General features: G+C 53.5%; 1 pseudogene; it reads left to right on the top strand.

Annotated features, from left to right (window-relative positions):
- Positions 1-33,381: 33,381 nt before the first annotated feature.
- On the top strand, positions 33,382-38,527 carry LOC125554687 (annotated as a pseudogene).
- Positions 38,528-71,765: the final 33,238 nt, after the last annotated feature.

Below are 71,765 nucleotides of genomic sequence, written 5' to 3'. Positions count from 1 at the left end.
CATCATATGAGCATTCAAACTGGATGGTCATTGCATTTAAATGGTTGAAAATATGAAGAAAAACATTTCAAAATATCTTATAGGACTCATATTGACATGGAGATTTGGCTAGTCTCACCTCGAGGTCGGGGGCGGGGGGGTCTCGGTGACGGAGACGGCGGCCGGGATGATGGAGGGGCTCCTAGATTTCTGCAAAATCAAAAACCCTATAAGCTATCAACTAATCAAATGCATACACCTTGCGTAGTGGGGTCCTATTTGAGCATTCAATAAGCAAAACCAAATTGTAAAATAAATAAGTATTCAAATTAGCATGCATTCAATAAGCAAAAGTAAATCATCTCTTGCGTCCGAACATCATCGAATATTATCACTAATACATCCCGAATAGTATCATACATATAATATCACTAATACAACTAAAACCCTAGCGCACGACGGCTATCGGCGCGGGCGGTGGACAACCAAAGAGAAGGAACCATCATAGGATCATAGCTCCAGTGAGATACCTGGAGAACCTGCCAGGTATTGGAGAACCTGCGCTCCAACGCAACCATGTAGCGACGAGCGAGCGCGTCCTCCTCGCTGACATGGTGACGTACCACCTCCGCGGGGTCCTCAAGCCTCTGCACCATCACTGGCCCACCCGACCGCCACCAAAAAAGGTCCGGGTCAATGATGGGCTGGCTCCTCACCAAGCTGCGCCCTCGGTAGGTAGCGCCTCCCAGTACCAGCCCGGCGGAGCCTAGTCCCGGACATGGCCCATTTGACGAAGCAGGTGTCCTCCGCCGAGTCGACGACGAGGATGTGGGATAGGCATCGTCGACGTCGATGCGGGAATAATTGCTTTAACTAAAAAATAACAACAAATGTGACAGGTTCAACTAGTTCTTACTAAAATTAAATCTACTATAAATAAAAATAAACTAGTTCTTATTCAAAAGAAACTAGTTCAACTAGTTAGATTAACTTTCTTACTAAAAATACACTAGTTCTATTAATTCAACTAGTTCTTATTAAAAATAAACAAGTTCAACTAGTTCTATTAATTTCTTACTAATTCTATTAAACACTACTGCCCTAGTTCTTAGTATCTAATTAGATGAACCTACCTAGGAACTAATGCCCTAATTAGCATCTAATTTGATGAACCCTAACTAATTTGATGCAATCTAAAATTTGATGAACTCTAGGAACTTTAGCTAGGCAGAGGTAGGGGAGGGGAAGGAGGAGGTGTGCTCACCTTGGGTGCCGGCGGCATGGGAGGGGCAGGCAGTGTCGAATTCGGGGTCAAGGCTCGGGCGCACGGCAGAGGGCGGCGTCGAGGTCAGGTTCGGGGGCGGCGTCAAGGTCGGGGCGGCATCGAGGGCATGCGGAGGGCGACGGGAGAGCTCGCGGCGGCTGATGGCGACGTAGGGCGATGACAGAGGCGTGAGCGGATGGATGAGTTCGATTTGGGGGAAGTGACCGTGGGGAAGAAGGAGCGCACGGTTAAGTCAAACGTAGCATGCTATAGCTATAGCGCTGGCTCACACAACACGCTACTGCTAAGTTAGCTATAGCGCGTTTCCGGAAAGCACACTGCTGCAACAACATTTTTATTTGTTTTCCTTTTTCATTTGTTTTCCTTCACATTTTCTTTTTTTCCTTCCCCTTTTTATATTTCTTCCATTTTCATTTAATTTTCTATATTTTTTACATTTTATTTTCCTTTAATTAGAAGTAGCACCCTCTGAGTGAAACACACTACTACAACAAGCTTAGCAGCAGCGTTGTTTCTAAAAGACCGCTACTAGTATATGTAGCCTATCGGCTTAGTAGTGAGAGTTTTAGTAGTAGTGCGTTTAAACGAGGACACGCTACTGCTACATGCGTATCTGTAGTGCGTTTAACCTGCACGCGCTACTACTTTTTAACACAAATGCCCTTTTTTACCAAGCGCGACTGCTAATATTCTGTGTATAAGGTTTTCCCTACTAGTGATGCATTGTACTGAATGACTAAATATGCAATCCCGAGCTACATAGCAACAAGGAAGACTGTTACCTTAATGTTCTGATGATGTCTAGATATACATGTTATAAAATCTTATATAATGGGATGGAGGGAGTGTTGTACTACATCATTTTTCAATTGTTGTTTAGCTTCTAATATTAACTTGCTGCTTTTAGGTACATATATCATTGCCAAAGACCCATACTTTGACCCTTTCTGCGTATGGGGCAATGAGGTTGTGACGCCCCAAGACCGACGCTCCAGACGCCTTCCATGTTTTTCGCTGTCACCATGTGATTTATTTGTTTGTTGCAGTCATCATCGCATCATGAGGTTTACATATGCATGTTTTCATAATGCTTGCATATGTTCGTAGTTGCCGCATTCCCCCTTGTCTCCGTTGAATTTTCTCAGACCAACCGGGTTCTCGTTTCCCTCTTGTTTGATCCCCTTACCTATCTGCACAGCCAAGGACACCCCCCCTTCGCAACCTCGCGTGTGCGTCCGAAACTACCCCGGACCCGAACCAATCAGTCATCACCGTTGGATTCGGATCATCCCCAAGCATCTACTCCCTCCGTTCCTAAATATTTGTCTTTCTAGACATTTCAAATGACTACTACATACGGATGTATATAGACATATTTTAGAGTGTAGATTCACTCATTTTACTCCGTATGTAGTCACTTGTTGAAATGCCTAGAAAGACAAGTATTTAGGAACGGAGGGGGTATAAAACATCTCCGTTTTCTTATTTGGACTCCCTACCTATTTATTTCTCGATTGTTCAATTTCGATCGGAGAGACCTAAATAGCCCCTACCCTATTTCCACCGATATATAAGCAGATCAACCCTAGCCTAGTCTCTAATCCCATCCATCCTTTCCCATCGCGCCGCCAGTAGCTCCACCTGGTCTGCTCCTTTCTCAGGATCTTGCCCGATCCACCCAATCGATCCTTCCAACACCTCCTTGTTTTCCCCGGCCACGCAATCAGATCCACCTTATCCTTCACGATGCACTCCACCTCCCCTCGATCCCACCAAGCTGTTGACCAAGGCACCGAGCTGGAGCGCTCAGCCTCATCCGCCACGCCGGCGACCTTGCCCGGTGCTCATGCACCACCGCGCCGCCCCTTCCCTTCCTTCGGCTGCCTTCTTCTCGTTCCCCTCTGCTTCCCTCTCCTGCTCTCATCTCTCTCTCTCTCATGTTTATCAGGAAGATGACCATGGCACCCAAGCCCTGCCCTGTCCACATCGCCCTGCCGGATCCCGACCGGCCGGAACTCCCCTATGCCTCAAGACCGACCCCGCGTCGCCCCTGCACCAGCGTCATCTGCATCTCGCGACGTCGCGACTACCGTCTCCCTGGTGGCCGACCGCCTCAACCTCCTCTGCAAGGACAAGCCGGGCTCCTCCTCTGCTTCTTCCCTAAGGTGCTCGGACCAGCCCAGCCGCTCGTCATCGCGTGCTCGCATCGGAGCCAAGGGGGCCCCGACGCCCTCTAGATTTCCCGCAGCCCCGCCGTCGTCTTCCAATGCCAAGTCCCTTGAAGCTCCTGACGAATGCGGCGACCGGCGCCCTCCTTCACGCGTGGCACCGCGCTAGCCGCCGCTAGCTCAGCCGGCGCACCAAGATCCATCGCCACCCGTCCGTCGCGCCCGGCCTCCGTTCGCCTCCATGCCGTCCCCGTCGCCAAGTCCGGCCGCGGGCCGTCACGCCTGCATCCTCTGCTTCGAGAAGGAGGACGAGCGCTTCTCGCGTTGACATATTGCCGCTCCCCATGACAACCTCGCCCGCTCGTACACGCGTGTGTGCGTGGGCTGCTACTGCCGCCAAGGCCCAGCGGCGCCTCCCCTTCGCCAGATCCAGCCCTGCTGGCCTGCTGCTACCTCCCCACTAGCTGGGCTTGGCCCATGGTGAGGTCACCCCCAGTGCCTCCTATTTTTTCTACTGTTGGGCCTGCTCCAGTTTCAATTTTGGCCAGTCTAGGTTTTTTTTCAGTTCTACGAATTTCACACTATCCAGAGTATTACAGAATTGCAGAGAAACCCTCTAACTTCATGCATATAATTACTCATGAACCATGCATCATATGTAAAAACTTCATATATGTAAAATGCTCAGAATTTCATCTAGTTTCATAATATGCCACTTTCATCCATGGTTAAAATGTTTAAAATGTTGTTTGCTTTTATTCTGCATAAATGCCATGGTAAAGTGATTTTTTCATAACTAATTAACCGTAGCTCTAAATTAAATAATCCTTGTATGTAAATTATCTAGAAAAATGCATAGTTTAACATGGTGGCATTACTTTGCATGTTTGCCAACTCTAAAATTGGGTATAGGGCAGAACAGTATCAAATTTGAAATATGCACATGGGGTTTTTCTGGAATTGTTGCTTGTTGTTCGAGCCTCTTTAAACTTGTCTAGATAGGTAGTTTTATTATGCTTCACTCTCTTGTCATGTTTAACAACATTTAATATTGTTGGGTACATAAATGAGAGCGAACTAAATGATTGAATGTGGTGTTTCGTCAATATGCAACTTGTTGCATGTTGAGCTCAACTTAACTTGTAGTGTTGTTTGTTGCACTTTGCCATGCCATGCATCATTAAACCGGACATGCATCATACCTGATTGTGCATCATGCCATGATTACGCTTGGTTATTTACCATGTCGTTTGCTTCTTTCCGGTTGCGCTTCTCCTTGATAGTTCTGGTTACGTTGCGATTGTGAGGATCCGTTCGACTACGCCCGTTCGTCTTCTTCTTGGATTCGGTCTTCTTCCTAGCGGGATTTCAGGCAAGATGAATGTCACCTTGGATCTCACTACTATCTTTGCTATGCTAGTTGTGTCGATGCTATCGCTATGTCGCGCTACCTACCAATTGTTTATGAAGCCTCCCAAATTGCCATGATAGCCTCTAACCTTTTTCCACCATCCTAGCAAACCGTTGTTTGGCTATGTTATTGCTTTGCTCAGCTCCTCTTATGGCGTTGCTAGTTGTAGGTGCAGTTGAAGTTTGTTCCATGTTGGAAGATGGATGTCATGGATATCTTGGGATATCACAAGATCTCTTATTTAATTAATGCATCTATATACTTGGTAATAGGTGGAAGGCTCAGACTTTTTACTGGTGTTTTGTTCCACTCTTGCCGCCTTAGTTTCCGTCATACCGGTGTTATGTTCCTTGATTTTGCGTCCCTAACACGATGAGGGTTTATGGGCCCCTCTTGACAGTTCGCTTTGAATAAAACTCTTCCAACAAGGCCCAACATTGGTTTTACCTTTTGCTCAACATAATAACTTAACATGATAATAAACTTGACGCATAGGGAGTTAGCGCTACCCGAGGTTCGTTATCCAACCTAATACAGGGGGCCAGTGCTGATGGTCTTGGTGCCAAACTAGAGTATCGTACGGGATCACCTCATGGCAACTTGGGGTATCTGGTACCGGTATGCTTCGCTCATCTGTCATGGCCTGAGACGAGATACGCGCAGCTACTATCAGGGTGTCGGCACGCCGGGAGGTCTTGCTGGATTAGTTTTACCACTTTCGGAATGTCTTGTGCACCGGGATTCCGAGTCCGATCGGAGGGTCCTGCAATGTAGGATTGTCACCGCGGATCGTGAGCTTGTCATGGGCTAAGTTGGGACACGCCTGCAGGGTTTAAACTTTCAAGAGCCGTGCCCGCGGTTATGTGGCAGACGGGAATTTGTTAATATCCGGTTGTAGTAGACTGGAACTAAACTCAACTAAAATACACCAACCGCATGCGTAACCGTGACTGTCTCTATTCGGGGAAGTTCGAGAGGAGAACACGGTTGGGTTATGTTTGTACGTAAGTAGTTCAGGATCACTTCTTGATCATCACTAGTTTGCGACCGTTGCATAGTTTCTCATCTTACTCTTGTACTCGTAAGTTAGCCACCATATATTGCTTAGTCGTTTGCTGCAACCTCACCACTCATCCATTCCATACCCATTAAGCTTTGCTAGTCTTGATACCCATGATAATGGGATTGCTGAGTCCTCGTGGCTCACAGATTACTACAACAGTTGCAGGTACAGGTAACGCGATGATCTGATGTGATAGCGGTGCTTGATTGCTTTTGGATTTCTTCTTCTTCTTCTTCGATCAAGGGATATGTTCCGGGTCGGGGAGCCTGGGATTAGCAGGGTGGATGTCGTTCTTCTTTTTCGTTTGATTTCATCCGTAGTCGGATCCTGCTCTTCTGTATGATGACTGCTATGTATTGATGTATTCATGTTGTAGCTTGTGGCGAGTGTAAGCCTTTATCTTGTATTCCCATCTATTCAGTACATGGTATGTTGTAATGATATCCACCTTGCTATGCTCTTGAAATGCGATTGTGCCCCGATCATGAGTTCATCACGTGATTGGGATAGAATCGCATCTTGGGCGCTACAGAGATATTCATGAACCAGCATGAAGTGAGTGAACTGATAAAGATTGTCATTAAAATGGGTCAAAAGATGTCAATCGAACTATTTGTTTACACTTTATGCAAGACAACATTGAACTGCATGATGGTAAGTAAGAACCCTGTAGCCTTCTTTTTACTGCCCGTAATGAGTTGTGTTAGATGACAATATCTGAATATTTTTTCTTTTGCAGTGGATCCTAAAGCAGTTTACTCAAGATTACCTCTCAAACTACATTATTGGCAGCCGACCATCACAAGGGGTTGCACTAGAGTCCTGCATGCCTTATGCATCCAAGAGAGCACAATAGAGCCATTCAGCTTCACCTTATTCAGCAACCGAAATGTCTGTCGCCTCTTTCTTCACCATCTGTAATAGTACAAGTATAGAACCCTGGTTCATCATTCTTTATTTGGTGCTTATGTAATTCTTAAACATATGTACCTGTGAATTGAATAATGCATTGGTTTTTTGAACCTAATGGATATGAATGAAGCTATAGCCTACTTTCAAGTTTAAATTAGGTACAATTTTAAATACCAACAATTAAATTAGGGCAAAATTATGTTGTGCCGTTCATTACGGCACACACGGTTGGTAAAACACAAACATTTGCGATATACACCATAATATGAGACGGTTCACAGAGAGGAAATGTGTGCAAGCATGCACACCGTTGCCGTTTGCAAAGCATGTGTGATGTCAGACACTATCACATACGGTGAGGGAAAACTAAATTTGTGTGATTGTCTACCTATTGTACACGGTTTATAATCATGAACTGTTTGTGATGTGCCAGGCATCGTAAAACTCCCATGCCTGGAATCTGCCTGGAAAGCTCCCGTGCCTGGAATCTGCCTGGTTTTAGGTAAAACCACAAAACTCTGACTGTGATGGCAATGTGAGCACAAACGAGTAGCAAGGATGAAGCATTGGGATATTCAAGGTATCAGAAACAATTATATAGCGACAACTGTATGCATCAAGGCTCCCTATCCCCGACGGTTTCTGGGTCATGTGGGAAGGACCCCCCTATCGCCCACACTCACTTGGCGACGGTTCCAAATGACGTCGTGGAAAGGGGTTAAAAATCGTTTGTATAGCACCGACGCGTACCAGTGGATATCTCAAAGAAAGAAGCAACACAATGTTTCCTCAAAAACTGAAAGAATGGGATGAAAAGAACAAAGAATAACACAACATGTTCTACCTCAAATGAATTTGAGAGAGCATCCTTAAAAAGAAGGATTAAACGGAGTTGTTGAAAAAAAAAATCAACAACAAAAGAATAAGCTTGTTGTGCGCTTGTGGAAAACATCTCAAAATTATGAGGTGACAATTGGCCACTAAGGGAAATAGTTGATTGGATTGAGATCAACAAGGAGATGAAAACTCCTTTTGCCGAGAGAATAGGAGGAAACTTGGATTATCGATAGACACCACAATTAGCAACATTCCTTAGGGAAGGCTTTAAGTGAAATCTATATCAAGATAACACCAACGAAGAATTTGTTGGTTTGAGAAGATCTCGTGAACGAATTGAAAATCATGGGTTTAAAATATCTCATTCCTGACAAGTTGTGAGTCATGAAACACGAAGAGAAGTTGTCAGGAATGACATAACACCACCTCAAAAGATAAGGTAGAAAGAATTGCACTTAGGAATGCAAGACGAAGAATGCTTGAGCTCCTCCATCAAGAATCTTGACGGACACTTTGAGAATGAAAGAAATATTTGACGAACCACCATGAAGAGCCTCCATGAAGAGCTCTGGTAAAAAAGATGATAGAAAGAAAGAGAAGTTGAAAGAACAAGGTGAAGCCTTGCGATGATTTAGGTGGAGCTTCACGAAAAAATAACCGAGAGAACTTGGAACTCCAGAAAGAAAAGACGCACAACTTAGAACCGAGAAATTGATATCACGAACAAACCCCGGAAGAAGGAATTAATCCCTTGGATGAAATAAGAATAAGAATTACGTTATGCTTATCCTTCATCAACTTAAATTGATGACAAGCATTGGATTTGGCATACTACTTATTCTTGTTGAGACGGATTAAGGAGAGATATAGCGCAAACTTGTGAAGGTCTTCCATGAACCACTGGTAGGATTTGGGACGGACGAATGAATTGATACAATAAAAACGGAAGAGGAATGTGAGATGAACCACCGTAAGGATTAAAAAGAACGAACAAAAAAGGAATGCATCACTAGGAAGAATTGGAAAATGAACGAATATACTTGAGAGAATTTAGATACAAGAGAACGAAGAGACCATGAGCTTAGTAGGGAATACTTCAAAGATGCACCAGAGGCATTATAGAATGAATGAAGAGACATCAATTTAGAATCAAGAAATCTTCTGAAATAATGTCCTTTGGATGATCGAGAAAGGAAACCAACCCATGAAATGCGTCAGATGGGTGAAAAGAATTCTCCCGATCGAAAACAATTATGATAGGATGGCATCAAGCTAGAACTACACATATTTGGAACTCTTCTTCGGTCTGGATGAATGAAAAGATAAAAGGTTGAGCAAAAGTTGAAGATAATTTAAAAACGGTCTTAGAGAAGGCATAAGACTGATGGAGATCCATTGTTATGTTAAACTTTGAAAAGAATTTGAGAATAACTCCAAAAAAATTCAGAACAGTCAGGTAAGATCCTGGGAAAAGACTTGTGGGTTAGGGCCCACTCAAAGATACACCGTTGAAATGGTTGCTTGAAAGAGATATTGCACCACTTGAATTAAATGGCTTGAATGAGATAACAACCTCGAGATATCTTGAAAGGATCTACAATCACGAATCTTCCGAGATATCTTCAGCACTCCGAAACAAATGGAAAGCGAGAGGTGAATGATTAAGAGATGCACCGGTATGGGAAAGCATTTGAAACGAGGAAAGGGATATGATAAACAAGGCTTGAATTTAGTCCACCGAAGAAGAAACAAGAACGAAGAATGAAAACAAAACTTGCAGGTCCTGAGCATCTTCACGAGAAATCACCGATTAAGAATATTGAAGGAAAAGAATGTAGAGGCTTCACGTGAATTAATCGGATGCTTGATTGAGATGTCTAACTCTACAAGGAAAAAGGGTGGGAGGGTGGGAAAAACAAAGGCACTTCGGATGATGGAATGAAATCCGTTGATAAAGTTGAGAATTGATCTTGAACATGGTGAAGAAGATTGAATTAGCTTGAAGAGAAGCACGCCGGATGGAAAAGAATTGGCATGACCATTCCGCATGATCAAAAGGATTAGTACTCCCATATAAATATGAGAACACTTCTTAGCAAAAGGTATGGAATCAACACTTGACTTTGAAGCAACTCGAATACCACAACTCAAAACAAAACAAAGGATTTGGCTTGCAAAATAAGACGGAAACAAACATATGATAGATCCCATATCGTATCATGTTTCTGTTCGAAAGATATCCTTCTTGATACTTGAATTCCCACCTAAGAACTCCCAAAACTTTCTGGTTATGCAATCTGGTGTTGGGGATACATGGAGGCACAAATATCTCACACAACTAACAAATCCTACACTCCAACTATATCCATTCGTCAACTCATAACCAAGAAAACCTCGGAAATCGTGTACCTCAGACCTTCGAAAACATGCGATATACTAGATTTGACAATACATCTGATCGCTCTCCCAGTACTGGGTGTCGCCAAACTACTCTCACCACAAAGAGTATATAAGTGTTTTCGATGTTGGCGACCTCTTGTATTCTGGAACTGAAACAACAAACACTGTGATGAAAACACCTTGGAGCTCACCTCCCCGAGACACTGCCACAACCCCTAAATGTCAGGAGGCACCAAGACAGAATTCCTTTCACAATGATAATGGACAGGTTCCACAATACCCGCGAGATCCTAAAAAAATTTGAGTGAAAAAGAAGAGAGTGAAGTCAAAACACCTGCGTCAGGAGTCCTCACCAGAGCAACGAATGGGATAAGGAGTAAAAAGAGTTCCTACTCTCCGATATAACTAGACCCAAAATAGTTTTTTTCTAGACTCAACAACGGCAGCGGTTCGATCAATCAAGGGGGCTCCTAAGGTCGGTAAGGCTCTGATACCGACTTGTAGCGCCCAAGATGCGATTCTATCCCAATCACATGATGAACTCATGATTGGGGCACAACCGCATTTCAAGCGCATAACAAGGTGGATATCATTACAACATACCACGTACTAAATAGGTGAGAATACAAGATAAAGGCTTACACTCTCCACAAGATACAACATGAATACAACAGCTCACCAATACATGGCAATCATCATAAAGAAGAGTAGGATCCTTCTATGGATGAAATCAAATGAAAAAGAAGAACGACATCCACCCTGCTAATCCCAGCCTCCCGACCCGGAACCTATCCCTTGATCAAATAAGAACTCCAAAAGCAATCAAGCATCACTCTCATGTCGGGTCATCACATTACCTGTACCTGCAACTATTGTTGTAGTGAACTGTGAACCATGAGGACTCAGCAATCCCATTACCATGGGTATCAAGACTAGAAAAGCTTAATGGGTAGGAAAGGGTAAGTGGTGAGGTTGTAGCAAGCGGTGAAGCAATGTATAATGGCTAACTTACGAGTACAAGAATAAGATGAGAAACTACGCAACAGTCGGAAACTAGTAATGATCAAGAAGTGATCCTGAACTACTTACATACAAACATAACCCAACCGTGTTCTCCTCTCGAACTTCCCCAAAAAGAGACAATCACAGTTATGCACGCGGTTGGTGTGTTTTAGTTGAGTTTACTTCAAGTTCACTACAACCGGATATTAACAAATTCCCATCTGCCACATAATCATGGGCACGACTCTCGAAAGTTTAAACCCTGCAGGGGTGTCCCAACTTAGCCCATGACAATCTCACGATCCACGGAGACAATCCTCCATCACAGGGCCCTCCGACCATACTCGGAATCCCGGTGCACAAGACATTTCGACAATGGTAAAACAAAACCAGCAAAACCGCCCGATGTGCCAACAAATCCCGATAGGAGCAACACGTATCTCGCTCTCAGGGCACACCGGATGGGACAGGCTACGAGTAAAACCAGCCCTTGAGTTTCCCCAAGGTGGCCCCACAGGCTGCCGGTTCGGACCAACACTTAGAGGAGCATTGGCCCGGTGGGTTGATTAATTATCCTCGGGAGCTAACCGGTCCCTATACAAGTTTTAGTTGTTATTAGGAAAATGGTAAAATCAATGTTGGGCCTTGCTGGAAGAGTCTTATTCAAAGCGGACTGTCAAGTGGGGCCCATAAACCCTCATCGTTTTAGGGACGCAAAATCAAGGAACATAACACCAGTATGATGGAAACTAAGGCGGCAAGAGTGGAACAAAACACTAGGCAAAAGGCCGAGCCTTCCACCCTTTACCAAGTATATAGATGCATTAATTAAATAAGAGATATTGTGATATCCCAATATATCTATGACATCCATGTCCCAACATGGAACAACCTGCAACTAGCAACGCTATAAGAGGGGCTTAGCAAAGCGGTAACATAGCCAAAAAAATGGTTTGCTAGGATGCTGGAAAAGGTTAGAGGCTATCATGGCAATTTGGGAGGCTTGATAAACAAGTGGTAGGTAGTGCGACATAGCGATAGCGTTGTGACGGTCATCTTGCCTGAATCCCGCTAGGAAGAAGACCGAATCCATGAAGTAGTCGAACAACGTAGTCGAACGGATCCTCACAATCGCAACGAAGTCGGGAACTATCAAGAAGCAACACCAGAAAGAAGAAAACAACATGGTAAACAAACAAGCATAATCATGGCATGATGCACAATCAAATATGATGCATGTCCATTTTAATGAGGCATGGCATGGCGGAGTGTAAAAAGCAATACTACAAATTAAGTGGAGCTCAATATGCAAAGGGTTGCATATTGACAATACACCACATGCAATTATTTAGTTCACTCCCATTTATGCTACTCATCAATATTAAATGTTGGTTAACATGGCAAGAAGTGAAGCATAATTAAATTAACTTTAGGAAAATTTAAATGAGGCTAGAAACAACAAACAACAATTCTGGTAAATCCCCACATGTTATTTAGCAAATTTAAAGCAAACAAGAATTTTAAACATTTAAATATTGTCATCATGATGCGGATGACATATGCAAGTTTTATGCCATTTTATGAAAATGTTGACATGAGCATGTTATAAAGAATTTGGTCACCATGACGGAAGGAAAAGGGGTGCCACGCCAACCACAAAGGAAATGGTGCCACGGCAACATTTCGATGATTCGACAACTCATCGAGATGTCGGTGCAAAAGAAATGTGGATGTACAGAACATGCAAAATATGGTGGGGTGATCCCAGTTATCGGGTTCCCACGGGTCGACGGCATGACAAACAAGGAGGAACGTGCCAAGACAACTTGGACACGGTGCAAACATGGGCATCTCATACAACACATCACATGCATACGGTCCACGGGCGTCGTTCCGGCGGTTATACCTTCCAAGGGTGCATATTCGGAGCGGATCGAGTTTGGTGCGATGTAGAGGAAGTAGATGTTCTCGGGACGGTCATCATGGAAATAGTGGCACATGGCAATGGTAGTGGAAGTAGTGGTACACGGCGACGTTAGTCGTACACATTCGGGATGGAACTTGATGTACCCATGTGCTTCACGGGTCGTCATTGAACTTGGTGATCCGATGCGGTAGTCAAACTTGGGGGGGGGGGGTCGTTGAACTTGAGGAATCCAAAGCCTTCGAGGTCGTCATCGAACTTGGTTAAAAACACGGTGTTGGTAGTGGTACTTGGCGGGTCGTTGAACTTAACGAAATCCATCTGCAGGTAGTCGTCCATGGTCGTACCCATGTTGATGTGCAGCACGATGGTCTTGATGGATTGTAGTCGATCTTGGCAGTCCATATGGTCACCGAAACAAAGCAACACGAGGGCCTCGAGTGAGCAGCAGCAAGGTGGTGATGGTGGTGGTCAACGGCAGGAAGCAGGCATGGGGCTCGTCTAGTTCTCGGACATATCCTGGCTGATGGAACTCCATGGGGAGGCGGCCATGGCGTTCTTGATAGGCGGGTGAGGCAGCGCATACTTTGGGAGAAGAACGGGCGTGCGAGGAGGCAATGCCTGGTGGCTGTGGATGCGAACAAGGGGGAGGCTCACGGGGAACTCCGGCGAGGATGGAGACGTCGTGCTGGACGAGGGGTCGCCAGACTTGGTGATTCCTAGCGACGGTGATGTTTGAGGCTGATGCTGGGGACTCGAGCAGGAGGTGAAGAAGACGTCAGGGCGAGGTGTCGAGCTCAGGAAGGAGGCTGAGCATTGCGGGCGCATGACGACGGCTGCCAAAGCTCTAGCGGATGCTGCATGGAGGAGCTGCGGCGCCTGGGAGACGAAGGTAGCCTTCGGCGGCGAGCATGCAGGGTGGCGGGGTGGTTGGTTTGCGGGGTCGGACGAGGAGCACGGGCAAGAGGGGATCGGGACGAGGCGTGCAACACATGTGGGTGGCGGCGCCAGGGACAGAGCGAAAGGAGAGAGCTGGGGATCGGGGCTTCATAGGGTTATAGGTTAAGTGGGGGTGGCTGGGCCTTAGGGTTGGGATGGTTGGGCCGTCCTGGTTAGTCAGGCCCAAGAGGCCGGCTGGTCTGCAAGGCTGTCTCTCTCTCGCTACTCTTATTTTCTTAGTAAAAAACAATTAGAGAGAAGAAAAAGAAAGAGAGGGTTGGGAAAGAATTTGCGCATGGGGTTAATTTTCCCGGGCTCACAAAAATGAGCTTGATCAAAGAAAAAATAGAAAGTGAGCATGGGCGTGAAGTTGAATTCAACCTTGATTGAATATAATTCAAATGAGTGTGAGAAAGAAGTGGGTATTCGGTAGGTCCAAAAATGTTGAGAATTTAGGAGGAGCCTCGATAAATGGAGAAAGATTATGGAGAAAGTTTGGAGAACAAACATGAAGAAAAAAGGCATGAGAATTAAATTGCAAGTGGGTTGCGGTTAATTCCAAACCAACGGAATATTTATTATAGCTCCCTAAATATCGAGAGGATATGTTATAAAGAGAAAACACCATGTGAATTCCCTCGAGTTAAATAGATCGAAGGATCTATGCAATTTATTTAATTGAGTTTTAAAAAGGGGTTGCATGATGACATGATGCAATGCAAATGATGACATGATGAAATGCAACAAACAAATAAACACACATCGGTCACGCAAAACATGGAAGGCGTCTTGAGTGTCGCTCTCGGGTCGTCACACTGGTGAAGTACAGAGACGAGGGGAAGACGAGGAAAGGGGAGGGCTTCAACCCAAGCCAGAGTCCTTTTGATCCAGAGCTGGGGATGATATCTAGTGGCGGGAGGTCCCATGGCTCGATAGCAATTGGGGATGGACTGATACGTTGTCCTATAACTCTCCCGGAGATCAAGAAGCGCTAGATGACCTTCGATCCTGAGATAAGGCCTCGTCCACGGCCAACGGAGCTCACCATCGATGCTAGGGCCCAAGAGCTTCTGGCGGAGGCAAACAGGCAGGCGACAGATAGGGAGAGGGATATGCAGGAGAGGACGACTAGGTTGTTGGAGGAGGAGAGGAACCAGAACAACTTGTGGGCCCTATACGAGCTCCTCGTGGTAAGTTTCTCCTGCCTATTAGCCAGATCATGCATGTAATGTTCGTTTCATTACTAACTAATATGACTCACTCGTGAAAACCAAATGTGCAGTCCGTGTCCATACCAATGGTCAGGCCCCTCCGCCGATGCCCTAGATTGCTTCGGCGACCATGCTGAGTTTCATTTGAATGGTCATTAGTTACTAGTATTCACATTTGAGTTGCATCATGCTAAGGAGACATTGCAAATGATCTTTCGTGCACCATGCCTCCCGACAAGCATCGACCAATCCTTCTCCGTCTGCCACTAGCGCGACCGGTAATTCACCTCCATGATGATGGTAAGTTTTCCCAAGTGTTTTTATTTACAAATGCATAATTAGCTTAGGAAATGACCTATTTAGCTCCAAAATGACCTATACTTAGCTTATTTTCCTCAAAAATGACACAATAACCTCACTTAACTCCAAAATGACCTATTTTACCTAGGATAGCTATAAAATGACCCATACTTAGCATTTTTCCTCCGAAATGACTTAATATGCTTAGTTAGCTAAAAATGGCATAACTACCTAGGATAGCTCAATAATGACCTATACTTAGCTTAGCTAGTTCATTTATGACATAATTAGCTTACTTAGGTAAAAAAATGGCATAATAACCTTGGCTTAGCTCCAAACTGTCATATACTTCACTTATTTTCCTCAAAAATGACATAATAACCTTACTTAGCTCCCAAATGAACAATTTTAACTAGCATAGCTATAAAATGACCTACACTTACCATTTTCCCCTCAAAAATGACTTAATATGCTTAGTTAGTTCAAAAATGGCATAACCACCTAGGTTAGCTCAATAATGACGTATACTTAGCTTATTTAGTTCATTTATGACATACTTAGCATACTTAGGTCAAAAATGGCATAATAATCTTGGTTACCTCGAAAATGACATATACTTAGCTTATTTTCCTCGAAAATGACATAATAACCTTACTTAGCTCCGAAATGACTAATTTACTTAGGTTAGCTCTAAAATGTCCTACACTTAGCATTTTTCCTCCAAAATGACTTAATATGCTTAGTTAGCTAAAAATGGCATAATTACCTAGGTTACCTTAGTTAGAAGATGAAGATAAAGAAGGGGAGAAAAAGAAACACAAGAAAGATTCTTCTTCTTCCTCTTGTTCTTCTTCTTCTTCTTCTTCTTCTTCTAGTCTTCTTCTTCTTCCTGTAGTCTTCTTCTTCTAACTTTCTTCTTTCCCAATTTGCAGATTTTCTTTAGATAACGGAAGCTTGAATTGATGGAGTCTACTATTTTCCTTGTCCTTTCTTTTTGTTTTGATTTTATAGGATGAACAGTGTGAAACTTGCTACCTATATATGTATGTATGGATGAAACCATTGTATATGTACTTTCTGCTTAATTGTTGGATATGTTGGATATGGACTTTTGATTTGATATTTATATGTGTTGGATGATCATATCCATATGCTAGGGATATGTATGCTTGTTGAAAGTATTTTGAAATTGATTGAATTAAAATCAAAATTAACAGGTGCAATACAGGCACTTTGCCGTCTGCCAGCAGATGGCAAAAGCAGTTTGCCGTCTGCCAGCAGACGACAAAGCTGCCATGTGGCAGCTACCTGTGTAACCTGGGGGCACCTGGGGTGGCCTATTTGGACAATTTTCCATCTGCTACCAGACGGCAAAGACCTCTGCTTCTTTGTCGGCTGCCAGAAGATGGCAAAGCATGCAGTTAGCCACCTAACGGACCTAACCCTATCCCTCTTCCATCCAGGTCCTTTGCCGTCTGCTTGCTTAGGATAGCTTATGGCAAAATTCTTGGCCGTCCGCTTTATTAAAGCATACAGCAAATGTCGGGGGACTAATCCACGAGCACCTATGGGACCGGCGGACCGAGTCCCTTTCGGTTCGGCGGGGGCGAGGGTCGCACGAAGAGCGGATCGAGGCGAAGCACATGAGCAGTTTACCCAGGTTCGGGCCGCACGGATGCGTAAAACCCTACTCCTGCTTTGTGGTTTGTATTGAGTTCTTGCTCGGGAGCGCGGAGTGCTTCAGTACACCCCAGCAGCTAGCGAGACCGAGCGTGAGTGTTCTCTTCCTCCCCCCTCTACGTTGCGCATGGGCCTCCTTTTATATGCTCAAGGGGTCACCGACAGGTGGCAACGTAGACAAGGGTAAAAATGGAAAGGTGTTGCGGTTGGTACAGCTACCTGCTACAGTGTATCATACCTAACCCTGACGGCAGGGGACCAGGGCATTAAATGCCCGTCCGCGTCGCCTAAATAGTGCAAAAGGGACCGTCAGGGACGCCACAGCTCGCCACGATGGCAATCTTGTCAGCGCCGCTTGCCACCGTGCACCGCTGGCTGCACAGCCTCCCGCCACGCACGCCTGGAAGGGTCCTAGAGCGACATGTTGGTGGATGTGCTGGAGCGCGGGCACAGAGTGGTGGCTTGCCGCGGCAAGCGCCTTGCCGCGGTCGTTGTCTTGTCGCGTCCGGGAGCTTGTCGCTCACCGGGCCTTGCTGGGACGCGTGGCGCGTCGCGGCAAGTTCCTTGAGATGCCTTGGTTGGCCTTCCCGGCAAGCTCCTCTTGCCGGGGTCTTGTCTCCTTGGCTTGGATACTTTGTCCTTGAATGGCTCCAAAGGAACCACGGAGGACCTTGGCGGTCACCCGGCAAGCCTTGCCGCGGGATGCTGCGACTGCCCGTGCACAAGTTCGGGATACTAGGGTACCCCTACTCTAGTACACCGACAGGAGCCCCCGGGCCTGGGCCATACACGGTGCCGAGCGCTGTTGGGCCAGGCCCAAAACAGGGCACGGGCACGCGCGGCTTGGGTTACGCCGTATCTCTCCCCGTATCCACCGCGCCCTCCCCGAACGGCACGCGTTGAATGCGGCGTCGTGGGAGAGATCATGGGTGGTTTCTTTATTCGGAAAGGCGGAACGTCCGCCCCCTCCCTCTTTATAAGCATGGGAAACAGGGGTAGTTCGCCCATTCGCCGGTTGCTACTCCAATCTCGGAAACCTCCGCCGCTCCCTCGTCTTCCCAAAGCTGAAAGAGAGCAGCGCCCCGCCCCCCATCGCCACCAGCACCACCAACGCCGTCGACCTCCTCCACCACTTCCGCCATGGCTCCGAGAGCCGTCAAAGGGAAGGTTGTGAAGTCGAACGAGGCGCAGCGGCTTGCGGCGCTGCGAAAGGAGTGGGCAATCTTTCCCCCCAAGCTCGCCGCGAGGGAGCTGAGGGAGAATTACTACCTCTTCTGGTCGACGGAGACGCGAGCGCATCCGCGCACGAAGGTACTTCCAGCCGCCGCTTGGAAAATGGCTCCAAATGGATATCCTTTCTTCGCCTTGTTCTTCTACTGCGGGCTCTGCCCGCCTTTCTCTGAGTTTTTCTGCGATATTATGAACACCTACGGGTTCCGCATCCTTGACTTCACCCCAATGCTGTTTTGACCATGGCAGTTTTCGCACATCTCTGTGAAAACTTTGTCGGAGTCTATCCCAATGTAGCCCTTTTTCGCCACTTCTTTATGCCCCGAGTAGAGAGAGGAGAGCCTTTATCCGGCGGAATCGCCTGGATCTCGAGGGCCGGCAAGAAGGACACTTATCTGGAGGGAGAGTTCCGCGGCAAGTGGGAGGAATGGAGAGCAGACTGGTGCTGGATTGTCGAGGAGAACCCGCAGCCGTTTACCGCCCGGCGCCAAGCCCCAGTAGAACGCGGCAGCGATTGGAGTGACGTGGCCCCGGAAGACGATAGGCTGAAGATTGCCGTCACCCGGATCCAACGCCTCAAGCTTGCCGGGCTCACTGTAGGCGCTGTTGGCGCAGATTTTCTTCGCCGCCGCATCGCCCCCCTGCAAGAACGGAGGAGACCCGCCTGGGAATTCAAGAATGCAGCGGATATCATGAGGCTGCGTCCGGGACTCAACTTCAACTTCACTGTTCTGGAGCTTAACGCGATGCTCCAGGAGCTGTTCAAGTACGACCCTCAACATCCTGAAGTGTTCAGGTTGCCGAAGGGTGTTGTTCCGCTGTGCAACAACTCCGCGCTCAACCGCATCCGTGCAATGATGCCGCTGTGCGATTCGCATGGAATTGTCCCAACTTGGCAAGAGCCTGCAGACGACGTCGTGCAGGAGTTCTTTGACGGCTTGGTAGAAGTGCCGGTCCGCTCCGACAAAAAGAATAGCCTCACCCGCGACACCACCGATGCGGAGATGACAAGCATCGCCACTAGGCTGGAAGAGGCGGCGGCAGCCGCAGCCGCAGGCGAATTTGGATTCACCGTGGAGGAGGCAGAGGCAGCAGAGGCGGCAAGCCGTGCCGAGCGAGGGGAGCTCGTCGGCGAGAAAGAGCTTGTCGGGCACGACGTCGAGTTGAGCGAGCCCGCCGAGGATACGAGCGGCTCGCTAGAGATCAACTCCTCTTCCTCCTCATCTTCAGGCAGCTCGCCGCAAGCAGAGCCTCCATCCCCACCAAGAAGGCGTATCCGCAAGGCCGGGGACGTAGCGGGGCGGCGGGCGAGTCAACAGTCGCCGCGCCGCGCGACACGCTCCACCGCGGCAAGCACTGTTGCCGCGGGAGCACCTCACGCTGCCGCGGCAACTGGAGCGGGGTCCACCCGGACCACCGCTTCTGCTCCTGCCGCTTCTCACGCCGCGGCGGCAGCCGGAGCGGGGTCGTCTCAGACCACCGCCACTATTCCCGCCAAGCGGCCAAGGGAAACTACTCCTCCGCCTCATCGCGCCGGACGTGAGCCGGACTTCGGCTTCTCCGCGTTCAGCTCCGACGAGGAAGAAGAAGAGTAAGATTCTCTTGTGGTACTTGTAGTTCTTCAATTCTTGCTGTTTTGTCTTGTATCTCATTTGCTTTACCCTGAACTTATTCCTTTTTAGGACTCTGGCCCAGAGAGCAGCGAAGAGAGCCAAGGTCCTGGTGATTGTCATCGAGGACGAACCCACCGCGACAGCAGGGGGTGCGTCCGAGGCAACCTTGCCGGACCCGGCAACTGTTCTCCAGAGCAGCCCCCAGCGTAAGTATATGGTTCGCTTTCCGCTGTTAGGCGCGCATGGATACTCTTTCTTTGCTGACATCTGACTGTTGGTTTGTGTAGGAGCAGAGCAGCCCCACCAGGAGCGCCCGGAGGCCGCCCCCGAAATGCCAAGGGAGAGTCCTCCGGCAAGGGAGAGTTCTCCGGCAAGGGACAACACCAGCGTCCCCCCGGCGGCGGAGACTACGACTGCCGAACCCAGTACATGTAATCTTCTCTTCAAAGCTTCCCTTGGGTTCTTCTTCTTTTTGGGTATTTGCTTGACTTTTCTCACTTTTCCGGCCATCAGACCCATCTGCTGCGGAGCCGATGGAGACCGAGGTTGCTGCCGACGACGCCGCTGCCACTGAAGAAGCAGCCGGCGCTGATGATCCCGCCGGCGACGAGGCCGCCAAAGTTGCCGCCGCAGCAGCTGGCGAGGGGTCTGGCGATCGCACTGACGGCCCTGAGGCCGCAGGAGCGCCAGGCGCTACGTCGACCGCCGACCCGTCCGCCGCTGCCGCAGCACCAGGCTCCGAAGAGCCCCAGCCAGGCGTCTACTTGAAGGCCGGCGATGGAGTCTTCATCAACCTCCCCTGGGCGTCAAGCTCCAGGGAGCCGGTCGAGGGAGAGAGCTTTGATGGAGAGGTGCTCGCCTCCGCTGGGCTGACACTAGTTGATGCGCCGAGCAGCAGCAGCGGCGAGCCTGAGGAGGAGCGGCTACTGCGGAAGCTGTTGTCGCTCTACCGCGTGCGGCAAGCCAAGCTGGAATCCCGCGAGGCACTTGTCGCGAAGGCGGGAGCGGACATCGAGAAGCGCGCGGAGGAGCTCCGGGGTCTCAACCAGGAAGCTCTCCGGTCCCTGGCAGAGGAGCGGGAGCAACTCGCCGAAGAGCAGAAGGGCTTCTTCCTCGAGAAGGCCGAAGTTGAAGAGCAACAGCGGCTTGCCGCTGAGAAGCTGTCTGCGCAGGAGGGCGAGCTGGTGCAGCGGAAAGTTAACCTCGACAGCCACGAGGAGGAGCTTGCCGCGCGTGAGAAAAAATTCGGCGGAGCCCTTAAGCAAGCAGAGGATGCTGCCGCAGTTGCCGAGGCCGCCAAGAAGGAGCTAGAGACGAAGGTGGCGCAGCTGGAGGCCGATCTCAAGGCGAGTGGTGAAGAGCTTGCCGCGCTCAAGCGTGAGCGGGAGAAGGACGCCCACAGCAACTCAGAGCTGCAGGTTCGTCTCGCCGAGAAGGGCAAAGAGCTTAGCGCCGCCAAGGACTCCAACGGAGATCTTGAGTTGAAGCTGACCACTTTGACCAAGACGCTGAACGGCGCCAGGGAGCAGGAGGTGGCCTTGAAGGAGGAGATCAAGGCCGACAAGGCGCTGCTGGCGAGTGCTGCCGCCGCCCAGAATGCTTTTAGGGAGAATGTGGAGCACTGGACGGAGGGTCTCGTGAATGCTGCCGCAGATATCGACAGGGAGCTGGCGTAGCTGGGGGTGGAGGATCTCGGGTATCCCTCTGATGGGAATCTCCAACCCAACGCCAAGCTCACCTTGTCCTTCAAAGGCGTGGCAACGGCCCTCCAGCGGCTCCGGGAGAAGATCCCAAAGCAGCTGGCCGACGAGTCACGCAAGATCTGCGCGGGAGCTCTTCAAAAGGTGTTGGTGTAGGTGGCCTTCCGCAACCCGGGCCTCAACCTCACCAACGTCCTCAAGACCCTGCCGCCGGATGCTGATCTGGAGGCGCTCAAGACCCTTGTCGCACCCATTGTGGACAAGGTGAGCGGGATCAAGAGGATTGAGGGCGATCGCGTAGACTAGGCCGCCCGTTTTCTTCTTTTCTTGTCGCTGCTGGTCATGTTATGAGAACAATCTGTTAGAGCCGCGACAAGCTACCTTGTGATATAACTCTATTCCGGGTAATGATTGCAATGTTATTCCCTTTACTTGATTCCTCTCTTTGTATGTTTTTGCCCTACGCTTTTAGGGAACTTGCCGGTGCAGGCACCTTAGCCGCGAGCGCTGAGTGCGGGACGTCAGCAGCCTGCTGGCGGTGCCGCTACCGACAAGAAACCTTGTCGCAACTAGTCGCAGCTCACTTAAGTTGTTGAGCGGACTCGAAACAAAGTAAGGGCGCAACTAGCTACGAGTTGGTTCCTCCGCGCACAGGTTTTCCATAAAAGTGCGGTCGTTCAAGGGAGATAACTTAAAATTTTTAAAAAATCTGATTGCTCAAACTTTGGGAACTTAGCTTTTCTGTTGTTTGCTTCCCGGTAAGGTGAAACTTTCTTGAACGATGCCTGGTCCATACCATTATCTTCTCCTTTCCCCCCGGCAAACTTGTGGGCGAGGGAACCTTCCTTTCCTTGAGAAAAAAGAAAGAGGAGAAAATAAAGATATGGAGCTTTACGGCTCGTTATTTCTTACGGGGGAGTAGGTGCTGCACAAAGTGTCAGATCACATATGCAAAAAATAGAAAGCATGAAATTGACAAGATGTGCGGAGCATATGAGCTTTACTTATGCACGGGGTCTGCGCCCGGCTTTGTACAAAGGATTACATGCAACAGCGGCAAGACTTGTACAAAAGGTGGTTGCCGGAACAGGTTCCGGCAACCGCGCCTTATGGGTAAAACTTACGAAGATGCTCAATGTTCCAGGAATTGCTCACCCGAATGCTATCTTCGGTCTCAAGGCGGACAGCGCCAGGCCTAGTGACTCGTTTCACCCGGTAAGGGCCTTCCCACTTCGGCGTCAACTTGTTGAAATTCTTGGCGGACTGAACACGCCGAAGAACAAGGTCGCCTTCCTCGAGACTTCTGGCATTAACTTTGCGGCTATGGTAGCGGCGCAAAGCTTGCTGGTAGCGAGCAACTCGTACAGCAGCCTGAAGACGGTCTTCCTCAAGGAGTAGCGCGTCATCTTGTCGCAGCTGCTCATCATAAGCGAGCACTCGAGGTGACCCGTATACGAGTTCCGTGGGGAGAACTGCCTCTGCTCCATAGACTAGAGCGAAAGGTGTCTGGCCAGTGGCTGGATTTGGCGTCGTCCTAATCGACCAAAGAACCACCGGCAGCTCCTCGATCCAGTTTCTTCCGCACTTGTGCAGCCTGTCGAAAGTCCTGGTCTTGAGCCCACGCAGCACTTCAGCATTTGCCCTCTCCGCTTGACCGTTGCTTCTCGGGTGAGCAACAGAAGCGAAGCAGACCTTGGCGCCAAGATCTTGGACGTACTGCATGAAGGTGCGGCTCGTGAATTGCGTACCGTTGTCGGTGATTATCCTGTTAGGGATCCTGAAGAGGCAAACAATCGACCTGAAGAACTTGACTGCTGACTGTGCTGTCACCTTCCTCACTGCTTCCACTTCCGGCCACTTTGTGAACTTGTCGATTGCAACGTACAAGTACTCAAAGCCCCCGACTGCTCGGGGAAAGGGGCCGAGGATGTCGAGCCCCCAGACCGAAAATGGCCAGGATAAAGGGATCGTCTGGAGAGCTTGAGCTGGTTGGTGTATCTGCTTGGAATGGAACTGGCACGCTTCACACTTGGTTACTTGTGCAGTTGCATCCTGGAGGGCTGTCGGCCAAAAGAAACCTTGCCGGAATGCTTTGCCGGCAAGTGCTCTTGCGCCAATGTGGTGACCACATATGCCTCCATGTATCTCTGCCAACAGCTTTTGTCCGTCTTCCCGGCGAATACACTTCAATTTCACACCGTTGAGTCTTCTTCTGTACAGTGTGTTGTCGACAAACTGGTACAAACTTGACTGCCGGGCTACTCTTTCCGCTTCTTCTTGCTCTTCGGGAAGTTCTCCTGTCTGAAGGAAACGGACAATCTGACATGTCCATGCTGGAGCTTGTGGCTCGACAACAAGGACTAAAGGCAAATCTGCTGCTGCGGGAACATCCGCTTCTACGGCGAGAACCTGCGGCTCTGCCGGAGCTTGACGTTCCCCGACAAGCTTGCCGGAGAAAAACTTGTTGGGAGCTTCTGCTTCAATGGAACAAACCCTAGGGCTTGCCGGAGCAGACTGCTCCTCAGCGCTCTTGGCGTTGATCTTAGGGACCTTCTTGGCGGAGGCTTTGGGAAGCTCTGCCGAAAAATAGTCACCATAAATCAACTTCCTCTTCTTGCTCTGTCCAGTTGATGGCGTTACAGACGGTTGAGTCAACTTGAGCACAAAGATCCCTGGTTCCACAGGTAACTTAAGTGCGGCGCACTTTGATAGGCCATCGGCAATGGCGTTCTGAGCTCTTGGAACATGCTCCATCTGTAGGCCGTCAAAGTGCTCTTCTAGCTTTCTCACTTCGTCGACGTAGGCTTCCATCAACGGAATCTGATAGCTCTTGTTCACTTGGCGGACGACAAGCTGCGAGTCACCCCTGACAATGAGCTTCTTGATCCCAAGGTCTGCGGCGATCCTGAGACCGGCAAGCAAGCCTTCATACTCTGCAGTATTGTTTGTTGCTTGCTCCTTGGGAAAGTGCATCTGGACTACGTACTTGAGGTGCTCTCCGGTGGGTGCGACAAGCAGCACGCCAGCGCCGGCTCCTTGCAGCGAAAAGGCACCATCAAAGTACATCAGCCACTCTTTGCTTGCTTCCTCGACGGGGATGCTCGTTTCTGGAATTTCTTCATCTGGTGTTGGCGTCCATTCTGCTATGAATTCTGCCAATGCTCTGCTTTGGATAGTTGAAGTACTCTCAAACTTGAGGCCAAAGCTTGACAGTTCCAGTGCCCACTCAACAATCCTGCCTGTTGCTTCTAGATTCTGTAGTATCCTCTTCAGCGGAAAACGAGTGACAACTGTGATCTCATGTGCTTGGAAGTAATGGCGCAGCTTTCTCGAGGCCAAGAGAAGGCCAAAAAGCAATTTCTGCATGCCAGAGTACCTTGACCTAGCCCCATGCAGAAGGGAACTGACAAAGTAAACTGGGCGCTGTACCATTCTCTTCTGTATCTCCTCGCGCGTCTGCGCAGATCCATCTTTGTCGGGACCAGAGCTTGTCGGGGAAGCCCCCTGCTTGTCGCTGGATGCGCCTGCCGTGGTTGCTGGCTCGTCATCTGCCTCCCTCTCTGCTACTAACGCAGCACTAACCACTTGATTGGTTGCCGCTATATACAGCAGCAACTTCTCTTGTGGCTTAGGTGCGACAAGTGTTGGAGTGGAGGACAGGTATCTCTTCAAGTCTTGCAGCGCAGCCTCCGCTTCCGCTGTCCATTTCATTGGACCTGCCTTTTTCAATATTTTGAAAAACGGCAGGGCGCGCTCAGCAGACCTAGAGATAAACCTGCTGAGAGCAGCCACGCAACCGGCAAGTCTTTGTACATCCTTGACGCGCTTTGGTGCTTCAATATGCTCAATGGCCTTGATCTTGTCGGGATTGGCTTCGATTCCCCGCCGAGACACAAAGAACCCGAGAAGCTTGCCGGAGGGGACTCCAAACACACACTTCTCGGGGTTGAGCTTGAGGCTGATCTTGCGCAGATTTGCAAAGGTCTCATCTAAATCTTGAATCAGAGTTGCCTTGTCCTTGCTCTTGACCACTATGTCATCCATGTAGGCTTCCACATTTCTGTGTATTTGTGGCTCAAGAGCGACATGGACTACCCTTGCAAATGTTGAACCAGCATTTTTTAAACCGAAAGGCATCCGTATGAAACAGTACGTGCCACATGGAGTGATGAATGCGGTCTTATCCTCATCCTCTTCTGCCATGAAGATCTGATGGTATCCTGAGTATGCGTCAAGAAATGAAAGCAAGTCACATCCGGCCGTGGAGTCAACAATCTGGTCAATGCGCGGCAAAGGAAATGGGTCTTTGGGACAAGCTTTGTTAACATCGGTAAAGTCGATAGAAAGTCTCCATTTCCCGTTCGCCTTGCGCATGACTACAGGATTGGCCAACCACGTAGGATGGAGCACTCCTCTGACAAGGCCTGCTGCTTCCAACTTCTTGATCTCTTCTGCGATGAATTCTTGGCGCTCCACTGCTTGCTTCCTAACCTTCTGCTTGACGGGCCGCGCATGAGGACAAACGTCAAGATGGTGCTCAATTACTTTCCTGGGTACACCGGGGATGTCAGACGGTTGCCACGCAAACACGTCGACGTTCGCCCGCAGGAAAGCAATGAGCGCGCTTTCCTATTTAGGGTCGAGAGTGGCACTGATGGTGAAGGTACCACCAGTGCCGTCCTCCTTGGCAGACACCTTCTTGGTCTCTGGCGGAGCTACCATTGTCTTCTTACACTTGCCGATGGAGCTCGATGGTGCGTCCTCGACGGCAGTGCAGCACTCCGAAGAGGTGCGCTTGCCGGAGTGGGCATCAGAACTTTTGTCGGACTTGGTCTTCTTCTTCCGCCAAAGATGTCGGGGGAGATCAGGTTCAAGCCGGCCCCGCCGTCAACTAGCATCTTAGTGACCTTGAGGTTGCGGATAGTTGGTGAAACCAACATCGGCAAGCACCCGACCGCAGTTGTGCGATCAGGGTGGTCCTCAATATCAAAGATGATAGGCGTGCTGGACCATTTCAGAAGCTTGCGTGACTCGACAGGTGGTTCCGCCGCATTGACTTCCCGCACCCACTGCTTGAGTTGGCGGTGCGAAGTATGCAGAGAAGCACCGCCGTCAACGCACAGGACCTCTGTGGCTTTCTGGAACTCCTGCTCACTGGTCTCGACACCATCCATGTCTTCGTCGTCGTCGTCATCTTCATCCTTGTCGCGGCCGCGGGGAGGTCTGTCTCCTTGCCGCTGCTTGTCCTTGCCGCGGCGTCCTCCCCGGCCGGCGCGCTTCTTGCCGGATTCTCCAGCGCCTCCTTGGGCCCTCTCCTTGTCGCGTCGCTCGTATTCAGCCTTTTGCTGCTGGACAAGCTGCTCGACCTTCTTGCAGCTCTGGAGGTCATGGCCCTTGGTGCGGTGGATCTTGCAGTACTGCTTGTCGGTGCCGTCCTGCTTGTCGGTGCCGTCCTGCTTGTCGGCGACCGCCACAGTCTGGCAGTTGGTGCATGCGGCAATCTCCTTGCCGGAGCTACCAGCTTTGGCTTTCTTGGCGCCATCTTCGTTGCCGGACTGCTCAATGACTAGCACATCTTTGCCTTTCTTCTTCCTGTTGTTCCGCCGCCGGTTTTTCTTTGCCGGGGCAGCATCCTCGCTGTCAGATCCTCCTGCTCCTGTATTCTCTCCGGGGAGTTTCCTCCCTTCCTCAGCACGTGCGCACTTGTCGGCCAAGGCATACAGCTCACTGACGTCTCTGATCTTGCACATCGCCATCTCCTCCCGCATCCTGCGGTTACGCATGTTCTGATGAAACGCGTTGATGACGGCGGCAGGGTGGACATCTGGGATGTTGTGCTGTACACGGCTGAATCTTTGAATGTACTTGCGCAGGGGCTCTCCTTCCTTCTGGGCGAGCAGATGAAGGTCACTCTCTTGGCCATGAGGTTTGTGGCCGCCTGTAAAGGCGCCGACAAACTGATGGCATAGGTCTGCCCAGGAGGATATGGAGTTGTCCGGCAAGTGCATGAGCCAGGACCTGACGTTGGGCTTGAGCACCAGCGGGAAGTAGTTGGCAAGGATCTTGTCGTCCCGCCCCCCGGCAGCCTGCACCGCGATGGTGTAGATGCTGAGGAACTCCGACGGATGCGACTTGCCGTCATACTTCTCTGGTACGTCTGGCTTGAAATTCTTCGTGCTGGGCCACTGGACTTGCCGCAGCTCACGAGTAAACGCAGGGCAACCTACCGCGTACGGCAAGTCGCCTGGTTCCCCTGGCACATGCATGTCGATAGAGGGCCCAGCGCGCTGGTCCGATTGACGTCGCGCTTCTCTTCGGCGCTCGATGCGAGTACGAGCGTCTTCTTGCTGTCGTTCGTGAAGAACTTGGCACTGATCGCGACGAGCTCGTGGATCTGATGACGTGGTGGAGTCGCTGTCGAGGTGGATCCGGCGAGTCGGCGATCTTGGCCTTCGGGGCGGAGAGTGCACAGTGGTTGCACCCCCACCGGTCTTGTCGCCACCGGCTCGTGCCTGGCTGACTTGCCGCGGCTGCGACGTGCTCGGCTGCCGTTGAGTGTCGCCGTTGGCGAAGCCGATGAGACTCTAAATGGTGGCCCTCCAGTCGTCGATCTTGTCTGCCGTTGGAGGGTAGTCCAGGAGCAGTTGAGCTCGCGCCAAAGCTTCTGCTGTAGTGGCGGGTGGCGGGGGTGAACGGTGCGAGGAGCGGGATATGCTCGGACTTCTAACTATGTTAGAAGGAGCAGTATGCCGTCCAGGCGACCGTGCCTCGCTCGTGCCAGCATGTTGGCGTGCATGCTGGTCTTGAGCACTCCGAGATCCACCAGCTCGATCTTGGTCCAGCAAACGCAGGGTACCGTGAGTACCATGACGCTGCCGGTCCCGCGCCTCCTGAGATGGGCGCGGTGCATGTACGGACGCCGAGGTCTTGGAGTGCGCCCGGTCATTGTGGGAGCCGGCTACGCCGCCAATGGGCAGCGCAGCCTTGTCCTTGGACCTGGCAGCACCGTGGGCTCCCTCGTCGACGCCCGTTCTTCCGCGGGCGTCTGCCCCATTAGCCGTTTGCTCCGGCGGTGGTGGGTTCGGCGTGGACGGAGTAGCCGCCTCCGAAGCCTTCTTCTTCGGCGGCATGTCAATGAACATGATGAAGATCTAGCTCGTGTGAACGCCGGATCTGGTTCACACAACCTCGACTCCCCCTACCTGGCGCGCCAAAGATGTCGGGGGACTAATCCACGAGCACCTATGGGACCGGCGGACTGAGTCCCTTTCGGTTCGGCGGGGGCGAGGGTCGCACGAAGAGCGGATCGAGGCGAAGCACACGAGCAGTTTACCCAGGTTCGGGCCGCACGGATGCGTAAAACCCTACTCCTGCTTTGTGGTTTGTATTGAGTTCTTGCTCGGGAGCGCGGAGTGCTTCAGTACACCCCAGCAGCTAACGAGACCGAGCGTGAGTGTTCTCTTCCTCCTCCCTCTACGTTGCGCATGGGCCTCCTTTTATATGCTCAAGGGGTCACCGACAGGTGGCAACGTAGACAAGGGTAAAAATGGAAAGGTGTTGCGGTTGGTACAGCTACCTGCTACAGTGTATCATACCTAACCCTGACGGTAGGGGACCAGGGCATTAAATGCCCGTCCGCGTCGCCTAAATAGTGCAAAAGGGACCGTCAGGGACGCCACAGCTCGCCACGATGGCAATCTTGTCAGCGCCGCTTGCCACCGTGCACCGCTGGCTGCACAGCCTCCCGCCACGCACGCCTGGAAGGGTCCCAGAGCGACACGTTGGTGGATGTGCTGGAGCGTGGGCACAGAGTGGTGGCTTGCCGTGGCAAGCGCCTTGCCGCGGTCGTTGTCTTGTCGCATCCGGGAGCTTGTCGCTCACCGGGCCTTGCCGGGACACGTGGCGCGTCGCGACAAGTTCCTTGAGATGCCTTGGTTGGCCTTCCCGGCAAGCTCCTCTTGCCGGGGTCTTGTCTCCTTGGCTTGGATACTTTGTCCTTGAATGGCTCCAAAGGAACCACGGAGGACCTTGGCGGTCACCCGGCAAGCCTTGCCGCGGGATGCTGCGACTGCCCGTGCACAAGTTCGGGATACTAGGGTACCCCTACTATAGTACACCGACAGCAAAGCAGCCCTTTGCCGTAGTTCATTCAGCCAGACATGGGGTCATCTGCTGGCTGACAGCAAAGGCCTTTGCCGTCCACTAGGCATGCCTTTGCCATCTGCCATGCAAAGGCCTTTGCCGTCTGCCAAGCATGCCTTTTCCGTCAGCCATGGCAGACGACAAAGTTCCTGATTCCTGTAGTGTTTTATGTGTTCCTTCGGTGTCATGGTTTGGATAATATTGCTTTCAACATTAATAGGCATACCTAAAATATAGTGCTTAATTCTTTGTCCATTGACCACCTTCGGGTTAGTAACTTAGTACCTTCGGCGTTATTGATCTTAATAGCTCCAGACCGATAAACTTCTTCAATGATATATGGTCCTCCCCATTTGGAAAGAAATTTTCCTGCAAAAAATCTAAAATGAGAATTGTACAATAGAACATGTTCACCAACTTTGAATTCCCGCTTTTGGATTCTCTTGTCATGCCACCTTTTTACTTTTTTTAAAATGGTTTGGCATTTTCATGAGCTTGGGTTCTCCATTCATCTAGTGAGCTGATATCTGAATGAGCTGATATCAAATAACCACTTTTCATAGGCGAGTTTGAAGTCATAATTAAGTTCTTTAATGGTGCAAAATGCTTTATGTTCTAACTCAAGAGGCAAATGACAAGCTTTTCGATAAACCATTTTATATGGAGTCATACCCATAGGATTTTTATAAGCTGTTTTGGAGGCCCAAAGTGCATCATCTAATTTCTTAGACCAATTCTTTCGAGACCTATTGACGATTTTTTGTAATATTAGTTTTATTTCTCTATTGCTAAGTTCAACTTGACCGCTAGATTGAGGATGATAGGGTGATGCAATTCTATGGTTAACATCATATTTTGGAAGCATTTTACAGAAAGCACCATGAATAAAGTGTGAACCACCATCATCCATTAAATATCTAGGGACTCCAAACCTTGGGAAAATAACTTCTTTAAGGATTTTAATGGAGGTGTTATGATCAGCGCTACTAGTTGGAATAGATTCTACCCACTTAGTGACATAATCAACATCAACCAAAATATGTGTATACCCATTAGAGGAAGGAAAATGCCCCATATAATCAAAACCCCAAACATCAAATGGTTCAACAACAAGTGAATAATTCATAGGCATTTCTTGATGGTTACTGATATTACCTATTCTTTGGCATTCATCACAAGACAAGACAAACTTACGGGCATCTTTGAAAAGAGTAGGCCTATAAAAACCAGATTGTAATACCTTGTGCACAGTTCTATCTCCTACATGATGTCCTCCGTAGGCTTCAGAGTGACATTTTCGTTGGATTTGTTCCTGTTCATGCTCAGGTAGACAACGTCTAATAATACCATCTACTCCCTCTTTATAAAGATGTGGGTCATCCCAAAAGTAATGTCTTAAATCATAGAAGAATTTTTTATTTTGTTGGTATGTGAAACTAGGTGGTATAAACTTAGCAACAATGTAATTAGCATAGTCAGCATACAAAGGAGTATTGTGAGAAGCTGTAAGTGCATCTAGTGCCCTTAGTGATTTTGGTCTATTGAAGAATTATAGGTTAACGGACTAATGAGTTTGTGAGTGTACATAGGTCTATAATTCTATGACGAGTTTGATATTTGCGATGAAAGTTGACCCCTAAAAATGAATGTCTTCAGCTGAAGACTTTGGTTTTCTGAGGACTTTGAAAGTGAAGAAATTGGTGTGACCGTGAAGACTTGATATCCATGCGAGGATTATGAAGCGTGAAGACTTTTGTTTTCATAGTTTCATTTTCTCTTTCTTGAGTCATAGGAAACAACGTACTTTTAAAGGGGGTCGAGGTAAAACTAAGGAAAAGTTTCCAAGTGATGCTCATCTCAATATCCTACACCTGCCAATCCTTTCGAGTGAAGCCATTGGAAATCTCAAATAGTTCAATCAATTTCTTCAGTGACAGAGATGAAGGTCTTCTGGTCTCTGAGGAATTTGTTCTGACTGAGGAGTTATGAATTCTCCAGTGTGTATTGCCTACAAGTGAGGAACAAGATATCCCTGAGGAATTTGATAGTCAAACTTCCAACCGTTGCTGTGCTATGTGCCAGCTGTCCCAAAATATCTACCCACCTAACAGTCATACATTGAAGGGCATTTATGTCTTACCATGTCGGGCTACTCCCTATGCTATAAATAGTCACCCCTACAACCACTAGCTTGTTGGCTGCTCTGCGTGAAACTAACACTTGTCATTGAGAGCATCCCATCCTCCGAGAACTTTGAGAGAAAATCATCAAGTGAGGAAAACCAAAACCCAAACACCTACAAACCCAAAGTGATTGAGCAACACTGAAGAGATTGTTCCTGTGTGGAACCGACTCTTGCTACCTTTGAGGACTGTGCATCCTCCAGACGGTTAGGCGTCATGGTCTAGAGCATCCAAGAGAAAATTGTGGATCGCTGAGTGACCGAGTCTGTGAAGGTTTGGAAGTCACCTGAAGACTTACCACAAGTGATTGGGCGAGGTCTGTGTGACCTTAGCTCTAGGAGAATACGGTGAGGACTGTGTGTCCGGGACTGTGTGTCCTCAGGTTTAAATACCCAGCCTCTCCAACCAGACATACGACTGTCACAGCAGTTGGAACCGGTCTACCAAATCACTTTCTTCACCAAGCTACTGGTTCTTTTTCCTCAACCCTTTCATTTCCTCATTTCTGTGTAGAAGTACTTGATTGTTACTATTTGAAGACTTTGACTAAAGACTTTCTCAATTTCCTCAATCCTAATTCTTCAGTCACTTTATCTTCAGCATGCTTATCCTGTGTTTACGCTACTTGTACTCTGTGCTTGTTTTCATTTCATCATGATGACTATGCTACTACTCTGTTATGCTTACATCTGAGTACTTATTCCGCTGCTAAGTAGTTCGTTGCTTAGGAATTTCCTCACCCTGAAATTCCTCCGCTACGAATCTGTAAAAATCGCCTAGTCACCCCCTCTAGTCGATATAACGCACTTCCAATTGGTATCAGAGCAAGGTACTCCCTTGTTCTGTGTGATTTTGGTTTAACCACCTGGAGTTTTAGTTATGTCGACTGGAGGCATGATCAAGGTCTCTGCTGGGTGTCCTACCTTCGATGGGACAGACTACCCCTACTATAAGAATGAGATGTGAATGCATATTGAGGCTTGACAATGATCTCTGGTACGTTGTGGAAAATGGCGTTCCCTCTGTCACTCCTACCATCAACGCTACTGATGTGAAGAGATTCAAGCTACTCGACTCTCAAGCGAATATTATCATTTGTGGCCATTTGAGCAAAGGGCAGTATGGCAGAGTGAGTGCTTTGGAGACAGCTAAGCTTATCTGGGATAGGCTATCCAAAGTCAAGGAATGAGTCTCAACATATCGCGACTCTTGAGTTGACGTTCTTCGCAATCTCTTCAACCGCTTCAAAAGACTCGACAATGAAAATGTTCAGAAAACCTTCGATCGCCTCACTGACATTTCAAATGAGCTTGAAGCACTTGGTGCCACTAACATCACCGACCATGAGGTGGTGAAGAAATTGCTGAGATCGCTTGATTCCTCATTTGACACCCTTGCACTGATGATACAAGAACGTGGAGACTACATGTCACTTGATCCTGCTGATATCCTCGAGAGGCTAAACTCTCATGAGTTAAAACTTGCTAAGAAAAGAGATCTCTATTGGCCGAGCTATGGCAGATCACGCACACCGAAGGTGTAACACCCCGGATACAACTTTCCATATTTGTACTCCGACTCTTGCCATTTTCGGCTCTAGGTGATGAGATTCCCTCGTGGTTGGGTTTTTTCTTCGTTTTGCATTTTGTTTATTTCATGCATTTCATATCATGTCATCATGTACATCGCATTTGCATACGTGTTCGTCTCATGCATCCGAGCATTTTCCCCGTTGTCCGTTTTGCAATCCGATGCTCCTATGTCCTCCGGCGCCCCTTTTGTCTCTTTTCATGTGCGGATGTTAAACATTCTAGAAATGGACCGAGATTTTCCAAGCGGCCTTGGTACACCACCGGTAGACCGCCTGTCAAGTTTCGTGCCATTTGGAGTCCGTTTGATGCTCCAACGGTTAACGGGGGAACCGCAAAGGCCTCGTGTGTGTTGCAGCCCAACACCCTTCCAAAACGTCCCAATAATCCTTCCAAACCAACTCCATCCTCTCGGCCATTCGATCATGATCGCGTGGTCGAAAACTGCGCCTCATTTGGACACTCCTACCTCCTCCTACCTTTAAATATGTTGTCCCCTCTGAATTTCGCGGTCTAACCCTAGATCCACTCCTCCACCGCACCCCTCCACGCTGCTCCGATCAATGGCATCGCGCCACGTCAGCTTCCCCGCCGCCTCAGCCACTCAGGCGTCGCCACCTCAGCATGGGCCGTGCCCCGCATCACCGCACCTCCTGCCGAAGCCTGTCGGGCCCTCCCCAGCCAGCGCCTCCTTCGCCGCACTGGCTGGAGCCTCCTTCGCCGCTCCGCGCCGCGCTCCACCGAGGGACCTCGCCGCGCCGCCGCCTAACGACCTCGCCAGCGCGCACCGTGAGTTATCGTCCGGCCGCCGCCTCGTCTGCCGTCGGCCGCCCGCGCCTCCCCACGCGGCGCCCCGCCTCCGCCGCCTGCCCTCATCGTCCGACACCCGCTGCCCCAGCTCCGGCCACCGCCTCTCCTTCCTCTCCGGTGAACATCTCCGTCCGTCCTTGTCATCCGCGCCAGATCTGGATCTGACGAGGTTGACCCCTTGTTTTTCGTCCAAGTCCCCTTTTCTGCATTATTTTCAGGCCCTGTTCATCATGCCATAACTTCTCATCCGTTGCTCCGTTTCATGCGTGCAATATATCAAAATGTTCATCATGATGTGCTATTCATTTTGTTCCATTCTGACATGCTTGTTTGAGTCCATCTTGATGCCCAAATCATTGATACAAGAGTGCTATAAATTGTTAGGTGCTGATTCTTAGCAGATTATGAGCTTTTGTCATTTTCGTCACATTTGTTGTGTGCTGCATATGAACATGATCCCTACATGTGTTTTGGTATATGCCATGCCATCTTTACAGGGGTGTATGCCATGTATTTTTGTGATCATTGTGGTGACTAGCACAAGCATGCAAAGTAGCTCTCGTGATATTGCTGATTTCTGGGACTTAGAATTTTGGCCAAGTCTTTGTCTGATGTTATTTTGATGCCATATAACCATGTTGCTACAGTGAGATACATGCTTTATTTGAGTTGCTTTAGTAAGGATGATTTGGACATACGGTTATGCTCTATCCATCCATGCCCCTTTTTGAAATTATGGAGTGGTCTAGAATGTCTTAATCTTGCTCTACTTTTGCTATAAAACGTTCCTGGCAGATTGTTTACGTGTTAATCAATTTTGCCAAGGTTGTTGTAGTTGATCCATGCATGATATGAACTTGTTCTTGCCATGGTTAGCCTTATGATCATGTCTTATTGCTAGTAGTATGATTAGTTTGTCATGCAAGGCTTTGTGATGAGTGTATCGAGCTCGCAAAGATGGCTTCGTAATTCAGTTGATGCCATGCCATGCTCGCAAAGATGTCTGCATCTGTTAACGAAACTTTCTATGTTTACATGGGTGCCACCATATTGTCTGTGCCCTTTTGACTCATGGTTAGTAAGGGACTTTTGTTCTATGCTTTGAGTAGATTCATGCCATTCCTTTGTTTGCTATGATTTGTTCCTGTAGCATGTTGTTAGCATGCTCTAAACATTGCTTCCTGATGTTAATTCCTGGCATGTTGATATTTTCACCAAGTCTGTGATGCTGATATCTTTTGCACTTTTGCGATGCTTGTTTAAACCTATTCTTGTGTGAATTAGCCGTAGCTCAGTGTTCATCTTTTGTCAAGCATCTTCAGTAGAGCACAACCATGTGCTTTGTTGCTATGTTGGAGTGCAGTAGCTTAGTTTCTTGTTGCATTCTAAATGGCATCGTGCTGTTAACCGCAGAATGGTGCCATTCTTGTTTTGCTTGCCATTTGCAAACCATGCATCCGATTCCGGTGATCTTTATATCGATTTCGACCGAAATCAACTCATCTTTCCAGCGGCACAATTGGTTTGCCAAGTTGAGGCCTGGTTCAATCTTTCCCTTCCGAAGCATGCATATGCATTGCATATCACATCTCGCATATCATGCCATGTTTTGCATCATGTTGTTTGTGCATTGCACCATGGTTGATTGTTGCTTCCTTTGCTTGTGTTCCTGACTTGGTAGAGCCGGGAGACGAGTACGTGTTCGAGGAACCTGTTGAGTACGCTAATGAGGATCAAGCTTTCATCAACTCGGAGAACTTTGCAAGCAAGATGACCATACCCTCGAAATCACTACTATCTTTGCTTGCTAGTTGTTCGCTCTATTGCTATGCCGCGATACCTACCACTTGCTATATCATGCCTCCCATATTGCCATATCAAGCCTCTAACCCACCTTTCCTAGCAAACGGTTGTTTTTCTATGTTACCGCTTTGCTAAGCCCCTCTTATAGCGTTGCTAGTTGCAGGTGAAGATGGAGTTTGTTCCATGTTGGAACATAGTTATTGTTGGGATATCATTATTATATCTTGTTTACTTTAATGCATCTATATACTTGGTAAAGGGTGGAAGTCTCGGCCTTATGCCTTGTGTTTTGTTCCACTCTTGCCGCCCTAGTTTCCATCATACCGGTGTTATGTTCCTTGATTTTGCGTCCGTTACGCGGTTGGGTGTTATGGGAACCCCTTGATAGTTTGCTTTGAATAAAACTCCTCCAGCAAGGCCCAACCTTGGTTTTACATTTGCCTAACAATCTATCACCTTCCCTTGGGTTCTGCAGACTCAAGGGTCATCTTTATTTTAACCCTCCCGGGCCAGTGCTTGTCTAAGTGTTGGTCCGAACCTGTCAGCCGCCAGTGGCGCCGGGGGCAACTCTGGGCTGGCCTACTGGAATCTTGGACAATCCGGTGTTGCCCTGAGAACGAGATATGTGAAGCTCCTATCGGGATGTTGGCGCATCGGGCGGTCTTGCTGGTCTTGTTTTAACATTGTCGAAATGTCTTGTAACCGGGATTCTGAGTCTGATCGGGTCTTCCTGGGAGAAGGAATATCCTTCATTGACCATGAGAGCTTGTGATGGGCTAAGTTGGGACACCCCTGCAGGGTTTTGAACTTTCGAAAGCCATGCCCGCGGTTATGGGCAGATGGGAATTTGTTAATATCCGGTTGTAGAGAACCTGACACTTAACTTAATTAAAATGAATCAACCGCGTGTGTAGCCATGATGGTCTCTTTCCGGTGGAGTCCGGGAAGTGAACACGGTTCTTGTGTTATGCTTGAACATAAGTAGCTTTCAGGATCACTTCTTGATCACTTCTAGCTTCTCGACCATTGCATTGCTTCTCTTCTCGCTCTTGTTTGCGTAAGTTAGGCACAATATATGCTAGTGCTTGCTGCAGATCCACCTCACTACCTTTTCCTACCCTTAATATTAAATAGTCTTGATCGCGAGGGTGTGAGATTGCTGAGCCCCTGTGACTCACAGATACTTCCAAAACAGTTGCAGGTGCCGATGATTCCAGTGCAGGTGACGCAATCGAGCTCAAGTGGGAGCTCAATGAAGATCGTGTTCGTTGTGTTGTTTCATTTTCAAGTTGATCAGTAGTGGAGCCCAGTCGGGTCGATCGGGGATCTAGCATTAGGGGTTGTCTTCTTTTATTTTGGTTCCGTAGTCGGACCATGATTGTATTCTAGATGATGTATGCTATATTTATGTATTGTGTGAAGTGGCGATTGTAAGCCAACTCTTTATCCCTTTCTTATTCAGTACATGGGATGTGTAAAGATTACCCCTCTTGCGACATGCCTACCATGCGGTTATGCCTCTAAGTCCTGCTCCGACACGTGGGAGATATAGCCGCATCATGGGTGTTACAGAAGGCCAAGGCAGTCTCTGAATCTGAAGGTGAGGATTCTTGTAGCAGTCTTGGTTATCCGGAGGAACAAAGTCAGAAGCTAGCAATGCTTATGAGGAAATTCCAAAAGTTCTCAAGGTGTGGTCGCTTTGGTAAATCCTCAAGAAGTGATGACATGAGATCAGATTCGTCATCCCGTGACTACAAGAAAAGAACTTGCCACAAATGCAAGAAACCTGGTCAGTACATTATTAATTGTCCTCAGTGGGAAAAGGAATCAAAGAAGAAGAAATACAAGGATTACAGTTCTGATGCCTCGAATAAGAAGAAGAAATCTTCAAAGTCCTCATTGTGAAAATCCTCAAAGTCTTCATCTCACAAGAAGAGCAGCTCCAAAAAGGCTCGGGCATTCATTGTCAAGGAAATGGACTCCGAAGCCGAATCTGAGGAAAATGAGGAAGAGGGGGCATCTGAGGAGTCAGACTCTCGTGTGACGAGCCTAGCCCTTGCTATCGCGTTCGTCAGCAAGTCCATCTTCAACTCTGAGGAAAATGACTTCCCCAACACTGTTGACGATGACAATGATGACTACGCTCCCACCTATTGCTTCATGGCAAAAGGTGCTAAGGTACTCAAATACCCCTCCTCTGAATCAAGTGAGGATGAAGCTGATGAAGACCTCAAGCCTAGCTATTCGAAACTTGCTAAGATTCTTGTGAAACAACAAAAGGATTTTGAAAAGGTTCAAAATATGCTAGAGAAAAGCGAAGACATGTTGGGTGAAGAAATGGATTGAACTCAAACTCTGACTGATAATCTTTAGAGACTTCAGTCTAAGTTTGACAACCTTTGGAGTCATCATAACACTCTCTTACCTAATCATGAGAAACTTTCTTATGAATTTCTTCAAAGAAAGCAAGATCTTGAGCAGCTAAGGGTGAGTTATGAAGACCTTCAAAAGGAACGTGATTCATTGCTTGCTCAATAGATCAGTGCCGCTCAGGATGAATTCATTCCACCATGTTTGAAATGCATTGAATGCGAATGTACTAATTCTTCACCTGAAAGTTCAAATGCCTATATTGCTACAAATTCTTAAACTGTCTCTGCTATCACAAATTCCTCATCTGAGGATACCACTAGTATCACTGACAATGCAGGGCTGAAGGAATTGTATGTGACAGGCATGTACTGTCGGTGCAACAAACCCTGGGTCTATTGCCTAGACTGTGCATAGGCATGAGATCAAGATTGAAGCACTGACCCAAGTCAGAGATTGAAGGAACAAGAGATTTGAAGAACCGACATGCAGTCCGGAAAGAACAAGATCGAGCCAGAAGAGCAAGATATCGGCAAGAGAAGGGCCTCCCTTGCATGGCAGGCGAGCCCGGCAAGGGGCAAGGCCACCGCAAGGAGCAGGCAATCGAGGCACCCCGGTAAAGTCTACCGGGGCTCGCGGGGGCAGAACCACCCCACCAACCACTCAAGGGCGACCCACGTCGTCAATCAGTGTGGTGTCAAGCTGCAAGATGATTATGTGGCAGCCATTCGCCACATGGCAGCCATTTCCTATAGAAGAAGCCTATGGATGACACCCGTCCTGCGACGTGTCAAGGAAACAGACGCGGAGCTAGCAAGATAGCCCGGCAAGCCTTGCCGGGTGACCCATGGTGTGACACCAAGCGGCGCATTTAATGCACCCTGTCAGCCCGCAGAGTTAGGTATGATAGCACTATTTGTTATCAGATCATTGGATAATGACTACTTTGCCATTGTGGTGACCCCTTAATCTATAAAAGGAGGCCCATGGCACCCGTAGGAGGGGTTAAAAGGTTGGAAGGTTGATGAACCCAAGCCACCACACACGCGTAGTCGCTGTAGCCCCGAGGCCAACCCTGTCAGGCAAGGGTACTACGCATCACCACGTTCATTCCACCATCAATCCACAAAAGTAGGAGTAGGGTCTTACGCCTCGTGGTAGCCTGAACCTGGGTAAATTGTTTGTGTGCTCTCTCCCACGCTACCGCACGCTGGTCTGCTCTTTGTGCAACACGACGTCCCCCTACCGAACCAACAAGGGGCCGCCCGGTCCCATAGGTGGCCGTGGATATCCGGCGACATCTTTCGCGCGCCAGGTAGGGGGCTCGCTTGCGTGAACCTGAAAGTGTGTGCAGCGCGTCATCTTCATCCTCGACGGCGCCATCGGCCATGCCGCCCAAGAAAAAATCTGGCGCTTCGGCCCATCCATCCACCTGGAAGGATCCGCTGCCCGCGGCATCTAACGCTGCGGGGGATGCGGGGGCATGGGAGGACATGGACGCTGCTGAGCACGTAGTTGGAGCAGGTGGCGCCATTACCACCCCCCAGGCCGACATGAGGGACGGAGCTACCGGGACTGAACAACATCAGCAACGTCTCGATGGTCAGGCTCTACAAAGTGCGGGTGAGGCGTTCACTCTGTCCGCGCCACCTCCTCTCACTAGCGAGCACAACCACAACAACGACGCTCGGTCCAGGGCGAGCCGTCGCCCTCCGGTCACCCCCCCCACGAGAGCGACCGCGGCGCATGCGCCTCCTCCTAGACGAGCCAACTAGGCCGCTGCGCTCAACGGAGCCACTAATCTTCGAGCACAACCGCCGCACGACCCCACTACCCCGGTGGTTGTCCCACAGCAGCGCAAGCGCGCCGCCGCCGCCGCTGGCACCATCAGGAACCAGGCGACGGTGCGGTCGATGTCATCGACATCCATGCCAAGGCGCGAGCTCGGGTACTGCTGAGGTTCCCGCTAGGTGCCGAGCAGATGGATGAATGGCATGCCACCATCCAAAGCCTACTCGGTTTCACAGAAGATGGGGGCTCATGACGAGCTTGCCCATCGCAACCTCCCCAAGCGACAACTACCACCCGCACTGCTAGCTGTATGGAGGGTGCCGTCCCCATGGTTTAGTCCCCACCACGGCAACTAGCGAGGGTGCAGCAGAATCAGGACCCCGACGATGTCTCGATGGCCTCTTCTGACCCTCAATCATGTCCAAGCCAATGTCGAACCTCAGAAGATAGGCAACGGGGAGACGCGTTCGTCGTCGCCGAACGGCGTTGCAATGATCCCCGCCAGACCGACGGGTGCAATGGCCTCAACATCGATGAGCCTGCACTCGGTGTTGGCGGGTGCCTGCCTTTCTAGGTCGGCTGCCCTGCATTTAGATGAGAGCTGCGGCAAGTCCGTTGGCCGTCCGTTCGCACATTCAAGCCAGAGATACCTGAGAAGTACGACGGGAGGCTAAACCCGGCAGAGTTTCTGAGCATCTACACCATCGCTGTTCAGCCTGCCGGGGGAAGAGATGAGAAGGTGCACGCCAACTACTTTCCGTTGGCCCTCAAGTCCAATGTGAGGTCTTGGCTGATGCATCTCCTGGAGAACTCCATTTCGTCATGGGCAGACCTATGCCACGAGTTCTTTGGTGCCTTCACCGGTGGCCACAAAGAGCCCGGCAGGCCCAGCGACCTACAACTTCTCCAGCAGAAGGAAGGATAAAACCTCCGTAAGTATTTGCAGAGATTCAGTGAAGTTCATACAAATATTCCAAATATCCATTCGGCAACTGTTATAGCAGCTTTCCATTCCAATGTGCACAACCGCCGCATTCGTTCCAAAATGAAAGTGCAGTTGCCCAAGACTGGGAAAGAACTATATATGCTGGTGGATAAATGCGCCTGGATGGAAGAAGGAAGTTGCCCAAGACTGTGAAAGAACTATATACGCTAGTGGATTAATGTTGATTCAGAAGATGTAGTTGAATCAACTACTCAGAAGAAGGGCAAGAAGTGCAATAATAAGCCAAGGGATAAGGCAGTAATGATTGTGGAAGGATCGGGCACGCCTAGTACCAGCAAGAAGGCCGTGGTTGAGGCCCCCGGCAAGGACGCTGCCGTGTGCACTGCCTACCGGGAAGCCGCCACCGCCGAAATTTTTGGAAAAGGCGATGGGTCGTACTGCAAGATCCACCGTACCAAAGGCCACGACCTCCAGGAGTGTTATCAGGTTGAGCATCTCATCAAGAAGTAGAGGGTAGAGTATGATAAGCGTGACAAGGTGAAAGGTCAGAATGCTGCTAGCGGTAAGGGCCAGGGTGGTGAAGCAAATTGCCCCGGTAGACCCTTTCGAAACCAGGGAAAGCCCACCAGGGGAGAAGAGAAGGAAACCTGTGATGATGCCAGTGATGGAGGGGATGAAGAGGAAACAAGTGAGAACGAATTTCAGAAGGCCATTGACGCCCTATGCATCGGTGGAGGTGCATCTTTGCACACCCATCATCATAAACTCAAGCGATGGTCACGAGAGGTCAATGTTGTGGAACGAGCACCAGGGGTCCGGAAACCTCTCAAATGGCCCCGCACACCCATCATCTTTCACAAAGAGGATCACCCTGATCGCACCACTGCGGTAGGGTGTTTGCCGTTGTTGGTCTCCCCAACAATTCACAACCTCAAGGTTACAAAGATGCTATTGGACGGTGGGGCCGGATTGAATCTGATTTCCCCATCAGTTATCAGCAAGCTTCAGATAGGAGAAGAAGAGCTAGAGGTCATCGGCATGTTTCAAGGAGTTAATGCCGGCAGGAGTCATCCTAAGGGGAAGATTACGTTGCCGGTGACGTTTGGGGGAGAGCTGAACTATCGGAATGAGAAGATTGTGTTTGATGTGGTTGATCTCCCCCTGCCGTACAATGGGATTCTTGGATGACCAACCCTGGGCAAGTTCAGGGCAACATCGCACTATGCTTACAAACACCTTGAAAATGCCAAGGCCACTAGGGGTGCTCACTATCCCATCTGATGAGAAGGATGCAATTATCTATGTGGACAAGATGTATCGGCATGCACTTGCAGCGGAAGCGGCAGCAACTACAGTTCCGGCGAAGGAAAGCAAATGAAAGAAGAGGGATTGTAGGACCTCCGGCAAGGAGTCCGGGAAGCGTGCCCTATCCGAGTGCACGACACCAATTAACGACGTGCCGGAGTGTTCCAATAGCAAGAGATCCAAGGTTACTGCACCCCAAGTGAAGAAGGTCCCGGCAGGGCTGGCAAGCGTTGATGGTACTTTCACTATCAGCGCCACCCTCGATGACAAATAGGAAAGCACGCTTGTTTCCTTCCTGTGGGCAAATAAAGATGTGTTTGCTTGGCAACCATCTGATATCCCCAGTGTTCCCAAGGAGGTAGTTGAGCACCACCTTGCTGTCTGCACACATGCATGACCCATCAAGCAGAAAGTACAGAAGTAGGCCTTGGAGAGGTAGCAGTTCATTGCCAAAGAGATCATGAAATTGGAGGTAGCTGGTTTGGTCAGAGGAGTACTGCATCCTACATGGTTAGCAAATCTAGTAGAGGTCCGAAGGCTAATGGGAAGTGGAGGCTTTGCATTAATTTCACAGACCACAACAAGGCTTGCCCGAAGGACCCATTTCCCATGCCGCGCATCGACCAAATCATGAATTCTACTTCGGGATGTGATTTGCTTACCTTTCTGGATGCGTACTCCGGATATCATCAGACCTTCATGTCCAAGGAAGATGAAGAGAAGACATCATTCATCACTTCGTGTGGTACGTACTTGTCGGATTTCGGGTTCCCGCAGACCCTCAAGGTTCGAACTCTAGGGTGCGCACGGAGATCTTTCCCCTACCAACTCGCGCTTCTATGGCTCGCAAGAAATCTAGGCTGGAAAGAAGGACACTCAAGGGACACGAGGTTTATACTGGTTCGGGCCACCGATGTGGTGTAATACCCTACTCCAGTGTGTGGTGTGGTGGATTGCCTCAGGGGCTGATGATGAACAATACAGGTGGAAGCACGACCTCGCGAGAGGTGTTCTTGAGCTGGTGTGGTGTGTTCTACTTGGTCCGGATCTCCCTCTCTCTTACTCTTCTCTCTTTTTCTATTTTTCTCCTCTCCTCTTTTCTCTGGTGGTTAGTCCTATTTATAGAGGCCCTGGCCCTCTTGCCAAATAATGAGCGGGAAGGGCGCCAACAATTGGCCACTTTGTAGGGGAACATCTAGTACAAGTTATCCTGACCAAAGGTGGTCTTCGGCTGCCAAAAGCACTGGTGATGACGCCGTCTTGGGCTCCATGGTGACCTCCGTCCTGCCGCTCTGCTGGTCTTGGTCACGTTGCACCGGAATGGTAACCTTTGCCCAATGCCTTGGCCTGGGCTTGCTCCCTTTGCACCGAAGGGGAAACAAGGACACTGCGCAGGCCAGCGCCCGCCTGGCGCCCGCCTAATCTCGATCGTCATGGCTTGCGTCACGGGCTCCTCGCGAGGCACCCCTGCCTTGATCTCTCTGCCTCCTCGTGAGCTTGCCTGATGAGGCTACTCCTGAGGAAGCCTCCTATTGTCCGCACCGCAAGGCTTGGCCCCTTGCGAGGGTCTTGAGCTTGAGCTGATGAAGCTGGGCCGCACTGGGCCCCCACTCGAGCCACGCCGCAGGCAGGCAAGTCTGGGGACCCCCGTTCCCAGAACGCCGACAGTAGCCCTCGGGCCCAAGGCATGCCCGGGCTTGGCTTAGCAGAGAAGCGAAGGGGCAAGCGCGAAGCGCCATGGGCCCCAATAGCATGCGGCCTTTGGCGCCGCGTGGCGATTGATTGGACGTGGGCGTCTGTGCTTCCCCACGACGCCTCGGCAACCGCTCAACTTGACAAGTACCTGCATGTAGAGAAATGGGTCATGATTACCTGCGATCGTGGTGGCCGGCGGTTGGCCTTCTCCAGCTATAAGTACGGGGCCGCGTGAGCCTCGTTAGCTTATCCCTTCCATCTACTCCTTTCCTTCTTCTTCCTCATACTTGCTTCTCCTTACGCCAATGGCACCAATCCGCCAGTTTTCTGCAGAAGAGAAGGGAAAGGCCCCCCGAGAAGGTCCTGACCCTCTTCCACCGAAAAAACGGCTAGTCCCCTGCCGCCGAGATAAGGGTGCTTGGCAGGAGGCATCGAGGCCCTGGTACAAGCGGCCGCCGCCTGGATTTCCACTGCCCTTGTAAGCCCGAATCGAGGGCCCTAGGGAAGCGGGCGTCGAGCGACACCGACGGTGCCGCCGCCGACGCCGGCAAGTCACGGTGGTGCGCGTCGTTCCTCCTGCAGTCCACGTCGAAGGCTCCTCCTGTGAGCTCGTGCTTCACGCCGCCACACCCCCATGCTCTTGGATCCGCCTTCCTCCCTCCTTCGCCTTCGAGATGCTGCCGAGCGGGTCTCTGGAGCTCTGGCTGTAGCACGTCGACTGCAGCACCCTCGCGACCGGAGCGGAGGTCGCGGTCGTCGCTCCGGGCAAGGTCTACATGACCCGGGGCTGGGGTGAGATCACCCGGGTCTGCCGGACGGAGGGTGCCCTCGTAATTCATCTTGAATACGATGGCGCATCACTGATGTTCTTCAAGGTCTTCGATGTTGAAGGACGCTGGTTGGAGTGCTGCCCTAAGGAAAGCGGCAGGGGCATCGGACTGGCGAGGACCTGGCCTGCCCATCGGCCCTCCAGCAGCTCTTCAGGCGGCAGCGGAGGAGCTGGGGAATCCAGCGGCTCCCCCGAGCTTCTCATGACTTCGGAGACGAGCGACGACAGCTACGAGCCTCCGAGCTCGCGCCGTGCTCGGAGTAGGGCAACTGCATCGGGCCGCCGATGCCACTGATCTGGGTGGGGTTGGCGCCGGCGCCGGGTAGTCCACTGTTGATGATGGCGTTGCTTACGGAGGCGCGGGTAATTAGCGTTCCTTATGATTAGCACCTTTTGTTCCCTGCGAGGAATCGAAGGAACACCCCGCGGGGGTATGTAAGGCGCCTGCCATGTCTTTTGCGAACATTATATCCCTAATATGAATCGATGCGAGATGCTTGTCCTGTCCCGGCTCGGCTCCCCCTTTCTATCCTCACGAGGACTTAGCGCTCTACACTGACAGGTCCCAGTCCCTAGGCAGGCTTCAGCCGTCGCTGGTATGGCAGGTCGCGATGCTGTGGTCAAGGCCAGGAGGTGAGCGGCCCGAGGTCCGGTAAGAGCCCCCGAGTCACGATGCTCGGGAGGTCCCCTTTAGCGCTCAAGCAGCCCTTGCTGGGTGAGAAAGGAAGGCAACGTCGTCGTGACAGAGTTACACCAGGCGAGTGTTTGGTGCTGTGTTGGTCTAGCTCCTGTAAGGGCGTGACTTATCTTTTGAGTTTGGAGTAGTTCTTCGACGGGGAGCCTGACCCGAGTGGCGGTAGCTGAGGTGCTGCTAGGTTAGGTCCTCGCGAGCTTCTTCCCATGTCCCCACACTTTCCTTAATGCTCTACGTCCTCAGGTCCCGGCCCTCGAGCGAGCTCATCCGCCGCTGGTATGACAGGTCGCGATGCCGTGGGTCAAGGCTAGGGGGTGAGGGCTGGAGAGCCAGTAGGAGCCCATGAGTCCCCCTTTTAACGTGCAAGCGGTCCATGCCGGAGAGAGGGAGAGATAGCCCGCGATGTCCCCAACGTTTCTCCTGGAGTGGGTCCTACATACCAATCATAAGGAGAGACAAGATCTATCACTACAGTTGCCAGCCAACCATTGGTCGCTCCGAGGGAGTGATTGGGGCACTGAGGGCCTGGTGAGGTGGTGCCTTGCGGGCTGCCGCGGCCAGAGCTCGACCACTCAGATTTATTGGCGTTGCAGGGACGAACCCGTACGCAGATGTTGTGCTAGGGTGAGCGACTCAATGGGTAGATGTCAATCGAGCAGGCGATTTGGTCAGGTATGTTAAGTACGAAGGAGCAAATCCGTTTCAGGTAGATGCGGGAAAAGTAGACGCCGCCGGGCCAGGCCCGAGGAGCTTGGGGATGATGCAGCCCGAGGGGCGTCCCCAGCAAGGTAGGTAAAGAGCGTAAGAAAAATGGATACATGCCGCAGGGACGGACCCACGCGACCTGGGAAAGACGCGGCCCTGTGGGCTCTCCCAGCTAAAAATGGAACTTGAAAGAGGTCACCTGATGCCGTTGAAGATGAAGTGATGCCGAAGAAGTGGGCGACGCGCGGTGAAGACGTCGACCCTCATGAGCCCCCAGGCCCAGGAGCCTCGGGATGCTCCGGGGGCATGGGTAGGTCTTGGAGGGCCATCTCCACCTCCGCCAGGACCGCACAATGCCTGACCTCCTGAGCCTCCACAATGCTCCTCAGCAGGCGCTAATGAGCGGTGACCGCGTTCGGCAGGCCGAAAGGCATGCGAATGTAGCTGTGAGGTGGACCCTCGCAACGCCCCACACACGGAGGCCAGAGGCACTCCTGAGATGCGGCTCGGTTGAGCCCTGGCACATCAATGCAGACGCGTAGCCCACCATCCTCGCCTGGATGTGGGGCCACGGCGGGCAAGTGGCGGCTGCCGCGCATGACTCTCGACTCCTGTAGCTCTTGGGTGTTTCCTGCGATGAACTCCTGAGGGTTTGGTCTTCCTTCCCTCGTGCCTTCCTGAGGGAAACATGCCTGGAAGCACCCCTCCAAGTGGTGCCCGAGTGCCTCCCTCGTGACCTTGGCAAAGTCGGTGGTTCTCCAAGAAAGAGCCCCTGAGCCCTACCTGAGGAGGCGCCGGACGCGCTTTCCTATGCGACAGAGGGTGGCGCTCCCTGAACGGGCGCAAATCCTGATGCAATGCCTCCGGAGGCGCCTGCCTCCTTATGGCTTGGGCTAGGCGAAGCCTTCTTCTTCTTAAGGGTCGCCTCGAGAAGTCTTCCGCTCCTATGATATGGGTCTTCGATTGCTGTGGCTTGGAACGCACGCTCAAGTGAACACACTGCGTCCCTTTCCTCACAGGGTACGGTGATGACTCCACCGCTTCCTGGCATCTTGAGGACATTGTAGCCATGGTGAGTCACTGCCATGAGCTTGGCTAGGACTGGGTACCCGAGGATCGCGTTGTATGGGAGGCGAATGTGGGCGACGTCAAAGTCGATGAGCTCGGTGCGGTAGTTGTTGCGCTGCCCAAAGGTGACTGGCAGGCGAACTTGCCCTATCGGAACAGTGGAACCATCAGTGACTCCTGAGAAAGGCTTGGTCAGCTGGAGCTGATCATACGACACTTGGAGATTGTCGAACGTCTCGACGGACAGGATGTTGAGTCCTGCTCCGCCATCAACGAGGGTCCTGGTGACCTGCACATTGCTGATGACTGAGGAGCAAAGCATCAGGAGGACTCCGGCCGTCGCCGCGCACTTGAGCTGATTCGCTGAGCTGAACGTGATGGCGCATGCAGACCACCTGAGAGGGCGCGTGGCCTCAAGCTTGGGGAGGACTGCATTCACCTCGCGAGCAAACTTCTTGAAGATGCACTGTGATGCTGGGGCCTGGGCGCCACCCAAGATGCAAGCGATTGCGTGCGGCTCCTGGAAGCCCCAGCCCCCTCGTCTTGATGTTGGTCTTCGTTCCTTCTTGGTGGTGGCGGTAGAGGAGGGAGGCATGCATTGCCGTGCGGGTGATCCTCATGAGGCTGATCCCTCCAACCTCCCTCGCGAGGCTGGTCCTGCCAGCGATCCTCGCGAGGTCGGTCACGCCACCCTTGGCGAGGGCCACGGTCTTCCCATCGTCGTCCACCTCTTCCTCCTCGGCCATAGCCCCTGTTGTTGCGCTCGGGGCGTCGGCCGATACACCCATCTCGCACGGCCCTGAGCTCTTGGCATTCATTGGTGTTGTGGGTGTGGAGGTCGTGGTACACGCAGTATCGACTGCCCTTGGATGACTCAGGCTGATCCCTGCCTCATTGGTGTCTGGTTCCGCTGCGAGCACGGCAGCTCCCTTACGCTTCACGTCCTTGGCCTTGGGCTTTTTCTCTTTTGGGTCGGCAGCCGGGAGTTCGAGGAGGGAGAGGCGTCCTTCCTCAGCCCTGGCGCACTTGGTCGCCAAGTTGAACAGCTCCAGGGATGTGCACAGGTCTTCATGGATTGCCAGCTCCTCCTTCATCTTGATGTCGCGCACGCTATCGAAGAAGGCTGAGATAATGGCTTCCTCAGTCACCCTGGGGATCTTGAGGCCAGCGTTGTTGAAGCGCTGGATGTATTTCTGCAGGGTTTCCCCTGGCTGTTGCTTGATGCGGCGGAGATCGCTTATGGCCGGGGGCCGGTCGCGAGTGCCCTGGAAGTTGGCGATGAAGAGAGTGCGCATCTCGTCCCAGGAGGAGATCATGCTGGGAGCCAGGTTCAGGAGCCAGGTGCGGGCGCCGGCCTTCAGCGCCATGGGAAACCACTTTGCCATGACCTTTTCGTCTCCGTTGGCGGCTTCATGCGTAGCTCGTAGAGCTGTAGGAATTCCGCGGGGTCCGCCGTGCCATCGTAGCGAGGCGGCAGATCAGGCTTGAACTTTCCTGGCCATGTGACGCCGTGTAACTCGGGGTGAAGGCGCGGCAGCTTGCTGTGGCCACCGGCGCCCTTTGCTGGTGCTGGGCCTGCTCCTGGTGATTACCACATGCCGCCGCTTGGAGCAACGCGGGGTCTCGGCGTGGAGGCGCAAGGACGCGATCTTGGCACGCCGGTGCTGGGAGCGCACGAGCACCTTCTTGGGGACGAGGGATCTCTTGGCAGCTCCCCTCTTGTCGCGCAAGCGCCGGACGTGGAGGGTCTCGCCCTGGGGCTGCACACCTTGGAGCGAGGGCGCCTTCTTGGGGGGGAGGTGGCGGAGGCGCCTCCTGATCCTTGCCCCCTGCGCGGAATGGAGGGCGACGCAGCGAGAAGGACGACAAAGGAGAGACCCCTGCGGCGCTGACGAGCTTGGTGATGCGGGCGACCCAGTCCTCGTAGAGGTCGTCGATGGGGCGGTAGTGCAGGAGCTCTCTTGCCAGGAGCAGCGCGGCGTGCGCGTCCATGGGGGTGCGACGGGCGTGGGACGACGAACCGGCTGGAATCAGTGACGGGGTTGCAGTGTGGCCCTCCCGCCGCACCGAAGGATGCTGGCACGAGGCCTGCTGCTCGTTCCCCGCCGGGCCGGTGGCGGCGTTGGCGGCAGGTGACGGGGAACGACGAGGGCGTCCGCCGACGGGTGCCGTCTGGGAGACGCGGGTGGTGAGAGCAGCCCGGCGCTCGGCGCGAGCCCGACGAGCGTCAGCCATGGACACGACGGAAGATCACACGCGAACAGCGGAAGAAAGATTCCGGTGCACCCCTACCTGGCGCGCCAAATGTCGGATTTCGGGTTCCGGCAGACCCTTAAGGTTCGAACTCTGGGGTGCGCACAGAGATCTTTCCCCTACTGACTCGCGCTTCTATGGCTCGCAAGAAATCTAGGCTGGAAAGAAGAACACTCAAGGGACACAAGGTTTATACTGGTTCGGTCCACCGATGTGGTGTAATACCCTACTCCAGTGTGTGGTGTGGTGGATTGCCTCAGGGGCTGATGATGAACAATACAGGGGGAAGCACGGCCTCGCGAGAGGTGTTCTTGAGCTGGTGCGGTGTGTTCTACTTGGTCCGGATCTCCCTCTCTCTTCCTCTTCTCTTTTTTTCTCTTTTTCTCCTCTCCTCTTTTCTCTGGTCGTTAGTCCTATTTATAGAGGCCCTGGCCCTCTTCCCAAATAATGACCGGGAAGGGCGCCAACAATTGGCCACTTTGTAGGGGAACATCTAGTACAAGTTATCCTGACCAAAGGTGGTCTTCGGCTGCCAAAAGCACTATTGATGACGCCATCTTGGGCTCCATGGTGACCTCCATCCTGCTGCTCTGCTGGTCTTGGTCTCGTTGCACCGGAATGGTAACCTTTACCCGATGCCTTGGCCTGTGCTTGCTCCCTTTGCACCGAAGGGGAAACAAGGACACTGCGCAGGTCGGCGCCCGCCTGGCGCCCGCCTAATCTCGATCGTCATGGCTTGCGTCATGGGCTCCTCACGAGGCACCCCTGCCTTGATCTCTCCGCCTCCTCGCGAGCCTGCCTGATGAGGCTGCTCCTGAGGAAGCCTCCTGTCGTCTGCCCCGCAAGGCTTGGCCCCTTGCGAGGGTCTTGAGCTTGAGCTGATGAAGCTGGGACGCACTGGGCCCCCACTCGAGCCATTCCACAGGCCGCAGGCAGGCAAGTCTGGGGACCCCTGTCCCAGAATGCTGACAGTACTGCTTTTTCTGCATGCCATTCGGATTAAAGAGTCTCGGGTCCACTTTTGCAAGTGCAGTCCAGATTGGTTTTGTGCCAAAGTTGCACAGAAATATAGAAGCATATATGGATGATATCATGGTTAATACCAAGCATAAGGCCAACCTTATCCAGGATTTGGAAGAAACATTTGCTAATCTGTGCAAGATCAACCTAAAGATTTATCCGGAGAAGTGTGTATTCGGTGTTCCCTCCGGCAAGCTACTTGGATTCTTCGTGTCCCATCTGGGGATCGAAGCCAACCCCGACAAGATGAAGGCCATTGAGTAGATCCAAGCACCAAGGACAACTAAGGAGGTGAGGCGCTTGACGGGATGCGTTGCTGTGCTGAGCATATTCATCTCCAAGTCCACCGAGTGTGCCTTGCCATTCTTCAAGGTTTTGAAGAAGGCAAGACCTATGAAGTGGACCCCGGAAGCAGATGCAGCTCTACAGGAGTTAAAAGCCTACCTATCATCCATACCCACCTCGGTTGCACCCACACCCCAACAACCATTGTTTCTATACTTAGCAGCAAACAACCAGGTGGTCAGTGCGGCTTTGGTAGCATAGCGAGAGGTGGATAAGACATAAACTAAACAGAAAACAACAGAGTCAGAGAAGGATCAGGAGAACAGTGAGCACGACAACAAAACAACCCCAGGGACACGACAAGGAAGAAAGTGGTGCAGCGCCCAGTGTACTTCGTCAGCTCCTTGTTACAGAGGGCTAGATCGTGGTACTATGGTTTACAAAATTTGATCTTTGGTCACATTATGGCCTCAAGGAAATTACACCACTACTTCCAAGCCCATGAGATCACGGTTGTTACCCATTTTCCGTTACAAAGGGTGCTCCGAAACCCTGAGGCAACCGGCAGAATAGTGGAATGGTCTTTGGAGTTATCCAGCTTTGGTTTGAAGTTTGAGAGCACTTCAACTATTCAGAGCAGGGCATTGGCAGAGTTTATTGCAGAATGGACGCCAACCCCTGATGAGGAAAGGACAGATACAACCATCCCCAGCAAGTAATCACCCAAAAAATGGATCATGTATTTTAATGGTGCTTTTTCCCTACAAGGTGCAGGGGCTGGAGTGTTTCTTGTTGCCCCCTCCGGGGAGCACTTGAAGTACGTTGTCCAGATGCACTTTCCCCGGGAAACAGCCACCAACAATACAACAGAGTATGAAGGGCTCCTTGCCGAGCTCACGATTGCAGCAGAATTGGGTATTAAGAAGCTGCTCATTCGAGGAGATTCACAGCTTGTGGTGAGACTAGTCAACAAGGATTACCAAAGCCCATTGATGGAAGCATACTTCGAGGAAGTAAGGAGATTGGAGGAGCACTTCGACGGGTTGGAAACAGAGCACGTACCCCATGCGGAAAACAGCATAGCTGATCACCTATTGAAGTGTGCAGCGCAGAAGCTTCCTGTGGAACCAGGAACTTTTGTTCTCCATCTCTCTCAACCCTCTGTATCACCAGCCCCAATGGCACGGAAGAGGAGAAAGGTGGACTATGGTAAGCCTCTCTCGGTAGAGTGGTCCGCTCCTGGCAGAGCCCTGCCGGCAACAACTCCTCACGTCCTGCTGGACCACCCCCTCCAGCTAGGCCTATGGACCCCGCGAACGAGGTTGGTGCTCCCGCAGCAGAGGAGGTGCCGCTAGTCCTCGTTGCCGAGCTCCAGGCTCCAACTTGTGCAAGGCACATTGTCCACTTCTTCCAAACCGGAGAACTCCATGGCAACCAAGATGAAGCGGAAAGAGTAGCCCAGAGGGCCAGTATGTATCAGTTTGTCGATGACACTCTACACAGAAGGAGGCCCAACGGTGTGAAATTGAAGTGTGTTTGCCGGGAGGATGGAATGGAACTGCTGGCTGAGATTCACAGAGGAATGTGTGGCTCCCACATTGGTTCAAGGGCATTAGTTGGGAAAGCATCCCGGCATGGGTTCTATTGGCCCACAACCCTCCATGATGCGGTTGAGTTAGTCGAGAAATGTGAAGCCTGCTAGTTCCATTCCAATAAAATACACTTGCCTACCCAAGCTCTTTAGACAATCCCTCTATCATGTCCATTTTCGGTCTGGGGGCTCGATATCCTCAGCCCCTTCCCCCGAGCAATCAGGGGCTTTGAATTCTTGTTCATTGCCATTGACAAGTTTACAATGTGTCCGGAAGTGACTACCGCGAGAAAGGTGACTGCTCAGTCAGCTATCAATTTGTTGAAAGAATTGGTGTGTAGTTTCAGAGTTTCGACAAGGATCATCACTGACAACGGCACCCTGTTCACGAGCCACGCCTTCATGCAATACGTTTATACCCTTGGATGCAAAATCTCATTCGCTTCTGTGGAACACCCCCGGAGCAATGAACAAGCTGAGAGGGTGAACGCTGAAGTGCTTCGTAGACTCAAGACAAGAAATTTTGATACGCCGCGGAAGCATGGCAGGCGGTGGATCGAGGAGGAGGAGGGATACACTGCAGACCGGAAGCCCTCATTGCCACCATCGAGACACTACTGCACCCTTGTCCTCTCACCATGGATAAGGGAGAAGAATTGCGGAGAAGAAGGAGAGGTATGTGCAGAAGGGTACTGCCTTTGTCTCTTTTTATAGAGGGGACGAGGCAGGGGGCTGGCCTCTCATAGTAAAAGTGGCTACCCTGCTCCTCCAATACGGGCCCTCTGCACCATTAGTAGCTTTGGGAAATCAAGGCCGACCCTCTACTCCAACCATCGACGTTTGATTTGCAACCATGGCACTCCTCCCCGTGCCCTCCGCATCCACCACCTACCACGACCAATGCATGCAGAGTACGTGGACGGTGCATGCGGAGTACGTGGGGCATGTGGGATGAAGGTTTCCACCCCGTGATTATGGGGCGAGGTGAATTCATAAGCCACGATCAAAAATCCCCCCCCCCCCGGCGTTATGGGCCACGCCCGGGAAAACCAGAAACTGGCTCGGAATCAAGGCTGATGAAGCAGCAACGAAGAACTCAAGGGGCCAACCCCTTCAGCAACCTTGCCTATGCACTTATTAGGCCCTAGACAATGCACATGCACGAGATCAAGACTGAAGTAGCAACCCAAGTCAGAGATTGAAGGACCAAGATATTTGAAGAACTGACATGCAGTCCGGAAAGTCCAAGATCGAGCCAGAAGAGCAAGATATCCGCAAGAGAAGGGCCTCCCTTGCCGGGCATTGGGCCCGGCAAGGGGCAAGGCCACTGCAAGTAGCAGGCAATCGAGGCACAAGTTCTTCGCACGCACCCCAGTGTTCGAACCTCTGAAGGATCTGTGGAACCCTCAATCTAACACTTAGCGCACTAGGTAGGGGTGCGTTGGAGCCTCTCTTCTGTCGACCGATTCGCCACCGCTCCACTGCTTCCATGGATGACGCCAGTAAAGCCCGTGCTGAGCGTCGGGCTGCCATCGCCACTCGCATCGCCTAGACGACGCCTACTGGCGGGCCTCGTCGGCGTTCCCCGTCGCCTGCCGCCAACGCCGCCACCGGCCCGGCAGGGCACAAGCAGGAAGCTTCGACGCTGCACCCCTCGTTGTGATGTGATGGGCGCACCGCCACCCCATCGCTGACGCCGGCTAGTTCGTCGTCCCACACTCGTCATGGCCCGGCACGCGCGCAGGCCGCGTTGCTCATGGCGTGCGAGCTCCTGCGCTATCGCCCCGTCGACGACCTGTACGAGGATTGACTGGACCGCATCCCCGAGCCCGTCAGCGCTGCTGGGGGCTCTCCTGCACCGTCTCTCCCGCTGCCTCGCCTTCCGCCTACTGCAGGTGACGTAGCCCACGAAGCGCCTCCTCCACATCCCCATCGAGATGCCATCATCGAGCAAAGGCGCGAGGCCCCAAGGCGTGACCCACCATGCAAGGCGCCTGTGTGGGAAGAAGAAAGCTGCCAGGTGGTCCAACAGCCGCAAGCAGAGGCGCGTGTGCTCCCATCACCACCATGTCAGGACCGCGCACCACCTGCCGTGGCGGCACGCGAGCCCCAAGATCAGGCTCCACCTCCAACGAGCCCCAACGAGCGCCTGTGACCACGACACATTGCCGCGCCTTCGCTCCGGAGGTGCGCAGCGTCGTCTATCCGTGAAAGTTCAAGCCCGACCTACCTCCACGCTATGACGGCACCCCCGCCCTGCCGAGTTTTTGCAGCTCTACGAGATGACCATCGAGGCAGCCAACGGCGATGCCAAGGTTATGGCGAACTGGTTTCCCATGGCCCTCAAGGATGGGGCACGTTCTTGGCTCCTGAACCTGCCCATAGGATCAATCTCCTCCTGGGCGAGATGCACGAGCGTATCGTCGCCAACTTCCAGGGCACTCGTGACCACCCGCCTTCCACGGGTGACCGGCGGTGCATCAAGCAGCAGCGAGGGGAGACCCTGCAGAAGTACATCCAGCGCTTCAATAGCGTTCGTCTGAAGATCCCCAAGCTGTCGGATGAGGCCATCATCTTCGCATTCACTGATGGTGTCCGCGACGTCAAGATGAAGGAAGACCTCGCCATCCACGAGTACCCGTGCACAGCTCTGGAGATGTTCAATATGGCAACCAAGTGTGCGAGAGCTGAGGAAGGACACATGTCCCTCCTCGAGCTCCCAGGGACCGACCCAGAGGACAAGAAGGCCAAGGCCAAGGACGTGAAGCGCATGGGGGTGGGGGCGTGCTCGCGGCAGAACCTGAGATCAAGCGTGACTGTGATGACCCAGAGTCATCCAAGAGCAGCCGCCCATTCTGCATCTTCCACAATATGCACAACCACAACACCAACGACTGTCAGGAGCTTAGGGCCATCCGTGACAGGTGCCTCGGTCGTCGTCCCGAGCACAGTAACCGAGGCTACGGTCGCAGATGAGGCCGAGGTGGAGGACGCTGGGACGACCGTGGCGCGATCAGCCTCATGAGGAACGCTGGCTGGGCCAAACTCGCGAGGGCGCCTGGAGAGACTAGCTTTGTGAGGATCGTCCTTAGGCCAACGTTGGCCTCCCTTCGCTGCCACCATTTCCCAGAAGGAACTACGACCACCACTAGGACGAGGGGGCTGGGGACTTCCAAGAACCTCGTGCCATAGCCTGCATCTTGGGCGGCGCGTAGGCCCGAGCCTCTCATCGCATCTTCAATCAGTTCGCCCACGAGGTGAATGCGGCCCTTCCCAAGCTCGAGGCTACGCGTCCGCTCAGGTGGTCCAAGTGCACCATCACCTTCAGCTTGTCTGACTAGCTCAAGTGCGCGGCAACTACCGACGACCTCTTGATGCTCTGGTCACCCATCATCAGCAATGTCCTCATCACCAAAACCCTCATTGATGGTGTTGCAAGGCTCAACATTCTGTCTATCGAAACATTCAACCGACTCTAGGTGCCTTATGACCAGCTGCAGCCCACCAAACCCTTCTCAGGAGTGACCGACGGCTCCGCCACTCTAATAAGGCACATCCGCCTCCCTGTCAGCTTCGGCCAGCGTGACAACTACCGCACAGATCTCATCGAGTTTGATGTCGCCCACATCCGTCTTCCATACAATGCCATCCTTGGGTACCCGGCCCTGGGCAAGTTCATGGCAATGACTCATCATGGTTACAATGTCGTCAGGATGCCAGGGAGCCGCGATATCATCTAAGTCACTTTCAAGGAGAAGGACGCAATGTGCTCCCTCGAGCGCGCCTTCCAAGTTGCAGCTGTCAAGAACCCCGACGATGAAGGCGCTATCTACCCTCCCGAGGCTCGAGTCCCCAAGAAGAAGAAGCAGCTGCCCCACCAGGAATCGAAGTGGAGCAGGCTGTCCGGCGGCACTACCTCAGGACCTGCGCCCACGGATGGGGCGCCTTCCTCCCTCGCATAGGAAGGCGTGCCCGACTCCCCCTCAGGCTGGGCTCGGGTCCTCTCTTCTGGAGGGCCTATGACTTAGCTAATGTCACCAGGGAGGTTCTCGGGCACCACGTGGAGGCGTGCTGCAGCGTGCGCTTCCCCCATGAGGGCACAAGGCGCAGGATGCCAGGTGCTCAGGAATTCATCACCAAGGCAACCGAAGTGCTTCAAGAGGCAAGAGCCATGTGCGCTGACCGTCGCCCGCCACCCGGCGCGGCTCCTTGTCCTGGTGAGGACAGTGAGCTGCGCATCTGCGTCAACATCCCAAGACTCAACAGGGTCGCCTCTCAGCGACTCTACTGGCCGTCCCATATCAGCTGGTGTGAGGGCCCCCCTCACTGCTATGTTCGCATGCCTTTTGGCTTACCAAACATGGGTTGTTGCCTTCTAGTGCCAGATGCGGAGTGTCATGGAGGCTCAGGAGGCCAGGCACCAAGCGGTCCTAGTGGAGATGGCGACGGTTCTTCGCGAGCCCCCTAAGCCTCTAGAATCCCCCGAGGCTCAGGACCCAGGCGACTCGTGAGGAGCAACTTCTTCACCACGCATCTCTAGCTACTCAACATCTCTTGAAGAATGGTGCTAGGTGACATTTTCTGGTTTATTCAGTTGGGGGCGACCCACATGCTACATTATCCCCAGATTGCATGGGCCTGTTCCTGCGGCATGTATCCTTTTTGCATCTTCTAGTCGTTCAGCTGGGAGCGCCCCTCGGGCTGCATCATCCCCATGCAGCGTGGGTCTATCCCTGTGGCATGTACCATTCTTTGCATTTATTAGAATTGGCTCACCTCCTTCCATGAGTTATTTCATGATTATCATCTGCCTGTCCGGAACTTCGTTGCCATGATCGTCGTTGTCAGATTTCGGGTTCCGGCAGACCCTTGAGGTTCGAACACTGGGGTGCGCGCGAAGATTTCGCCTCCTACCTTCCTGCACCCCTCCGCCGTGCTAGGATCAAAACTAAGGAAAGAACAACACAAGAGACACAGGGTTTATACTGGTTCAGGCCACCGTTGTGGTGTAATACCCTACTCCAGTGTGTGGTGTGTGGATTGCCTCTTGGGCTGATGATGATGAACAATACAAGGAAGAACAGCCTCGCGAGGGTCTGTTCTTGGCTGAGGCGATGAACTGCTGGGAGGAGTTCAGCCACCTCTCTCTCTCTCTCTTTGCTCTCCTTTGGCCGACCCGTCTAACGAGCCTCTTCCTTCCTACCTCTTTTTCGTCCCCCCATCTATGTGGGTGGCTGGTCCAATTTATAGAGGTCCTGGTCCTCTTCCCAATATTGAGCGGGAAGGGAGCCAACAATGGCGGGCTAATTTGAAGGGGGACAGCAAGTATCAACTATCCTGACAAAAGTAGTCTTCACCTGCGCAAAGCTCTGGTGATGATGCCGTCTTAGGCTCCACGGTGACCTCCGTCTCGTAGTCCTCCTGGTCTTGGTCTCTTTGCACCGAAATGGAAACCTTTGCCTGATGCCTCGGTACTCCGCGGCTGCGCTTGCCCCCTTTGCACCAAAGAGGAAAGCAGGACGCTGCACGGGCTGGCACCCGCCTGGCGCCCTGAGTTGTCATGGCTTGCGTCATGGGCACCTCGTGAGGTACCCCGCCTTGACCTCTCCGCCTCCTCGTGAGCCAGCCTGACGAGGCCATGCCTGAGGAGGCTTCGCATCGTCCGCCCCGCGAGGCTTGGCCCCTCGCGAGGGTCTTGGGTTTGTGTCGGTGGAGATAGGCCGTGCCAGGCCCCCCTTTGAGCCACGCCGCAAGCCGTAGGCAGGCAAGTCTGGGGACCCCCGTTCCCAGAACGCCGACAGTAGCCCCTGGGCCCAAGGCACACCCGGACTTGGCCATGCAGGGAGGCGGAAGGGCAAGAGCGAAGCGCCGCGGGCCCTAGCAGCCTGCGGCCTTAAGTGCCGCGTGGCGGTTGACTGGACGTGGGCGCCTCAGTAACCGCGCGAGTTGATAAAGGAGTGGCATCCGCCTAGGCCCCGCTTCTTGATTTCTCCGGTTGCTTCTTAGATCCCCTTTCTTGCGCCTCTCCTTCCTTCCTCCGAGATTTCCAGATCTGCTCTGACCGTGCGGCCTAGGGAGCCATGGCACCTCGTCAGCCCCCGGCCGCAGCTTGGTACTCATCTGCCCTGGACTCGCCGAACGTGTCGGAGGCGGGCCTTGCCCGGTTGCGCCGGATGGTGACGGCGTGGGGCATCGACGGGGAGAAGGTGTTCAAGGCCGGCTCCGCCACCCCTGAGGGTCAAAGGAGCACCTTCTATCTGCTCTTCGTAAGTGCCATTGTTGCTGGCCTGGTGCCTCCCTTCTCCGAGTTCTTCTTCTCTGTCCTCCGCCATTACAAGCTACAGGCTCTGCATCTCCATCCCAACTCCGTCCTTCTCCTGGCAATCTTTGCTTATTATTGCGAAGCACATGTTGGGGTGCAGCCCTCAGTGGCCTTGCTGCGCCACTACTTCTACCTCCGGACCTCTCGCGGGACTGCTTCTGCGTGCGTGAGCTTCATTGCGTCCGACGGCGCCATTGCCATCTCGAACTCTGGGAAGAGGATTGAGGGCTTCAGGAGCAAGTGGATCTTGGTGGATGTTGGGCGCATCCACCCTCGGCTGATCCTGCCCACAGAGCAGCCCACGAGCTCCAGCGACTGGGGTCGAGTGGAGCTCACGAATCCCCGTGCGAAGATGGTGATGGAGAAGATGGACGCGGATCTGAGGCCGACCGACATGGCGATGGCGAAGCTGACTGGCGCGTCGCTGCTGAGGGAGTTCGTGGAGCACCGGCTGGCTCCGCTTCGGCAGTACTCGCTTCCAATGTGGAGGCCCCGTCCGAACCCCGCAGCCTTGGCCGCTGGAGACTTGGCTGCGGTTCTCCAATCTCTGGTCGGGGGTAATGTGGCGAGGCTGGAGGGTGCTCTTACGCCCTTGTTCCTCCACAACGACTGGGAGCGGGTGGTGAAGTCCATGCCCGTCTTCAACAGGGATGGGCCAGTGCCCCTGGAAGCTCCCGAGGAATCGGTGGACGTGCCCTCCAGCGACTCCAGCGAAGAGGAAGAGGGAGGGGAGCGCGGAAAAGGGCCTGACTCCAAGGTGACTGACGGAGAGTCGAGGGCTCCCCTCTCCCGGCGCAGGTCCCGCGTTCTCCGCCTTTCTCCGAATGATGACGACAAGGATGACGACGAAGACGACGATGAGCAGGACGGCGGGAGCTCGCCCCCGATCCCGAAGAAGGACAGGACCGGGCTGATCTCCCGCGGGTCTCCCCCGGCCCCGGGGCGAACCGCAGACGCACCTTCTGCCTCCAAGCTTCCCGAGGTCGACCCTTCCAGCCGGCTTTCAGGCTTCAAATTTGGCCGGAAGCCGTTTGAGCTCACTGGCGACGACTCGTAAGCATTCGATTCTTGTCTTTATCTCTTGCTCTGCTTCTGAGGCTTGACGTCCGCATCTTTGGATAGGTTGGCGCCCGCAGCAAAGAAGCCGAAGGGGTCTCCCGAGATTCCATCCGTGGCGGCGCTTCTCCCCGCGAAGGAAGGTGACCACGACGCACATGCTTCTCCTACCCGGTCATCCTCGCGAGGTCTGGCTGAGCCGGCTGGGGCGAGCTCAGCCCCCATGGCCCAAGTGGCTCCCGAGGTGCTCTTGCCCGCCGCCGCCACTACAGCTCTCGGGGCGCGGCAGACTCCGCCTCAGGATGCTGCGGCTGCGCTGCCGCCTTCTCCTCCTACTCCACCGGCTGCTGTCTCTCTGACTCCTTCTGCCGTTCTGGATCGTGCTGTTGCTGAGCTGGACCGACTGCGGTAGGATCTTCTTGGTGCCGACCCCCGCTTGGTGGCCGGGCGTTTGGAGCTGGCTTTTGGATGGGTTCGCTCTGACCCCTCGATTCGGGCGGCGTTGGTCCAGGCCTCGACGGCATGCGACGAGGAGAAGCAGGCCGTCCTGGAGGCGAAGGCTGCCCGTGATGCAGCCTTGGGGGAGGTGGTCGACGTCCGCGGTCGCTGCAAGGCGCTGGAGGACGAGCTGCAAGGCCTGCGGGATCGGCTCGCGGAAGAGGTCCGCCTTCGCCAAGAGTAGGAAGAAGGCGTGAAGGCTCGTGAGGCAGCCGTCGAGGGCCAGGAGGCCAAGCTTAGGAAGCGCCGCGACCGCCTAGGCGCGCTGGAGCAGGAGTTGGGGGCGAGGAAGGCCGAGTTGGACGGCAAGGCCCTGGTTCTTGCCGAGGACCGCGGGCCTTCACGGAGTTGGAGGCGAAGGCTCGCTCCTCCTTGAGGACGCTTTACGATAGCGGCCTGGAGAGCCCGCTGGCTGGCACCGAGGACGGCCCCGCCAAGCTACTTCCCTTCCTGGTTCACGCTCTTGAAGATGTCGCCCTTGGCCTTGGCCCCACGGCCGAGGCCGAGGCGCGTGTCCTGTCTTTTGCAGCACTGACGCGGGTCCTCACCCACATCTACCTTCGCGATCCCGGTGTCGACCTCGACAGCCTGCTGGAGCCAGTGAGCGGTGAGCGTGCCGCTGCCGAGGCCGTGAAGGGTCGCGCGGATGTTCTGCTGGGGAAGTTCCGGGCCTTCAGCACCAAGCCGGAGCAAGGCGCTGCCGACCCCGCTGCTCCGTGAGGCGAACCCGCTCCGTGCTGCTCCCCCGCCGCCAAGTGACTCCGTCGTGGCTCCTGTCCCGCTTTTAATTCCTGCACACGTATCATGCCTCGGGGAGGCGTTTAAACTTGCGTTTGGCATTGAAATAACAGTGTGGACTTTAATATTTGCTTTTGAATTCCTTGAGATTAGCGCTTTTCCTTCCTACTTGCTTACGTTCTACGCCGGCAGAGCCCGGCCCCGCGCATACCTCACCCAGCAATAGTCCCGACCGGAAACCAGGATGGGACCAAGGAGTGAGGGGCTACGTGACAAGTTAGGCTCCTGAGTCGCGATGCCCAGGAGTCCCCCTTGGCGCACGAACAACAAGTAGGGAGGTGTGATGCGGGTGGATCCACCGTTCTACGTCTGCAGAGCCCGGCCGCGCGCGTGCCTCACCCAGTGATGGTCCCGACCGGAAACCAGGACGGGGCCACGGAGTGAGGGGCTACGTGAACAGTTAGGCTCCTGAGTCACGATGCTCAGGAGTCCCCCTTGACGCTCAAACGGCCTTCGTACCTTGGCTCCGCTCGGGGAGAGACGTGCGACGAACCAGGCCCGGGGGGACCTGGCCGGGCGGCGTGCGTCTGGGTGTGACCCAGGCGCAGCCCCCGTGCCCAGCTCCCTCGCGCGGCACTCCCGAGGGGAGGCATTACGATGAGGCTAGACACTGAGCTCTAGGCTCCCTGAGGTTGATGCGGCCCGGGGGCCACCCTCAGTTGTTTATCACCAGCGCGGAGCATAGTGCTACCGTATGTGTACGGGCATAGCCGCTCCTCGGCAGTGTCGTCAGCCAGCGCGGAGCATGGTGCTTCCACTGGTACGTGGGAGGGGCCCCCCCTCCAGGAGGAGCCCCCGGGGCGTGTACAGCCCCGCCCTGACACGTGGCTGGCACGGTAGGGCCTGGCGAGGTGTATCTGGGCACTCGTGAGCCAGCACGGGACTCACGGGGCCCTACCTCTAGGCGGGTTGCGCGTGGCACTGGGCCTTATCTTGTGATGTGTCCCTGCAAATTTGGTTAGATGTCGGCACTCTACGTCCTCGGGTCCTGGCCCTCGAGCTGGTCTCAGCCGTCGCTGGTATGCCAGGTCGCGATGCCATGGACAAGGCCAGAGGGTGAGGGCTGGAGAGCCAGTAAGAGCCCTGAGTCGCGATGCTCAGGTGCCCCCCCTTTAACGTGCAAGTGGTCGGCATGGAGGAGAAGAGGTGCCGTGGACCGGCGTCAAATAATCAAGCATGGTGGTCCTAACGCATGATCGGAAATAAACGCAAACGGGATACATGCCACTGGGCCTGGCCCGAGCGGCTTGGGGATCATGCAGCCTGAGGGGCGCCCCCAACAAGGTAAGCTAACAACATGGAACAAAGGGATACATGCCGCAGGGACGGACCCACGCGGCCTGGGAATAATGCATCCCTGGGGGCACTCCCAGCTGGAAGTAAAACTCGAAAGATGTCACCTGATGATGTTGAGGACGAAGGGGTGTTGGTGTAGCAGGCTCGGGGGGCTGCGGGAGCCGATCCTCACGAGCCCCCAGGCCCAGTGGCCTCGGGAGGCTCCGGAGGCGCTGGCGGCTCCTCGCGGGCCATCTCCATCTCTGCCAGGGCTGCGGAACGCCTAGCCTCTCGTGCCTCCGTGATGCCCCTCATGAGGCGCTGGTACGCGTCAGCCGCGTTCGGCAAGCCGTAAGGCATGCGAACGTAGCTGTGGGGTGGACCTCCGCAGCGCCCCACTCGCGAGGGCTAGAGGCGCTCCAGAAAGGCGACTCGGTTGAGCCCTGGTATGTCGATGCAGACGCGCAGCCCACCATCCTTGCCTGGATGGGGGGCCACTGCTGGTAGGCGGCGGGCGCCTCTCATGACTCTTGACTCCTGTAGCTCCTGAATGGCCTGGCTGACGAACTCCTGTGGGTCTGGATCTCCTTGCCTTGCTCCTTCTTGAGGGAAACGTGCTTCAAAACATGCCTCCATGTGGTGCCCAAGCGCCTCCCTCGTGACCCTAGCTAGGTGGGTGGCCCCCCAGGGGAGAGCCCCTGAGCCGTGCCTGAGGAGGGCGCCGGGCGCGCTTTCCTATGCGATGGAGGGAGGCTCCCCCTGGGCAAACGCGGGCCTAGAGGGGCCTGCCTCCTGAGTGGTCGAGCCGGACGATGTCTTCTTCTTCTTGGGGGTGGTCTCGGGAGGCCTCCTGCTTCCGCGATCCGGGTCTTCCAGTGATGCGGCCTGAAAGGCTCATTCCAGGGAACACACCGCGTCCTTCTCTTCACAGGGCACCGTGATGACTCCACCACTTCCTGGCATCTTGAGGAAGTTGTAGCCATGGTGAGTTACGGCCATGAACTTGGCCAGCGCTGGGTACCCAAGGATGGCGTTGTACGGCAGGCGAATGTGAGCAACGTCGAAGTCGATGAGCTCGGTGCGGTAGTTGTCGTGTGCCCCGAAGGTGACAGGGAGGCGGACCTGCCCAATCGGGACCATGGAGCCGTCAGTGATACCGGAGAAGGGCTTGGTTGGCTGAAGCTGGCTGTAGGGCACTTGGAGGTTGTTGAACGTCTCCACGGACAGGACGTTGAGCCCTGCCCCGCCATCGATGAGGGTCTTGGTGACCACCACGTTGTTGATGATTGGGGAACAAAGCATCGGGAGGACTCCGGCTGTTGCCGCACACTTGAGCTGATCTGCTGAGCTGAACATGATGGCGCATGCCGACCACCTGAGAGGGCGTGTGGCTTCGAGTCTGGGGAGTACTGCGTTCACTTCGCGGGCGAATTGCTTGAAGATGCGCTGAGAGGCTGGGGCTTGTGCTCCGCCCAAGATGCAGGCGATCGCGCGCGGCTCCTGAAAGCCCCCAGCCTCCTCGTCCTGATGGCGGTCCTCGTTTCTCCTTGGCTGCGGCGGCAGCGGTGGGAGGCCTGCGTTGCCTAGCGGGCGATCCTCGCGAGGCTGATCCCTCCAGTCTCCCTCGCGAGGCTGATCCCTCCATCCTCTCTCGCGAGGCGGGTCTTGCCAGCGATCCTCGCGAGGTTGGTCGCGCCACCCTTGGCGCGGCCCACGGTCTTCCCAGCGTCCTGCGTTTCTTCCTCCTCCTCGACCGTAGCCCCGGTCACCGCGGTCGGGGCGACGGCCGATCCTTCCTTCACGCACGGCTCGGAGTGCTTGGCATTCGTTGGTGTTGAGGGTGTGGAGGTCGTGGTACATGCAGTACCGGCTGCCCTTGGGAGGTTCGGGCTGATCTCTGCCCCGCTTGGTGTCTGGTTCTGCCGCGAGCACTGCAGCCCCCTTGCGCTTCACATCCTTGGCCTTGAGCTTCTTCTCTTCTGGGTCTGCGGCAGGCAGCTCGAGGAGGGAGAGACACCCCTCCTCAGCCCTGGCGCACTTGTTTGCCAAGTTGAACAGCTCCAAGGAAGTGCACAGGTCTTCATGCATCGCCAGCTCCTCCTTCATCTTGACGTCGCGCACTCCGTCGGAGAAAGCTGAGATGATGGCCTCCTCAGTCACCTTGGGGATCTTGAGGCGTGCATTGTTGAAGCGCTGGATGTACTTCTGCAGGGTCTCCCCGGGTTGTTGCTTGATGCGGCGCATGTCGCTCACGGCGGGTGGCCGGTTGCGAGTACCTTGGAAGTTGTCGATGAAGCGGGTGCGCATCTCTTCCCAGGAGGAGATTGTGCCTGGAGCCAGGTTCAGGAGCCAGGTGTGGGCCCCGTCCTTGAGCGCCATGGGAAACCAGTTTGCCATGACCTTCTTGTCTCCGTTGGCAGCTTCGATGCCCAGCTCGTAGAGTTGGAGGAACTCCGCAGGGTCGGCCGTGCCGTCGTAGCTAGGAGGCAGGTCTGGTTTGAACTTGTCGGGCCACGCGACGCTGCGTAGTTCGGTGGTGTAGGCGCGGCAGCCTGCTGTGGCCACGGGAGGCCTTAGGTGACGGAGAGCCTGGTCTTGCATGTCCCCACGCGCTGGTGCAGGGGGATGGTCGCGTCGTGCTGGAGTAGGGAGCACCCGGGCAGCTTCTGGCGGGCGAGGGACTTCTTGGCAGCTCTGTTCTTGCTGCGCTGGCACCTGACGGAGCGGGTTCCGCCCAGGGGCCCTGCGCCTTGGAGCCATGGCGTCTTCTTGAGGAGGAGGTGGTCGGGGCGCCGCCGGAGCCTCTTCGCCCGCGTGGGGCGGGGTGCGGTGCAGCGGAACGGACGGCGCGGAAGAGCCCCCTGCAGCGCGGACGAGCTCGGCAACGCGGTAGAGCCATTCTTCGTAGACGTCGTCGACGGGACGGTAGCGTAGGAGCACGTTTGCCGCGATGAGTGCAGCCCGAGCCTCCATGGGCGCGCGGAGCGTGCGGGATGAAGATCCAACTGGGGCGAGCGAGGGAGTAGCGGTGCGGCCGTCTTGCCGCACGGACAGATGCTGGGACGATGCTTGCCGCTCATCCCCCGCCGGGCCGGTGGCGGCGTTGACGGTAGGTGACGGGGAACGGCGTGGATGCCTACTGACAGGGGCCGTCTGGGCGACGCGGGAAGCGAGTGCGGCCCGGCGCTCGGCGCGGGCCCGACGAGCGTCAGACATGGGCGTGACGGTCGGAGGAGAACGGGGCGGTGGAAGACGAATTCCGGCGCACCCCTACCTGGCGTGCCAGATGTCGGATTTCGGGTTCCGGCAGACCCTTGAGGTTCGAACACTGGGGTGCGCGCGGAGATTTCGCCTCCTACCTTCCTGCACCCCTCCGCCACGGGGTTTATACTGGTTCGGGCCACCATTGTGGTGTAATACCCTACTCCAGTGTGTGGTGTGTGGATTGCCTCTTGGGCTGATGATGATGAACAATACAAGGAAGAACTGCCTCGCGAGGGTCTGTTCTTGGCTGAGGCGATGAACTGCTAGGAGGAGTTCAGCCACCTTTCTCTCTCTCTCTCTCTGCTCTCCTTTGGCTGACCCTTCTAACGAGCCTCTTCCTTCCTACCTCTTTTTCGTCCCCCAGCTATGTGGGTGGCTGGTCCTATTTATACCTGGTCCTCTTCCCAGATATTGAGCGGGAAGGGAGCCAACAATGGCAGGCTAATTTGAAGGGGGACAACAAGTATCAACTATCCTGACAAAAGTAGTCTTCGCCTACACAAAGCTCTGGTGATGACGCCGTCTTGGGCTCCACGGTGACCTCCATCTCGTAGTCCTCTTGGTCTTGGTCTTGTTGCACCGAAATGGCAACCTTTGCCTGATGCCTCGGTACTTCGTGGCTGCACTTGCCCCCTTTGCACCAAAGAGGAAAGCAGGACGCTGCAAGGGCTGGCACCCGCCTGGCGCCCTGAGTTGTCATGGCTTGCGTCATGGGAACCTCGTGAGGTACCCCGCCTTGATCTCTCCGCCTCCTCGTGAGCCAGCCTGACGAGGCCATGCCTGAGGAGGCTTCGCGTCGTCCGCCCCGCGAGGCTTGGCCCCTCACGAGGGTCTTGGGTTTGTGTCGGTGGAGATGGTCCATGCTGGGCCCCCCTTTGAGCCTGTCGCAGGCCGCAGGCAGGCAAGTCTGGGGACCCCCGTTCCCAGAACGCCGACAGTCGTATGCCCTTGCAAACCCACCCACGATCGCCTCATGATTAAGTGCAGGCACGGCGTCTGTGCTCGGGTCTGTCCCAGCAGCATCGCTAAACCCAAGAGGTTGAGCCCTGGCTCACGGGCCAGCTCCCGTGTTCATCACCTCCCATGGTCCTTGGTGCCTTGCCCTCGCATGAGATAATCAAGGGCGGATAATCTAGGGCATGTGACCCGGTGCCTCATCACAACGGGAGCCGCGCGCCGGTTGTTTTTCTTTAGGACCTTCGCATGAGAAGACTGGGCACGGCGTCCGTGCTCGGGTCCGTCCCTACAGCGTCGACAAACCCACTAACGGAGCTCTGTCTGGTGGGTCGGTCTCGTTGACGTCACCTCCTGCGGTCGTTGGCGTTTGGCCTTCTCATGCGATAACCTCAGGAGATTCACTCGGAGCAAGTTGCCTAACCATCTTGCAGGTTTACCACAAGTGTTTAGAGATCAAATTCAGGTCCAACCCACCTTGAGGTAGGGCCTCTTGAGTCCCGCTGGCCACGAGTGCCCATCCACACCTCCTATAGCCCTGTCGTGCAAGCCACATGTCAGGGCGGGGCCTTACATGCCCCGGGGGCTCTACTCAGATGGAGCCCCCTCCCATGCACCAGTGGGGGCACCATGCTCCATGCTAGCAGTCGACATGGTCGAGGAGCGGCTATGCCCATGCATGTGCGGAAGCGCCTTGCTCCGCGCTGGTGATAAACAACTTAGGGCAGCCAAGGGCCGCAATAACATCAGGGAGCCACCAGGCTCAGTGTTCAGCCTCACCACAACACTTTCCCTTTGGGAGAGTTGTGCGAGGGGGCTGGGCACGAGGGTTACACTCAGGTCACGCCTAGCGTACGCCACCCTGCCAGGTCCCTCAGACCTGGTCTTCGCTCCCCTCCCGAGCGGGAGCTCGGCGAGGAATGGTGTGAAGGTTTGTTCGTACGTTAAGGGGTACTCCTGAGCATCGTGACTCAGGAGCCTAACTGGTCACGTAGCCCCTCACCCCTTCGTCTCGTCCTGGTGATCTGGACGACCCGACAGCGGCTGAGGTACGCACTGGGCCGGGCCCTGCCAATGCAGAACTCTAGAGCCTGCTCTTGCATTTCCTTCCCTAGGTTTGTTTGTACGTCAAGGGGGCTCCTGAGCATCGTGACTCAGGAGCCTAACTGGCCATCTAGCCCCTCACCCCTTGGTCTCATACTGGTGATCCGGACGACCCAACGGCGGCTGAGGTATGCGCGGGGCCGGGCCATACTGACACAGAACATTAAAGCAGATGGGGAGGAAATCACAAAATCCTAGCAAATTATTACAATACATATTGTCTCTTAAAGGTGCCAAGCATATAAGTTTTTACGCCTCCACGAGGCACGATGCATGTTGCAGGAAATAAAGTAGAGGGGAGCGCCAACATCGAGCTTCTTCTTCATCCTTGGGCGCTGCCATCGCCCGCAAGGAGTGCCCCATCGTCGACAATGTCGCCGTCGCCTGTGCCGTCAGCCGTGGCCGTAGGGTCGATGGCGCCATCAGCCATGATCACGGGGTCGATGGTGAGGAACTTCCGCAGTAGGGCCTCCATCTGGTCCTTCACGGCTTCGGCAGCGGTGGTGCAGTTCTCCAGGTGCACAGGCTCAAGCAAGGCTCCATAGTCGAAGCTGGGGTCGCAAAGATGGAGGTGGCTGAACACGTGCGTCACAGCCGAGGTGGAGAGTGCGCGGGCTTCTCCTTCCACCATAGGGCCGACCAAAACAACAACGCCCTCGAGCACTGTGACAAGCTGGGGGAGCAGCTCGGCGGGGCCTTCCTCCGCAGTCACCAGCGGCTCCTTCAACCCTCTCCTGTAGTGATACCACAGTGCCTTGTGGGACCTCTGCTCAAGGGAATCGAAGGTGGCACGCCTCTCGGCAAGGAGTTTCGCCTTGACCTCCAGCTGGGCCTTCTCCGCCTCCACCTCCTCCTTCAACTTCTCCATGTGGTCGCGCTCCACGGCCTGCTCCTGCGCCGCTTGCTCCAGCTCGGTGTCACGGTTGGTGACTGTAGCCTCCCAGGCCTTTGGCCCCTCCTCCCGAGCCTCACGTTGACGAGCCTCGGCAGCCTGCCTATCGTGGAGGGTCTTTAGCTCGGCCTCCACCACTCGGCAGTGCTCCTCGGCAGCCTTCACTGCCACGTCACGGGCGGCTGCTGCTAGGCCGGCAGCGTGTTTGCCCTCCTCTGAGGCTGCCATGGCCTGGCACAAGGCTGCCCTGACGGATGTGTCAGCCCGGAGCCATCTGGAGATCATCTCCAGGCACCCTGAAGGTCGCATCGAAGCTGGTTTACCACGGAGAGAGCCTCCTCCAGAGCATCAGGCATGGCAGAGGAGCCGGGGTTCGGCGGCGTGATGGATGAGGGAGGAAGTGGCGCCGGTGCCAGGATCGATGAAGCGGCTGGAGCAGAAAAGGCCGAGGGCTCCGAGGCCTTCAGAAGTTCAGTAGGAGAGCTGAGGACGGGCGCCTCCGGAGTCATCCTGGCCACAGAGATCGCTTCCACCTGAGTATGGGCCTCCGAGCCTCAGGTGGACGACCCAGCTGCGGGAGTGCGCGGGCCGACCCCATCCTTCTATGCCGGAGGAGGCATGGCCGCGGAAGCTGCGGGGCCTTAGAGGTCCTGGCCAACTCCTTCTTCTTCACCACTGGCGTTGGCCTAGCCATATAAGAGGGACGCATCAAGACACTACGACAAGATCAAGAAACCAAGACAAGACGGAGCGCTTAATGGTCCGTGGCGATGTAATCCCTCGGCCTCTTCAGGAGCGCGAGGCCCGCGAGCTGCGTGGGCATGGGATCCGTCGTGCCCTCACGGGCAAACGGGAGCACAGATGGCTCTGAAGTGGCGACGGCTGCCAGCGAGGCAGGATCACCACCTCGGGACAGCAGCGCCGACCTGCTCTTCTTTGGGTCCCCCAGCTTCAGCTCCTTCGGAGGGGTGCCCCTGGATCTCATAGTGACCCCGACGGAGCATGGGGACTCCCAGACCGGGTGCTCGCCAGCGTCCTCATCATCATAAAGGATGCGGAGGAGATCGGTCTGGCGCGGGGGATAGGTCTCCCCCGCCCCTTCACAGGTCGCCTCGGAGTCCACCCCCTCCACTTGGTCGGACTCGCCGGAGGACACCAGCACCGGAGAGGTCGGGAGCCGGGAGGGCTCCATAGGTACGAGCCCGTGCTCGTCGAAGACGGGCATGGCATCGGCGATCTTCTCCTCATCCGAGCGGCAATTTAGCGGGAGATGGGAGTCCGGGGGGCAGCCCTGGCCCTTCCCGAGCAGGGCGCACATGATCTTGTCCAGCTCCTCCTTGGACAAGTCATCTAGACGCAGTCGGAGGCCGTCTTCTGCGCCTATGAACTTCTATAGGGGCGCAAGCGCGCCTGGAGCGGATCCAGGTGCTACACCAAGAATTGCTTGATGATCATGGCCCATGTCTACTTCTCCGCCTTCGGATTGTCAGCCTTCAGGTCTGCCATCATCTTCTCCAGCACCAGCTCAGCCCTAGGATTGGTGAGCTTCTCGTGAACCCACCCTTCTAGAGGCATTGGCTGCGAGGTCGGTAGCACCAGCCGGGGGTGAGAGAGCTTGGCATCCATGAAGATCCACTTGTTCCTGAAATCCTCCACCTTCTTCCCGGCCCGCGAGATCGCATAGCTACCATTGGCCGCAATGAAGGTGGCGCACCCCGAGCACTGGGTGCCCTTAAGCCGAAGGTAGAAGAAGTGGCGGAGCAGCGCCACAGAAGGCATCACCCACAGAAATGCCTCGCAGTAAAAGGCAAAGATTGACAGGAGGAGGACAGAGTTGGGGTGAACATGGAGAGCGTGGTGTTTGTAGTGGCGAAGAATGGCATAGAAGAAGTTAGAGAAAGGGGGACCAGCCCTGCGAAGACGCTGTGCTAGAAGAAAGGGTAGAACGTGCCGCTCAAGGTTTCCAGCTTGGCAGAGCCGGCCCGGAGCACCATCTCTCCCCCCTTGTTGTTGCTGTCGGCCGTCCGTTGGAGCGCGATGGCGAGGTGCTTCTCCTCGGCCATGATGGACGCGCTCAGGGCTGGCTCGAACCAGGAGGCTTGACGCCTGGCCGCGATAGTGGTTTTCTCCCTGTCGGCGGCCATCGGTTGTGGATTTGGGATGAGTTTCTGTGGATTTGGAGGTTTTCTGGGCAGAAGGAGAAGGGGGTCTGTAGCAGGACGAAGGGAAGGCAATGAAAGCTTTCCAGCGGGTGCTAGCCTTTTTACTCGGCAAGGACGGTTGCCGAGGCAACGTGGGGAAGCGGAGGCGCCCACGTCCCATCAATCGCCATGCGTCGACCAAGGCCGTAGGCGGTTAGGGCCCGCGGCGCTCCGCACTTGCCCTTTGGCTTCACCTGAAGCCAAGTTTGAGCACGCCTTGGGCCCGGGGGCTACTGTCAGTGTCCTCGGACCAGGGGTACCCATACTTGCCCGCCTACAGCCATGACGTGGCTCCATCAACAGCCCCGTACGGCCCAACTTCAGGATCAATGACCCAAGACCCTCGCGAGGGGCCAAGCCTCATGAGGCGGACGACACCAAAGACCTCCCTGGTGGGCGGCCTCCCTACGATGGCTCCCGACGAGCGGAGATATCAATGCAAGGTGCATCTCGTGAGGTTCGTATGACGTGAGCCATGACGACCAAGGCCAGGCGGGCACTAGTGGGCGCAGTGTACCAGTTTCCTATTTGGTGCTAAGGAGGCAAGCACAGGCGCAGAGTCCCAAGGGATCAGCTAAAGGTTTCCATTTCATTGCAACAAGACCAAGACCGCCAGGACAGCAGGATGGAGGTCATCGTGGATCCCACTGTGGCGTCAGGACCAGGAG

This window comes from Triticum urartu, chromosome 4, assembly GCF_003073215.2.
Source record: "Triticum urartu cultivar G1812 chromosome 4, Tu2.1, whole genome shotgun sequence".
In the NCBI taxonomy this organism is placed as follows: domain Eukaryota; kingdom Viridiplantae; phylum Streptophyta; class Magnoliopsida; order Poales; family Poaceae; genus Triticum; species Triticum urartu.
The sequence above is the reverse complement of the archived record's forward strand: the minus strand, read 5'-3'. Positions and strand labels throughout refer to the sequence as shown.